This window comes from Gastrolobium bilobum, unplaced genomic scaffold (genome assembly GCF_033153095.1).
Source record: "Gastrolobium bilobum isolate Gb01-03AN ecotype WA unplaced genomic scaffold, APGP_CSIRO_Gbil_v1 utg2803, whole genome shotgun sequence".
Lineage (NCBI taxonomy): Eukaryota > Viridiplantae > Streptophyta > Magnoliopsida > Fabales > Fabaceae > Gastrolobium > Gastrolobium bilobum.
The window spans coordinates 302837-356887 of record NW_026898379.1 but is presented as its reverse complement, the minus strand read 5'-3'; the positions used below and the strand labels follow the sequence as shown (position 1 = coordinate 356887).

Sequence of the window (54051 nt, the reverse complement as noted above, 5' to 3'; positions counted from 1 at the left end):
ATGTTTTTCAATGTGACTCATATTTAGGACATGACATTTCGTATGAAAATAGTTTGCACCGAACCAAATGTCATCTTTGAGTTGTACTTGTACCTATTTACCTTAGTATTTGACTTACATCAACGCATGCTTTTGACTGATGATATATTCATACTTAAAATAAGACAAGAGCTAGCTATGTTTTGATAGAGCTCAATGGTGCTGATTGATTCATGTAGCAGATTGATTTTCTTTTCTTATTCTAAATCTCCATAGCTGACAAGTTTGTTGTTGTTGACTGCTAGGTAGTCAGTTTGTTTCCTCTGTCACTGAATTAATAGTATGCCTGTACATTTTGTAGTTTATATTAGATACATAAATCATTACTTGTCCTTCTCCAGTCCCCCCGACTTGCTTATGATGTTAGGTTGAGTTGGTTCTTGGCAATATATCAAAGCATTTTTGGGGAATTGGTCTAGTATTTCATCCTTGTCCCTTTCTTCATAATTAAGCTATGAAGAAAGGCCTTCTTTTAGTTGTTACTTTGCTTCTTAAGGTCCATCAATCATTCTATTACTTGGGGCTACTTCCTTGTTGACAAACTTCAAGGTGCGATTTATTTCATCATCTCAAATGTGTATTCCAATTTCACTACCTCACTTTAATCATCCAAACTTTCACACTATTGTGTGTCAACCCGGTATCTATCTGCAACCACAAAGGCTCAAAAAAACAAAAAACAAAAAATCTAAAGAAATTTGGAAAAGGGCCAAATATCTGTGTAGGAAGATATACCTATGTAGGAAGAATAGTAACTATTTTATAATTAAATCCCACTATATGCTTTTCATATTAGTATATAAGCTATTTTTAAATAAAATTTAAACTAACACACTTTTACTTATACTAATTGCTATTTTTTTTACCTTGCCTCTGTTGATCTCTCCTAATTTCTTAGTGGAAAACTAGGAAATGACAGCAACTGCATATGCTAATTGCCATTATCAGCCTTGAATCCATCTTAATCATACCCATTGCTCATAACTTTATGAATTTATTTTCCTTTTACAACTTGATAGATTCTTTAATATCACTGGAGAATATAGTGATGCTTATATCTAAAGAACAATTACATAGTTCAATGCATACATTTATGATGTATTTTTTTCTTGTTTTACCTATGTTGTTGCTTTGTTCTAATTGTTTGAATTGTTTTTTGATTGTCAGCTGACTGAACTAAAATTAACACGAAAGGAGGAAGGTAAGCTTTGTGTCATGTGTGTATTGTTAAACTTACAAACATATGGAGTAAACTGGAAATATAACAAAAGTTTTTTATAAATAATATTCTTTAACAATTTAAAACTATTTTACAATTCTCTTATAATTTGCTAGCTCACCCACAAGATGCTCGGTCAACGCCATTTCTTGCTGGGACTTAATCAACGCCATTTATATTATTTATATAACTCACGCTTTCTGCTTTCTTTGCAATCCCTGCTTTAGCTTCTTTTGTAACATGCAGGCATCAAATTTGTAACGTGCAGACTTCAAATCTCTGAAATGGCTGATTCGAATAGGTAAATATTTTCCTACTTTTTAAAAAGCTGTTTTGTTTCCCTGATTTTTATTTTAAATTATCTTTTCCATTTCCGCTATAGTAATTTTATATTAAACTTTGATGTAAGGAAAGCTTGGCATTGATTGAAGAGGGCAATGATGCTGATGCAGAAAGCGATGAATTGGAAGTTGAAGAAGGACCTGCTTTTAAAAAGCCTAGGAAAAGGCAAGCGCGTTGCTGGAAACATTTCACGATAATAGGATAAAAAGGGCATGAAAAGGAAAGATAGAGTACAAGATGGACAGTAAGACTTGCGGTACGTCTACTTTAAACTGTCACATTGACAAATGCACACAAATTAAACATGAAGATCTTGACCAAGTCATGTTAGACACGCAAGGTAAAATGAAGGCTATAAAAATAGATATCAAGGTAGCACGTGAGACGTATGCTGAAGCTGTTATTGAACATGACCATTCCTTTAACTTTGCTGGCGTTTTCATAATTACTTGAATCCAGATTGGACTGACATTTCTAGAAATACTCTTAAATAAGATGTTTTAAATGTGCACATGAGAGACAAGATGAAGCTGAAAAAGATGTTTGGTAGCATTCAAAGTAGGATATGCATAACTTTAGATTTGTGGACATCTTGTAATGATGAGGGTTATGTTTGCTTAACTAACTGCCCATTTCATTGATGTAAATTGGAAGCTGAATAGTAAAATTATTTCCTTCCTTCATATGCCTCCTCCTCACACTGGATTTGAATTGACTCATAAAATACTTGGTTTGTTAAAGGAATGGGGCATGCAGAAGAAGATCTTTACCATTACTTTGGATAATGCATCTGCAAATGACTCTATGGTTGGTGCTTTAAGAAGCCAATTGAATATGCAAAAATTATTGTTATGAGATGAGAACTTTTTAATGTGCGTTGTTCTGCACACATATTGAATTTGATTGTTTAAGATGGATTAAAAGTTGCAAATGGTGGCTTGTCTCGGATTAGAGAGAGTGTTAAATATATAAAAGGCTCATAATCAAGAATGATCAAATTTAAGGAGTGCATTGAACAAGTTGGTGGTGGGAACGCTACAACTACATTGATAGCAGATGTACCCACTAGATGGAATTCCACATATGAAATGCTTGATCGTACTCTCAAATTCAGGCGTGAATTAGCAATTCTCCAATTGAGTGATAGAAATTACAAGTATTGTCCTTCAGAAGAAGAGTGGAATAAGTTGGAAATTCTTTGTCGATTCTTGCAACCATTTTTTGATATCACTAATTTGATGTCTAACACTTCTTATCCTACTTCTAACTTGTATTTTCTATAAGTTTGGAAAATTCAAGGTGTTCTCATTCGTATGAGTAATGATGAAGATGTGGTTGTAAGTAGCATAGCTGATAAGATGATGGATAAGTTTCAAAAATATTGGGAAGAGTATAGTGATGTGCTTTCACTAGGAGCTGTTCTTGATCCTCGTATTAAGTTTACTACATTGTCTTTTTGTCATAGAAAGATTGATGCTTACACACATGATCAAAAGATGGAAAATGTAAAGGCAAACGTGTATAAGCTCTTTGAGAATTATGTAAACATTAATTCATCAACTACCATTGATCAAAGTCAAGATAACACTAACTCTTCAAGTCAAGGATCAATGGAAACGAGAGGATGGAATGATGAGATCTTTGATGTCAGTTTATGTTTAGCAAAAAGCTTTAATTATCTTATATCATATTCATTTTCACGCCTTTAAGCATGTACTTACTGCACTTACTTACTTCAATTATCATGTTTTTTCACTTCTCAAATATAATAGGAATCGAGATTGCACAATCAACACCTTGTAATAAATGCTGGAAAATCTGAACTAGATATTTATTTAGAGGAGCCTATATTGGTTATTGACAACTGGAATAGTTTAGATACATTGCAATGGTGGAAGGATAATAGTTTTCGTTTTTCGGATCTATCATTAATGGCTCGTGACTTGTTAAGCATTCCTATTACCACTGTGGCATCTGAATATGCTTTTAGCATTGGATCACGTGTGCTTAACAAATATAGAAATAATTTGTTGTCAAAGAATGTTGAAGCTTTGGTATGTACGCACAATTGGTTGGCTGGTTTTGTTGCCAATGGTAATTTATTTATTTTCAATGCAATTAAAATTTCATTTTCATTTGTCATTGTAACCTTATTTGATTATTTACATTTTTTGGTTTGTGTTTTGTAGATGATGATGATGACAATGATGGTATTTTCCATATATTAGGTTGCTCTTCTTCGCGGGGATCTAATGGTCAAGAAACTTTGTAGATGATCTAATGATGATTGTGTACTTTTTGATGTTTAGATTTTGATATTGTACTGTATTGGCCATGGGAACTCATAGGACAATTTGTATTTTGTAATGTGTTTGTCTACTGCTATGTTGGGATCTCTTCATTTATTGGTTGTGTTTTATTAGTTACTGTATTTACACCATTATTCATTAGGCAATAGCTTTGGCAGTGTTGATAATATTGTGCAGTGTTGAAGAACAAATAAGACTAGCTCTACAACAATCAATTTTTTTGAGCCAACCCGCGAGCCAATCCATTGGCAATATTTCGAGCCAACCAACCTGCGAGCCAACTCGCTAGCATTATTTCGAGCTAACCCGCGAGCTTTTTTTGAGCAAACCCGCGAGCCAACCATAACCCAGCTCGGGTCGGGCTGGGTTGGATTTTCTAGCTCGTTTCTCTTTTCGGGTTAACCCTAACCCGACCTGTTTTTTCGGATTGAATGCGGGTTAGGCCGGGTAGAGCCGAGTTGACCCGTTTTACCAATCCTAACCACGTGGTTTATAAAAGAAGGGGACCCGCCACTTGTGAAGGTGGGTTACAAGGAATTTGATGTGTGGCAAGTATGCATAGGGCACACTGAATCATGTGACGGGTCATTGACCCACTTTATTGGATGGCATATCAAAGACAAACCTTGCATCATGGCAAGTCCTATGGACCACATGACCACATGTCACCCTGGACCCACCTCTGCTTAGAGCGGGGTCCTAACAACTTGACATATTATAAAATAAATTTTTTGGCATGGCATTTCGGTATAAAGTCACGAAAATGTTAATATTATATTTGAATTATGTTTTCAAAAATAATTTTTTAATTTTTCAGAAAAAAATAATTTTTTTTTGATAAAGCCTGTTTTGTAAAAATAATTCTAGAAATTATAATTAATTTTAAATTTTTAGAATTACATTAAGAGAACATGTTTAAGTTATTTTTATTTTGTGTTTTGATTTTTAATTTCAAAACACACAAAATAGAAAAAATATTTACTTCATTAATTATTTTATAAAATATTTTTAAGAAAATATAGAACACGATTAAGACTAATGTGGTCAATGTTCCGGTTTTGTGGCGGAGATCCCGAGAAGAAACACTCTAGGTTGTCACATCACATAAGTCAGAATGATGTGGAAGCTAATACACTTGTCATGATTTGAGTTACACTGGAGACTATGTACTACTCTAGGACATTCTCCACGACTCCACCCGTGAATATAATTTATTTTACAAATATATATATCTTGATCAATGACCCACCACTCTACTTTTTAATTAGTATTTTAATCACTACGCTTTAAAAATTAAACTAAATCTTTCTTGCAATCGTAAAGGTGAGTAGAATAGAATTGAATGATACAAAATAGAAAAAGATTATTATATTATTGTTTAAATATTTTATGATAAACAAAAATTCATTTTATTATTTAAAAAAAGAATTATAACTTCGTTATTATTATATAAAATATTTTTATTCTATACCCCAAATTAAGAGAAAAAAGTTAAAAATATTAAATTCTTCTTTAAATAATGAAAATTCATATAATATAATTCCATTCTATTATATTCTACCTCATATTATATGATTAAAAGATGGAAAAAAAATGTGTATTATTTTGAACATGAAAAATTATATCAAGTAAAAAAAAGAAATAAATAAAAAAAAATAGATAAAATTAAAAAATTAAAGTATATATCTCACTTCTTTAAGAGTAAAATGAGAAAAATGATGTAATTTGAAATTACAACATTTTTTCCTTAAAAGATACGATAATGTTTTTCTTCTCAATCTGACAAACTTGTCACGAGCACCACTGGAACTGGGTCCGTTACCATGAACCACAGCTTCAAGAGAATGCTTTGGACTCGTTCTCTAAGGAATTTAAGGTCAACTTGCATATACTCAGCTCATAATTCACGGAAAATTTGTAACTTTTCCCGTAATCCTGATGCGGGATCATGGGAATCAATGGAGGGTCTACTTCGTTGCTCTGCAAATTTCGTTCCATTGTCTCCTGTCAGCTTCCTAGACAGAGCAGCAAAGGTTTGCAGAGATAGAACATCGCTTGTGTATGGTTCTTTGAAGTATAACTGGGGTGAAACCCATCAACGGTGTCTTAAACTTGCTTCTGCTCTGACCCAAATGGGAATTTCCCGTGGGGATGTGGTAAGTTCTGTCAATTTTTGACGCCTATCTTTGTTATGATTTTACTTTGATATCGTTTCAGAATTTTTGCATCTTCCTAACCTCAATAAAACAGTGAATTTTTCAGTATCATAAGCCCGAGCACGATAAAGTTACTCATTTGTGACCAAAAAGTTATGGATTTGAATTCGGGTTTAACGGATAATGGATTCACTCTCCTTTTGTGATTGAAATATCATGGGTTCGAATCCAAGTTTAATGAGGAGTGCTTTAGAAACCTTTTTGATCCATGCGCCATGATTAGGATTATGGATAGTCTTGATAAATCATAATTGATGCACTTTCTTCATCCTATGCCCTGTTTTGGGATGATCCTTGTTAGATTGGAAATTGGAATAGATGAATTAGTTGAATATGTAGTTGGTGGTGATGGGTTTAGCTAGTGTTGCAAAATTTTAAAAAGTGGCTACGATGGAAATTTGGAAGAGTGTTTGATAGCTCACAGTTCTGTAAACTTAAAATGAGTGTTCTAGTTGATGAATGGAAAGGAGGATACCACTAAAGTGTTGTTAGCTAGCGACTTAGGAGGATTCCAGAAAATGGCAGCTCATGGTGTTAGTTCGGAAAGAATTCAGGATTTTTTGGATTTAAATGATCTTGTAATTGTGAAACTATTGTTGTAAATACAAACTATTTGAGGGAGATAAAATATATCAAATGAGGTGTCATTGCGTAGATCTCGAAAAGTTATGTGAAATAAAAAAAAAATATTTGATTTGGATACTCAAGTCAAAAGTTATGATCTTCCAAAGTTTGACGGTAACAAGACTGCTTACGTGGCGCAGACATGTCACGAGTCCCGTCATTATCATTGATGGGAATACCAGTGACGTGTTTGACTACATTAGTTTGGAACAACTTATCCAATACTCTTTTAACTGGACAATTCTTTTGCTCAAAATTGTTAGGATAGTGCTTTAGCCTCATTGCCTGTTAGGCTGAGTTGCAGCCTCAACAATCTTGACACTTTCCTTATTTCTAGCATTTTTGTTGAATTTACTATCTCTAGCATTTTTCTTCATGTTTTCTTATTACTAACCATAGCTTTTAGATATCACCGCATTATGAATCTTGTAACACCCCAAGGTAAATGAATCACTGATGCTATTCCATGTCGTTTCTTAACAGGTTGCTACCCTATCACCTAATGTCCCTGCAATGTACGAGCTGCATTTTGCTGTCCCAATGGCTGGAGCCATTATTTGTACCCTTAATTCACGCCTAGATGCAGCTATGGTTTCAGTCCTATTAGAGCATTCACAAGCTAAGGTCCTTTTTGTAGACTACCAACTACTTGAAATTGCTCGGGAAGCATTTGACCTGCTCGGCAAAAGAGAAAGAGAATTGCCAATTTTAGTTTTAGTTACTGACTCTGATTGCTCCTCTACCATTGACATTACTTCAGTTAGTTATGAGTACGAGAGGCTACTAGCTGTTGGAGATAATGGTTTTGATATAGTGAGACCAAATAGTGAATGGGATCCTATAAGTATAAATTACACCTCTGGCACAACATCTAGGCCTAAAGGAGTTGTTTATAGCCACAGGGGAGCTTATCTGAACTCTCTAGCAACTGTTCTACTCTTTCGAATGGACCTTTTTCCCGTTTATCTTTGGACTGTTCCAATGTTCCATTGCAATGGGTGGTGTCTCCCTTGGGGAGTGGCAGCACAGTTTGGGATCAATGTTTGTCTAAGGAAAGTCTCTCCAAAGAACATATTTGACAATGTAACACACCATAAGGTGACACACATGGGAGGAGCTCCTACAGTGCTAAACATGATTGTGAACTCTGCATTGACCGATAGAAAGCCACTCAATCACAAGGTGGTAGTAATGGCAGGAGGTTCCCCTCCACCTCCACAGATCCTTTCCAAGATGGAGGAGATTGGTTTCACCATTTCTCACCTTTATGGCCTCACAGAAACATATGGTCCTGGCACTTTCTGTGCATGGAGACCTGAGTGGGACTTGTTACCTCATGAAGAAATATCAAAGATGAAAGCAAGGCAAGGGGTTCCCCATGTGGGTTTGGAGGAAATTGATGTCAAAGATTCTGGCACAATGGAAAGTGTTCCAGATGATGGAAAAACAGTGGGTGAGGTAATGGTTAGAGGGAATACAGTGATGAGTGGATATCTTAGAGATTTGAAAGCAACAAAGGAAGCTTTCACAGATGGGTGGTTTCATAGTGGGGATCTAGCTGTGAAACACTCTGATGGTTACATAGAAATCAAGGACAGATCAAAGGACATAATAATATCTGGGGGAGAGAATATTAGCTCAGTTGAAGTAGAAACAGTTTTGTATAGCCATCCAGCAGTTCTTGAAGCTGCAGTTGTTGCTCGGCCTGATGATCATTGGGGCCAAACTCCTTGTGCGTTTCTTGAGTTGAAAGAAGGGTATGATGCAGATGCTCAAGAAATAATCAACTTCTGCAGGGATCATTTGCCCCATTACATGGCTCCTAAAACAGTTATTTTTCAACATATACCAAAAACTTCAACAGGGAAGATACAGAAGTATATTCTGAGGGATAAAGCCAAGGCCTTGGGCAGCATTTCTGGACCCAAGAATGTAACAAATCGTATCTGATTGCTCAAGTTAGTGAAAAGAATAATAAATAGGAAAGGTGTTCTACATCAAATCCCATCTTTATTATGATAAATGTAGCAAAGTGATAAATGGAACTTTCACATGAATCCCAATTTACACCAACAACATGACGCTTTGCATAAACTTAAAATTTGCTAGGACATCATAATCTTATGAGATGTTCTTTGTAGTTCAAATTGTGGGGAGAGCTGGATACTGCTCAATATCAAGACGTATAACAAAAGGGTAATAAATGGAGCCGCAATATATATGTTTACCTATTTTAATCGCACTAGTCAATGATAACTCGGGATCATAGTAGTGTGCAGTTGGTTTTCCTTCCAAATCGACGGCTATAACTCCTCCCTTTTTAGACAAAAGTACATTCCCTACATACTTTGTAACAATTGCTAAAGCCTTCCGAATGAAAGGGTATCTAAATATGAAATCCAATTGAGGGGTAAAGGCCTGCCAGCAATGTACAAAAACAACATTACTGAGTAAACAAGACAGAAAGATCCTGAACTTTCCTTTATCTTTTGGAGAATGATAGTTTAGTGTCATTTTACATATCATATTCCCTAAGCCCTTGGATTTTTATTTAGTTTTTCCAAAATAGAATTTTGTTTCCCATTTGGTTACAAAATTGAATGTTGGACTACTAATTGATGTTAAGGTAAATAATGAAGTTGAGCGCTACGTTACCCTGAATATTCCAATCCAATACTGCCCTTGTCCATCATAATGAATGTTATCAGGCATGCCAGGTATGTCACAAAATAAGTCTATGCTTCCTTTTTTAGGGCCCTGTATGTAATATTTCTTGCACTTCATCCTGCACAATCAGGGTAGTCTGAAATAAGCCAAACAACTTTCAGAATTATGCAAGAGTTTTTGGCTTAAGTTCATATTCAAATATTAAGTGCCTTATTTTCACATAGATGCTTGATCACATTATGTAGAGAATTTAATTTGATTTCCTCTTTGTAAAGAACTAATTCAACCTAAAAGTTTAAGCTATTGGGTGAGACTATATTAGAGATTTTATATTTATCTAACACGTTCCCTCATACCAGAATCCATTGGGTATGAAGAGTGAAAGATGCATTAGGCGCAATCTACCTGTGCTAAGAAACTCTACAATATTTAATTATTTTTATTAACAAAACGAGGGCGGCGACGATCGAACTCGCGACTATTTAGGTACATTGGCTCTAATATTACGTAAATAATTAATTAAACCCAAAAGCTTAAGCTGTTTGATGAAGCTATATTAATAGTTTTATATTTCCCTCACTCTTATTGAACAACAAGTAACTTACAGGACAGTTTCGCAGAAGACCACAAAATGTTGATCTGGTGAGACAGCAACTCCATTGGGAAAGTAGAGGTCGCGGGCAAGTAGGGTTGTCTTCTTTGTTGCTGGATTATAGCTCAAGAATCTACCATTTGGCTTGCATTTCCAAGATGTCTAAGAGGGCATCCTTCAAGGAGTATTTGTATGAAGCGTCTGTGAAATAAATTGTTGTAAATATTAGTTATTTATTTAATTATTATTATTTGTTGTATTGGGTCAAGCTCATTAAGTCAAGTATTAGGTCAAGAATTAGGTTTTTTATTCTCTATAAATAGAGACCTCTTTGTACAGATTATTTACATCATTCAATTATATATTTGAATTCCCTTTTTCAAGTTGGTATCAGAGCTCTCGATCTGAGGTCTCTGCTTCCGCGCCTATTTGCTTTTAGAGCAAAAACCCTGATCTATTTGCCTATTGCTGCTATCAGCCGCCACAGAAAAAAAAATTCGGGGACCTTTTGGACCAAGAGGACTACTGTTCACTGTTATTTTCTTCGATTACAGCCGCAAACATCGATTACACACTGTTGTTTTCAGCCGTAAAACCTCCAAACAGATCTATCATCGCGTCTGACCTCTTTCCGGTGACTTTTTCAACCGCGACCACCCACAGACAGGTGCGCGCTCGCCGGACGACCACAGTGCAAAAATTTCAGCCGGAGAAGGCAGCCCACGCGCTATCACGTGCCACCCAAACTCCAGCGCGTAAAGCTCACGCGTAGCCACTTCCACCGGCGCGTGGAGGCGCGTGCAGACTTATTTTGGCCGCGGACCACTGCCATTCTGATAGTCTCTTCATCCTCTTTCTGGATCTGTGATTTCCCCTCTGATCGGACGTCGTTTGGTATTTTTCCGTATTTTTTGGCTTCTTTCTTTGACTAGTTTTTTGCAGTATGGCCTCCGACACTGAGTCAACTGTTGCAAACAAAACTACAAACTCTTCTACACAGTCTGTGGTGACCCCTCTTGGTCACAATGATCTTCCTGCTCTTCATCAGAATTATCGTCTGAATAAAAAAAATTATTTACAATGGTCCCAGGTTGTTCGTACCATTCTCAAAGGACGCCGTAAAGGTTCTCATATTGAAGGACCTGTTCCTGCCAAAACAAATCCAACATTTGATGATTGGGATGGTGAAGACTCACTTATTATGACATGGCTATGGAACTCTATGACTCCTGAGGTTAGTCAACATTGCATGTTTTTACCTACTGCTCTTGAGATCTGAACGTTCTTAAGCAGACCTATTCAATGAAGCAAGATGCTGCCACTTGTTATGATCTGAGGAATTGGATTTTTTATACCAAACAAGGCTCTCTCTCTATAATAGAATATTATGGTATCATGAATAAGTTATGGACTGAGCTTGATCAGTACGAGAATTTGAAGATGGAATGTAGCAAGGATGTAGCCACTCTAACCACCTCCATTGAACACAATAGGATCTATGATTTTCTTTGTGGTCTCAACTCAGAATATGACCTATTCGAGTTCAAATTCTTGGTAAGGAAAAATTATCGTCTCTTTCTGAAGTTTTTCACATTGTCAGGGGTGAAGAAAGTTGTAGGGCTGTCATGATGGATACCAAAGTGTCTGAAGGGTCCATTATGCTCTCATCTAAAGTTACTACTCCATATTACAAAAAAAAAAAAAAAAAAAAAGTTACTACTTCAACTCCTTCTGATTCTAATCCCACTTATGGGTCTGCTATGATTTCAACAAAAGGGATGGTTCTTCTCAAAGGAGTTCCTTTAAAAAATTTTCTGATGGTGCATCTTCTAGACCTAAGAAAGATGATTGCTGGTGTTCTTATTGTAAAAGAACGGGTCATATCAAAGATCTATGCTTTCGCCTCCATGGAAAGCAAACGGTCTTAGAAAAGATGGCAAGGATGTGTGGTCAAACGCATTTTACTTCCTCTGAAATAGCTCCTGCACCTAATGAGACCCAACCTGCATTCTGTCAAGATGAGTTGGAACAGCTCTGAACCATCCTTGATTCTCTGAGTAAGCCATCTGATACTAATGCTTTGGCTATGACTGGTATAAGCTCCAAAACTTATTCTTTTCTTTCTTCATGTATTGATTTTAAACATTCTTGGGTTGTTGATTCTGGTGCTACTGATCATATGACTTGTTGTGCTGACCCCTTTACTTCTTATCATCCTACCATTGGCACTCATACAATAGCCATAGCTGATGGCTCACATACATCAGTTGCGGGTTCTGGTAACATAAACTTACAGCAGTCCTTACATCTTAAAGATGCTCTTCATGTTCGTAAACTCTCCACGAATCTTCTCTCTATTCATAAAATTACAAAAGATTTAAATTGTACTGTAACCTTCTTCCGTACTCACAGCGTTTTTTAGGATCTCGCCATGAGGAAGATGATTGGTAATGCTAAAGAGCAAGGTGGGTTGTACTATCTGGTGTCACAATCTCCCGCCAATAAAGTAACAGATCACATCTTGCTGTCTCATGGTCAATCAACTGCTGATTCTTTGATTTGGCTTCATCATAAGCGCTTGGGACATCCTCCATTTAGTTTACTCAAGTCTTTATTTTCGTCATTGTTTTTGTCTAAGTCTGTTGAGTCTTTTCATTGTGATGTTTGTGAGTTTGCTAAGCATCATCGTGTGTCTTTTCCTTCTAGTATTACTAAAAGTGTTGACCATTTTGATCTTATTCATTCTGATGTTTGGGGTCAATCTAAGGTCCCTAATTCTTCTGGAAATAAATGGTTTGTTTCTTTTATTGATGATTGCACTCATGTAACTTGGGTTTACTTAATGCGTGAAAAGTCTGAGGTATCACAACTATTTTTCAATTTTATAAAATGGTTGAGACCCAATTTGGTAAAAAAATCAAGCGACTAAGGACTGATAATGGTACTGAATATGTTAATCACTATTTTTCCCAATCTATACGAAATAACGGTATGATTCATGAACTTGTGTTGACACCCCTCAACAAAATGAGGTTGCTGAAAGAAAGAATCGTCACCTTCTTGAAGTGGCTCGTGCATTAATGTTTCAGACACATGTCCCCAAATACTATTGGGGAGATGCCATTCTTACTGCAACATTCTTGATCAACCGTTTACCCACTCGGGTACTTGACCATGTAAGTCCTATTCACTCTATAACTTCTTTTTTCCCTTCTATGCCAACTATGAATCTTCATCCACGAGTGTTTGAGTGTGTTGCTTTTGTTCATGTTCATAAACATCATCGTAGTAAGTTGGATCCTAGGGCTCTTAAATGTGTCTTCCTTGGTTATGCTCATGATAAGAAGGGCTACAAGTGCTATCACCCTGGTAGTCGAATTTTTTTTTCTATGAATGTTACATTTCAGGAATCTGAGTCCTTTTTCCAAGGTCCTCATCTTCAAGGGGAGAATAATTCACCAAAAAACTCATCACCTTCCTTCTTTGAGTCTGAATCTTCAGTGTCTACTCCTTTACCTGTGTCAATGTCTCCTCCTCTTGTTCCTGTTCCTTTCTGTGTCTATGTCTGATTCTTCTATAAGTGATCCTCCTGTGACTGATCCTCCTGCGACCGATACATCAAGTACACCAGAGATTCGTAAGATTGTGACACCTGAGTTGGTATATCAAAGAAGGAAACAACCCACATTGCCTCTGGAGCAACCGCAATCGTCTGAACCACTGGTAAGTCCTGAATCTCATATTTCTGGTCATGATGTTAATACTTCTGATGACTTACCCATTACTACTGATTCTGATGATTTACCCATTGCTCTAAGAAAAGGAAAAAGATCTTGTTCCAAGAAATCTTGTTCCTCCTGTCCCTCTTGTACTCAATACCCTATCTCCCATTTTGTTTCCTCTGCTAATCTTTCTGTGCAGCACAAAAGCTTTATTTCAGCAGTAGATTCTATTTCAATCCCAAAATCAGTTCATGAAGCCTTGAAAGAGGGGAATTGGGCTCAAGCCATGCAAGAGAAGATGAATGCGTTGGAGAAAAATAAAATATGGGAGGTTATTGATAGACCTAACAGAAAGAAAGCAGTAGGGTGCAGATGGGTTTATGCCCTGAAATATAATTATGATGGCACTCTTGAGAGATACAAGGCTCGATTAGTCGCCAAAGGTTACACTCAAACTTATGGCATTGATTATGAAGAAACCTTTGCTGCAGTTGCAAAGATGAATACGGTGAGAGTCTTGTTATCCCTTGCTGCCCATTACAATTGGGATATAAATCAATTTGATGTGAAAAATGCTTTCCTCAATGGTGAGTTAGAAAAAGAAGTCTACATGGAAATCCCGCCTGGTTTTGATTCTGTAAAGGGAGGAAATAAAGTTTGTAGATTAAAAAAGGTCTTGTATGGATTGAAGCAGTCACCTCGTGCCTGGTTTGGAAGGTTTTCTAAGGTTGTGATGACCTTAGGATACAGACAGAGTCAAGAAGATCACACTCTTTTCTTCAAGCACTCCCAAAATGGGAAGCTTACTGTGCTCCTTGTATATGTTGATGATATTATTATCACAGGTGATGATTTTGTGGAGAGAAAGATTCTGCAAACACGGCTTGCCTCTGAGTTTAAAGTCAAAGACCTTGGGAAACTGAGATATTTCCTAGGGATAGAAGTAGCTCATTCAAGCAAAGGATTTTTTATCAGCCAGAGGAAATATGTTCTTGATCTTCTCAAAGAAGCAGGAAAGCTCGGGTGTAAACCCTCTAATACTCCTATTGAGCAGAATCGCAAAATAGGCTATGAAGATGAGAGTCCTCCAGTTGATAAAGGACAATATCAACGGCTAGTTGGGAAATTGATATATATGGCTCATACTAGACCAGACCTAGCTTATGATGTTAGTGTTGTCAGTCAGTTTATGCATAATCCAAAGGAGAAACACATGCAGGCAGTAGAGAGAATTCTTCAGTATCTTAAAGCTACTCCTGGTAAAGGATTGTTATTCCGACGTGATGGCAATCTCTCTTTAGAAGTCTACACTGATGCTGATTATGCTGGATCCGTGACTGACCGTAGTTCTACCACTGGTTATTGCATGTTTCTTTGCGGTAACTTGGTGACATGTAGAAGTAAGAAACAAGATGTGGTTGCCAGATCAAGTGCAGAAGCTGAATTTTGAGCTATGGCTCAAGGCATTTATGAGTTACTGTGGCTGAAAATTATACTTGATTATCTCAAAATAAAATGTGAGGGACCTATGAAGCTGCTATGTGATAATAAGTCCGCGATTTGTATAGCTCATAGTCCAGTTCAACATGATCGGACTAAACATATTGAGGTCGACCACCATTTCATCAAAGAGAAACTTGATAGCGGGTTGATTACCACTCCATACATTCCCACTGAGCGTCAATTAGATGATCTATTGACAAAGGGACTTCCTTCAGACAGATTTCAAGAACTTACTAGCAAGCTGGAAATGATAAATATCTATTCCTCAGCTTGAGGGGGAATGTTGTAAATATTAGTTATTTATTTAATTTTTATTACATGTTGTATTGGGCCAAGCCCATTAAGTCAAGTATTAAGTCAAGAATTAGGTTTTTTATTCTCTATAAATAGAGACATCTTTGTACAGATTATTTACATCATTCAATTATATTTTTGGATTCCCTTTTTCAAGTTAAATAGTGCCATCATGTGCTACATCAACACCATCTATTAATTTGAATTTTAAGTCGTCAACCTCATCCACTAGCAGCTCAACCTCTTTTTTGCTTGTCACTCTCAGCAGTCCCTACATGATTAATTGGATACCTGAGTGCTCACAAACCATAATCTGGGTAATTTTGTGGTACACAAGAATTAATAATAATAATAATTCAATTAAATCAAAGAATAATGAATTTAAACTCCTATTCCCAAAAAAAATAGTAATGTCACCACAAACTAACTACAGATTCTTCTTGTACTAAAAATTAACTTACATAAAAGTGAATCTCAAAATTTTTCTGAAGAACTCAGAATTTGCATAATTTGTTTACTTGGTCGTTCACTAATCACTTTCCCAGCACAATACATTATAAAAAAAAGATTTTGTTTGATTATTCAAATCTATAAGTACTAAAAAAACATAATTCAAGAAAAAACTCAAATTTCTAAATTTTTGCTATCCACTAGATACAAACTCTTGTCCACAACACAAAGACAAAAAAAAAAAAAAACCATCCAAACTTGATTGCGTGCAAAACAATTCAACACAAAGAGTATTATAATAAATCTTACATTATTTTATCCATGAATATAACAAAATTTTAAATCTTAGGGGGTGTTTTGGTAGAAGGATAAAATTTAAAATCCCAGAAAATTTAGGTTGGGAATATGAGATACTCATGTTTGGTACAAAGAAGTGTGAAAATCTTTCTAGGTTTCTTGCTTTCCCGGGCTTGTAAAATGTGAACAAATTTTCCAATGAAAAATACCACCTCACAGATGGTATTCTGAAAATCCCACATGGTGGGAAAATATTAACTAATTTTTCAGGCAATAATTATAAAATACCCCTAACCCGTTTAATTAGAAAAGGACATGTGATTAAATATTTAATCATGCATAAATGGGTTAAATTAAGTAAAAGATCTAATTAAATAAATTAGGGTTTCTTTTGAGATAAAAAGTACAGTCAGTGAGATTTTTGAGATAAAAATATGGTAGGAAAAATTACCCAAAATGCAAAAGTAAAGTTAGAAATATGACTGAAAAAATATTCTAGTTCATTGGGTAAAGTTTGGTATCGAATGAAGGCATGTAGATATATAAGTTGTTATCCAATTAAAGTAACTTAACTTTACAACCGTGAACTCCTTTATACATTTTGTCTTCCTGCGTGCCGTGTCTTTTTTCTTCTCTCTCTCTGCTGGTCGAAGTTCTTCCATGTGTGGGGTTTGGGTTTCAAATTCTTTTCCTTGATTTCTCACACAAACAACCACCAAAATACAAAGTGCTATACATGGAAGTTTAAGTAAAAATCGTGGTGAATCCATTCCATCCATTTGTGGGGACTGAAAATACTTGTGTGAGGAGCTCTCTCCTCCTAAAAATTCGGTCACTATTCATCCTAGTGAGAGAAGTTGATTTTTGAGTGGAGCCAAGCTTAGGTTTTGTTCCTTGGACCTTGGATAAGCGATTTGAGGTAAGAAATCTTCATTTTAATGGTTTGATTTATATGATTTAAGTTTTGAATATTATGAGCATATGTTATGAAAAATTTTGGAGTTTAAAATTTGAAATTGATGATGAATTAGTGTTATATATGAAGAGTTACAGTGTTAAATTAGCATGATTATGAGTTGGAATGTTGAAAAAATTCCCTTGAATCCCTCCCACTAGATTCAGCCATGGTGTGAAAAACTAGGGTTTAATGTTCAAAAAATAATTGGATACTTTGCGAAGGTTTATATGTATATGTAAGTTGTGAATTGAGTGGATTAATTGAATGACGCTTAGTGGTGTCTTATGTTTTGAGGAATAAATGGATGAATTAATGTGTAAAAAGGGTTTTATTACCTAATGATGATTATGGTTGTATGATAAGCTTGAATTTGATGACTAAAGCATTGGACTCGTGAAATTGGCATGATTTCTTGTATGTGCCTCTTAGCCATTTACAAAGGAAGTATGTTTCTAGAGTGCTTGTTGGTGCTAATGAGTACTTATGCGGCCTAAGGACTATATAATTAGATGTTTAAATCTTTGGTTGAGTTAGATAAAAAGAAAAATGAGTAAGTTCCTTCTTTAGGCCTTATATGTGATTATGACCATTTTCAAAGAAGGTATGTGCTAGGAGTTACTGTTTTGCAAAGCGAGCATACTTTTATGCGTGGAATAATATTCTAAGGTGTATGAACCTTCGCTTTGGTGAAATAAAAAAGAAAATAAGATAGCTCCTTTGTATGGCCTTAAGATGAGTTTTGGCCATTTTCAAAGGAGGTATATGTTTGGAGTTACTGTTTCGCCAAGTGAGAACACTTTTATACGTAAAATAATTTATGTAGGTGGCTAAGCTTGGGTTTAGGCACTAAACAAAGAGAAATCTTATAGCTCCTTTGTAATGGGCACTTTGCCTTAAATTGAAAAAATAAGTTTTTAGGTACTAAGAGGAGTAATGAGTGTTCTAAAGGCCTTTTGGGACTATCCTAAGACTAAGTGAATATGTGAAATTTTGTGGGAATTTGTTGAACAAATAACCACCCATTCATGGCCTAATATGATTAAGTAAAAAGAAAACTGGTTATGGCTTGTGAATTGGCATAAATGTAAAGAAATAAAAGTAAACAATAAAGTGTATGTCTTGTAATAACATGGCATATTTTATTGAGTTTTGTTTCAGATTCTTTCTCTAGGTGTGCCTATGGACTGAGCATCTTTGGATTTCCATGGAGCTAAATAGGTAATTTGTGGTACAAGTGAGCAAATTAGTAAAGTTTCAAAAGGTAAGCTCTATGTTTAAGGGGTCTTTTCCTACTTGAGTGCTCCACCATGGTTATTGAACGGTGGTCGGATTGTATGATTATTTGATGCATTGTATAGATGCATTCATATAAAGCTATTTGATAACATGATATGATTTGTTGAGATGTGATTTCTGATTGATTTTTGGCCATTGATTGTTTATGCACTGATGTCTGCTTGGGGTCCTCCCTCGGGACTGACTGTGTACACCTCTAATATGTTCTGGTTTCGCTTGGGGTCCTCCCTTGAGAACACGTGCGTTGATTTTCACTTGGGTTCTTCCCTTGGAAATGACTGCGTACGCCTCTGATAAGATATGTATATATGCTTTGTTCTGTTATGATATCTGTTATATGATATTTTGTATACTCTGTATCTGACTCTCATGCAGGAGTGGGCTCAGGGGTATGGAGAATTCTCTATAAACCTGAAGCTTATTGAGATTTGTTATCTCATCCCGTTTGAGGACATTATTTCTGGTGCACAGACTACCGGTGAGCCTTTATGGGGTAGAGATATGACCCGTGGATAGAGTTCTTCACGGACTGGATTTTGGGTAGCAGTATGCTACTATTATTTTGAGGATTGTTTATGTGTTTCAATATTCTTCGTTTTGAGGATCATGATGTCTGATCCTTTATTCTGTATATGGTTTGTATATGTTTTGTACATGTTTTTCGCTTTGATGCATGTACATCTGGGTATTCAGACATGTTTATATTATGATGTAGTATTCAATTATATGATTACCTGTTGGATATGCATGTTGTTAGTCATAGTGGCACGGAGCCAAGTTATGCATGTGCCCATGGATGGGTATATAGTCCTATATGGATATCTGGTACTGCTGAAATCATATATTGTATAAATTATTTATCAGGATACCTTGAGAGTGGAATTTGCAAATTCTCAGTTGTCCGATTTACAGAGAGTACTCTGTCCGATTTTCGTCTTCGTTAAATAAGAGTTAAACTAAGAGACATATGCAATGTGATATATCATGTGAAAAAAGATTAAAGAAAAAGAAAGAAAAAGTTAGCTCGTATTTTCGTAAGTTAAGTCTTCCGCTGTTTCTGTTTAGTATCATATGTATGTTAATTGAACCGGCTCGAGACGAGGATGTTACAATAATACCCGTGCTCTCTTCTCTTTTATTATCTTCGTCTCTTTGTCTCCTCCTACATTTTCCTTTTGTTCCCTTCACTTTCTTGTGCAAGAATCATTTCGGAGGAAAAGCTTTTGAGATCAAGTTCTGAAAAAATTGATTTGAGGTCTCTGGAAAATTGAACATTAAATTATCAACTTTGTGTTCTATCCAAATTATACGATGAAGTATCCTAAAATTCCCCTTTAGCTTCCAATGGAACCCGATGCACACCCCTCATAGTCCACCTAATCAATACCACATTTTAAGGCTGCCATATTCTGTATACATTCAGAGCAATGTCAATAAACAAAATTTTACCATGAAACCTCAATGCTTAGAAGATTAATTTGTACTTTTCAATACCAGAAGTATCCCGTCAGCTATCTCCTATGGATTTTCACTGTTTCTCTTTCAAGGTGAAATTCAAAAGAAAACATTGGAAGGAAACAAAATCAAGATGAATACTTTTGGTAGCATCACATCAATGTTGGATGATTGTGTAAAAATTTTAGAGTAAATACCTCTTTTCGTCCCTGGCAATTTTTACTAGGCATATTTTAGTCCCGAACAATAAAAAAGACTCATTTTAGTCCCTAATATTTGAAAAAAATGGTCACGTTTGTCCTTCTGTTAGTTGGCATCTGACGGCCCAACTAACGGAGCACACGTGGATCGTTACTTTGCTGAGTCACCGTTAAGTATGTCAGCGTGGAAGTAATACGACGTCGTTTTGAACATGTCTTATGTCTTGTTAGAGTTTTGGACAGCTGACCCTAACATCGAAGGCCCTATTTGGTCCCTGACAAATTTATCGAGACCCTATTCGGTCCTTAGCATTAAAAAAAATGCACATGAACGGTTTGTGGTTGGTGGTAGCAGATATACCAGGACCATTGGATTAAGCAACTTATAACTAATATTTGAAAGTCCAAAGCTGAGAAGAATAGTCATCACAATCCCTGAAGATTAAGTAAATAGGGCATAGCAGATATACCAGGACCTGCAACCATCAAAAGAATACAATAAGCTTTTCATTGTTACATCATACATGCTGAAATAACTCAAGTAACAACTAAGTATTACTAGGATTAAAACCCAAATCTAAACAGGGGAAAATAACGAACTATAAAAGTGGAAAGATTAGAAATCAATAAGTGATTGTTAGAATCATAGCTTTAATCCAGTATGAATTCTGAAACAGGTATAAGAGTTCAGTAACATATCATTATGCTGGAACCCAACAAGTGGAAGCATACAAAATGCGGCCCTTCCAACCTTGAAGCATCCAGTTGTTATCTTCATCAAAGACAAAATCTCTATGGTGCTGGTACCATTCTCTTAACTTATCCCTAAATTTGGACATTAGCTCCTTATCCAGTGGGAGCTGCCTAAAACCAGCCCTTCAATTCCTACCCTGCCATTGTTTGTATGTCTCGGGCCTCTCAACCCTCTCAAAACCTTCACGTGCTACAACATTCATAATCTCTCGGCCCATAAACTCTTTCTCAATCATCAACCTCCATTCATTGTCACGGGATATGAGAGTATCATACATATCATAAGCAGCAGAATAATGGAATAGTGCCTCCCTGAAGCGTGTGACAAAGAAAGGGGCATTGTAAGATCCATTTATTATGGATTGAACAAAAATATCTGACCTTGCTGCGTAATAGCTACCTTGTTTGTTTTCTTGGGCATGAGATGGGGGCAGGGGTTTTCATCTATTATCTAGGCAGGCATAATGTAAATCACTCAACTATGAATTGTCTACTGGGTTTTTGAAGTGTTAGATTCCTTGAAAGGAGTTTTGGAGGCATATATTTATCAATAGTCTACTTTATGGTTGAATTCCTCAATTAGGGTTATAAAAATGGTTATTCTGTTTCATCACAAAAAAGTTTGGAGTCTGGGTAGGTGGGAGAGAAGGAGGAGAAATGCCAAGTAAGAGTCAAAGACAAATGACAATTTGAATATAAACGGGTCATGATAGCCTTGCAGTGTTCATGTCCATTTATTTAGTGTTAAAGATTAAATAGGGTCTCGATAAATTTGTCAGAGACCAAATAGGTCTTTTGATGCTAAGGTCAGCTATCCAAAACTTCAACAAGATATAAGGCATGTTCAAAACGACGTCGTATTACTTCCACTCTGACATATTTAATCAAGACATAAGGTGTGTTCAAATCCTCGTTGCATGTGCTCGTTACGTGTGGGGTTGGGAAGGAGACCCGGCTGAGCTCGTCGACCGGGAGTTGAACCGGTTCAAACGGGTCGAGCCGGTAAAGAAGCGCAGCCACTACGACAGGAAGAACGATAGCAAAGAACGGTGTTAAAAGCCATGACCTCTTTGATGTTGCCGTGTTCTCAAAATCGTGTGGTTAAGCCGAGTCGGACATTCGATGTAATTGGGGGTAAACTGTAAGCTTTTAGTGTTGTCTAGTTTCACGCTTCAAGGATAAGGAGAGAGTTGCTATATACAATCTGATTCGAAGGACATAGTTTTGAGCGTGTTATATTCCATTACTATATAACCAATGCTTATCTACAATCTGATTTAAAGGACAGAAGTTGTTGCGTACTTTTAATTTTTAATAATATCTATTACAGATGATATATAATTATAATATGTCTCTTCAATTACTTTAGTTGATATGAAAAATGAAAAAAAAATATATAATTACGTAATACATAATATAAAAACAATTAAAAAAATACTTAACCCTAATTTTATACTACATTACAATATAATATAGGGCAATTATTTTCTCCAACAATCTTATATCACATACATAAAAACATGCCTGTATTATATATATATATATATATATATATATATATATATATATAATTTCCCTATATTATCTTTAACTTGTGAGCTCTATTTTATTGTTAGTGCTACAAAAAATTTTGCTCTTATTAAGTGAAAGAAATATTGCCCTATAATATAATGAAATAATTGAAAAGGACAAAGTTTAAAAATGAAAAAGAAAATAAAACAAAAAATATTAAGCAATTTTATATTTTATATTTTATATTTTTTTACGAATAGATGCATTAAATTGTAATTTCATTTTAATTAATTTTTAAACTCTCAATTTATAATACATTTTTTTATTAACCTGACATTAAACTCTTAATATAATTTATAATACATTTTTAAGAGAAATATAATAATCATGTTGCAGGAATGACACTATTCATTCCTACAATAAGGATCCGGTTTCATATTCTAACTTTTTTTTAAACATGGGACCCACACTTGATTTGTGTGTGCAGATAAAATAATTTTGTCATGTGACATGACAAAAAACGAACCCCATTTTTAAATGGGTTATATTTATCTCATTTTGTATGAGAGAAACAAATTTTCTACCCACAAGAAAAGAAATGGATCCCATCACTTTTTTTTTCTCTCCTCTTATTTATGGGTCTAACTTTTTTTTAGTACAACATGTGATAACAATTTTTCTATAAAATTATTTCCCGAAATCTTAACTATTTATATATATTAAATCTAAATTATTGATTCGTATTTTTTATTAAAATATATATTACCTTATTTTTTTTAAAAAAGGTATTCTGAAGTTAAAAAATCAAATATACAAAACTGTAGACTAGTATTTTTTTCGCTGGAACAAAAAAAAAATATTGGTGTAGGGAAAAAATTATCTCAAGTTTTCTATTTCGTATTTCTCATTTTTTAATTTAAGAAATTTTAAAAATAAGATAATATGTTTTTAAATAAAAAATATAACCTAATAGCTAGTGTGAATATAATAAGAATAAATAATTAACAATAATAATAAGGGATATGTTATTCTGCCTACTTTTATTTTGCCTACATTTGCCTACTCCTTTCAATATCGTTCGATTATAATCTCATCCAACGGTCAATATTTGCTATATAAAATAATCCCTTTTTTACCCTTTCTTTCTCCTCACTTCCTCCCACACCCTTTCTCTCTTCCTTTGCGATCAAGACAGAAAATAATGAGAAAATCGAAAGAAAAACCATCAATTAAAAAACCTCACTTATTTTGCCTATCCCTAGATAAAATATCTTCAAAATTAAAGGTGGCCAAAGAAAGAGTAACTAAAAATAATCCATATAATTCTATTTCATTCAGATCTAATAGTCCAACGCAAGTCTCATTTCCTCCTCTAGGAACCATTGTAAAAAATTAACAAAAATATTTGAAACATGTGATAACAAAGGAAAATCAAAACAACCTAACTAAAATCTTATCAGAAAATAATACAAAAGATTTACACTTATCAAGAATATTAGTTAACAACTCATATCAGCTAACCATCAAAAGAATAACAAATTAATCTATACAATCTTATCCCAATACTCCCCCTCTAGTTGGATCATGGAGGGAGGAGATGCCCAACTTGGACATTAAAAATTCAAACTGCTTCTTACCAAGAGCCTTAGTAAGAATGTCAGCTGGTTGTAAGGAGGTCTTGATATAAGCTGTAGAAATTGTTTTTGACATGAGATGCTCACGAACAAAATGGCAATCTAGCTCAATGTGTTTGGTGCGCTCATGGAAAACCGAATTTGAAGCTATGTGAAGAGCATATTGACTATCACAAAATAATTTCATGGATTGAGTATGATGAACACTAAGAGAATGAAGAAAAGATTTAAGCCATAGAAGCTCAGCTGTAGTACTTGCCATTGATCGGTATTCAGCTTCAGCGGAAGATCGAGAAACAGTATGTTGTTTCTTAGTTTTCCAGGAAATAAGAGAATTGCCAAGAATAACAAAATAACCTGTGACAGACCGTCTTGTAATAGGGCAGGTTGCCCAATCTGAATCACAAAAGGCTTTAAGTTGAAGGTCACAATCTGATTGAAGAAGAATCCCTTGTCCTGGATTTCTTTTAATATAACGAAGTACTCGGATGACTGCATCATAATGAGCTTGCTTCGGATGCTGCATGAACTGAGATAGAGAATGGACTGCATAGCTGAGCTCAGGACGGGTGATAGTAAGATATATTAACCTTCCTACAAGTCTTCTATATCGTGTAGGGTCTGAAAAAGCAGGACCATCATCTAGTGCTAACTTGACATTCTGCTCCATAGGAAAATCAACTGGTTTGCAACCAAGTAAACCACATTCTTTAAGAATATACAGCGCAAATTTTCGTTGGCATAAAAATAAACCAGTAGAGCTTCTTGCAAGTTCAATAACGAGGAAATATTTCAGCTTACCAAGATCCTTGATTTTAAACCAAGTGTGGAGATGTGATTTTACTTGAAGACAAATAGCAGAATTATTACTTGCTAAAATAATATCATCCACATAAACCAAAACCGCAACAAATTTATCACTAGTAGAATATGTAAAAAGTGTATAATCAGCTTTGGATTGTTGAAAACCAAAGGAAATAAATGAGAGGCAAAGCTTGGCAAACCAGTTTCTAGGTGATTGCTTCTAGGCGATTGCTTTAAACCGTAGAGGGATTTTTGAAGTTTACAAGCCTGACCTGGAGAGCTATTAGTGAATCCTAGAGGGAATTTCATGTAGACTTCTTCATTGAGATCACCATGAAGAAAAGCATTTTGAACGTCAAGTTGATGTAACTCTCAATCCTTTGCAACAGCCACAGATAAAAAAGTATGCACACTAACCATTTTTGCCACAGGTGCAAATGTTTCTGTATAGTCTTCTCCTTCAATCTGGTTATTGCCAGCAATGACTAAACGTGCTTTATAACGTTCAATGGAGCTATCAGATTTGTATTTTATGCAGAACACCCATTTGCAAGGAATAGCTTTCTTTCCAGGAGGCAAGTTAGTAATAACCCAAGTTGTATTAGCTTCCAATGCATCAATTTCGAGTTGCATAGCGACTTGTCACATTTTATTTTGCATGGCCTCCTTGAACGTAGTATGTTCAATATGTGCACCAACAACTGCAATAAATCTCTGATGCTGCGTAGAAAATTTATTGTTAGACAAAAATTGATCTATAGGATACGGTTTACCTGAGGCGACTGAAGGAGTGATGTTGGTAGAAGAGGGTGTAGTCGTGGAATTGCATTGATAGTCACTAAGATAGGCAGGAGCTTTATGTTGTCTTCGCGCACGTTGATTCGGTGCAACTACTGGCAACATGGCAGATACAGAGCTCCCCCTATCGTGAAAGGTAATAATAGGAGACAAATGAGAAGAATTAGCATCAGTATTCTCGGAAGAGGAAGGCACATTCACCGCTTTGGAAACTGCTGGGGATACCACTACCGCGTCGGAAGCTGAAGTCACCGCGTCAGAAGCTGCAGGAGATGCAACCACCGCCTCGGAAGCTGCTGAAGTTGAACTCACCACGTCAGAAACTGGTTCGGGTAAATTGGCATATGGTGGTTCATAAATTTCCGAATTTGCTTGCGGTATACTAGTTTGAGAAGAAGAAAGCCTGTTGTGTAGAGCAAAAGGAAATTTATCCTCATGAAAATTAACATCGCGAGAAATAAATACCTCATTTGATTCCAAATCAAAAAGCTCCCAACCCTTCTTATTGAACGGATAACCAAGGAGAATGCAGCGTTTCAATCTAGCAGCAAATTTGTCTGATGGTTTAGGCACTACAGTAGCATAACATAGACATCCAATAACTCGCAAGTGATCATATGATGGAGCTTTTCCATGAAGAACTTCAAAAGGAGTTTTGCCATCAAGGAGTTTTGTGGGAGTTCGATTTATGAGATGAGCAGCGTTGAGAATGCAATCACTCCAAAAATGAAAAGGCAGATTACCATCAAATCGTAGTGCACGAGCTACATTAAGAATGTGACGATGCTTTCTTTCCACTCGCCCATTTTGTTGGGGTGTGTAGGTACATGATTGCTTATGAAGAATACCAAAATCTGCCAATAAAGTTTGCATCATAGATGACATAAATTCACTTCCATTATCTGTTTGAATGCTTTTTACTGATGTTTGAAATTGAGTGGAAACCATGTTAAGAAAAAATCGAAAATGTGAATATGTTTCTCCTTTATTTTGCATTAAAAATACCCACACATTTTGACTGCAATCGTCCACAATAGTAAAAAAATATTTAGCACCAGTGAAGGAGACAGTAGCATAAAGACCCCAGAGATCATAGTGAATTAAATCAAAAACATGCAAGCTGCATTTTTTATTTATTGAAAATGGACTGCGAGCCTGTTTAGCTCTAGAACATACATCACAAAAACCAACATTATTCGAACTTGAAATAAAAGGAAGCAGTGAAAGATAATGTCGAGAAGGATGACCAAGTCTTTTATGCCACAAAGAGTAAGAATCCGAAATTTGTATTGCATTAGTGAAAATTGACGAATTCCTCAAGACATACACCCCTTCCCGCACATCACCCCATGCAATCGTTGTCCTCAAGTGTTGGTCCTGCAAGATGCAATTTTTGTCAGTAAAAATTACGTAGCATGTATTTGACTTTATTAACTGAGAGACTGAAATCAGGTTGCAGGTGAGAGATGGAACATATAGCACATTAGTTAGAACTAATGAAGAAGTTAATGAAACAGTGCCACTCTTTACTGCAGTTGTTTGATTTCCATTAGGCAAACCCACGGTACAAAGGGATATGGATCGAATATCAAGATAAAAAAGCAACGTTACCAATCATGTGTTGGGATGCACCACTATCAATAAACCATGAAATAGAAGTATGCGTGTTACCAGAAAGCTTGTCAGATGACTGTTTAGAAGAATCAACCAGAGCCAGCAATTGTTGAAGCACTTCCGGTGTAAGGCTCGGCAAAGAGGCAGTACCGGTTGTGGAATTTTCTAGTTAGGTGGTGATGGTGTGCGCAGCTTGGGCAGAAGAGGCAGCATGACTGCGTCCTCTGGTGTGACGTCCGCGACTACAAGTGTAAAAGGGAGAACGGGGATCAGTAATTTTGAAATTTTTGCTTGAAGCAGCCATGGTTCTGGCTAGCAAAGCAAGGAAGAAGAAAGGCCTAGATCTTTTGGCTCTGATACCATAACAATAATATTTGAAATATGTGACTTGATTAATTGAACAGCTAAAGGCTTGTTTAAATAAAGCCATGATACAAAGGAAAATCAAAACAACCTAACTAAAATCTTATCAGAAAATAATACAAAAGATTTACACTTATCAAAAATATTAGCTAATAACTCATATCAGCTAACAAACAAAAGAATAACAAATTAATCTAACAAATTAATCTATACAATCTTATCCGAATAAAAATGCAATATATCGTTCGATTAATAAATGCAAGATTAATTGCTCGATTAGTTTATGTATTTTCTCTTCAAATACAGAAAATAATAAGTTTGATGTTCTTATTAAAACACATACTCATTGATCAATATATCGCTATTGATTTTAATAGCACACTCGATTCTTATTAGCATGAGGGGACCATGAAATTCCTGAGAAGTTCTTTGAACCTACTGTATTGTCTCTCATCGGTTTTAACAGGAGCATTATCAAGGTCCTCAATTTCCTTCCTGCTCTTTACATTTCTTGCTATTGAAATCTAGTTTGTTCAAGTCATCTGCAATTCCCACATAACCATACAGAATATTCTCCACTTCATCTCCCTGATCGTATGTGTTTGAAGATATTTTGTTTATGGATGGGCAAAATAAGTGAGATTTTTTAATTGATGGTGGAATGTGTTTTTCGTTTGATTTTCTAGTTAGTTTCAGTCTTGGTCGCAGAGGAAGAGAGAAAGGGGAGGAGAGAGAAAAGGTGTGGGAGGAAGTGAAGAGAAAGAAAAGGAAAAAAAAAAGTTTATTTTATATCACAAATATTGACAGTTGAATGAGATTGTAATCGAACGATATTGAAAGAGGTAGGCAAAGGTAAGCAAAATAAGAATAGGCAGAATAACATATCCAAGTTTAAAAACCAACATGAAATCAAAATTAAAAGATTATAAACATAATATTTAAGGTTCTCTTCACTTTTTCCTTTTTAGAATTACATGTATGGGCGGAGACAGGCGTATTCTATAAGACTCCTAAATATAGCAAAGTGATAAATGGAACTTTTACATGAATCCCAATTTACGCCAACAACATGACGCTTGGCATAAACTTATAATTTGCTAGTACATCATAATCTTATGAGATGTTCTTTGTAGTTCAAATTGTGGGGAGAGCTGGATACTGCTCAATATCAAGACGTATAACAAAAGGGTAATAAATGGAGCCGCAATATATATGTTTACCTATTTTAATCCCACTAGTCAATGATAACTCGGGATCATAATAGTGTGCAGTTGGTTTTCCTTCCAAATCGACGGCTATAACTCCTCCATTCTTCGACAAAGGTAGACTCACTACATACTTTGTAACCATCGCTATAGCCTTCCGAATGAAAGGGTATCTAATTATGAAATCCAAATCAGGTGTAAAGGCCTGCCAGTAATGCACAAAAACAACATTCATGAGTAAACAAGACAGAAAGATCCAGCACTTTCCTTTTTCTTTTGGAGAATGACAGTTTAGTGTAATTAATTTCATAAATAATATTCCCTAAGCCCTTGGTTTTGTATTTACCTTTTCAAAAATAATAATTTGTACATGATTTTCTTTCCTCGGTTACAAAATTGAATGTTAATCCATTAATTGATATATAGATAAATAATGAAGTTGAGGGCTACGTTACCGTGGCTATTCCAATCCAATACTTCCCTTGTCCATCATAATGAATGTTATCAGGCATGCCAGGTAGGTCACAGAATTTTTCTATACTTCCTTTTTTAGAGCCCTGTATGTAATATTTCTTGCACTTCATCCTGCACAATCAGAGCAAACTGAAATAAGTCAAACAACTTTCAGAATTCTGCAAGCGGTTTGTACTTAAGTTCGTATTCAAATAACCTTTACTTAATAAGTTAAGTGCCTTAATTTGACAGAGATGGTTGATAAGAGTATGTACAAAATTTAATTTGATTTCCTCTTATCCAATAGCAAGTAACTTACAGGACAGTTTCACAGAAGACCACAAAATGTTGATCTGGTGAGACTGCAACTCCGTTGGGAAAGTAGAGGTCGCGAGCAAGCAGGGTTGTGTTTTTTGTTGCTGGATTATAGCTCAAGAATCTACCATTTGGCTTGCCTTCCAAGATGTCCAAGAGGGCCTCCTTTATTGAGTATTTGTATGAAGCATCAGTGAAATAAATAGTGCCATCGTGTGCTACATCAACACCATCTGTTAACTTGAATTTTAAGCCCTCAACCTCGTCCACAAGCATCTCAACCTCCTTTTCTCTTGTCACTCTCAGCAGTCCCTGCATCATTAAGTGGATACTAGAGTGCTCACAAACCATAATCAGGGTAATTTTGTGGTACACAAGAATAAGAAAAAATAACAATCAGGGTAATTTTGTGGTACACAAGAATAAGAAAAAATAACAATCAAATTAAATCAATGAAAAATGAATTTAAACTCCCATCTTCAAGAAAGTGGTAATGTCAAAAACTAAAAAGATTGGTCTTAGTCTCACAAATAAATTCTTCCCATCATAAAAATGAGCTTAGATAAAATTGAATCTGAAACATTTTGTTACGATTCAGATCCAAAGTATCGGAAACATAAGGTTTTGATATAAAGTTTATATAGACTTTGGGTTCTCTTACTTTACAAGCTAGCTTTTTGGGTGAGATTCTCCCAAGATTTGTATCACAATTTCTGAAAACACTCAGATTTTGCATAATCTCTTTACACGGTCGTTCACCAATCATTTCCCGGAGCATATTTGTATAGACAGTAAAGTAAAAATAATTCGAAGGTTTTCATTGTTAACAATAGGCTTAGTTCCAGTCTTGATCTATTTGGTTTACTAATATGCATATTTCTTTTATGCATTCCTATCGAATTTCTGCACTATGCTGGTGCTACCTCACAAAAGAAAATAATTACATATGAATAGAATTCTAGAAAATAATTATTTGAATGAATAAGAAGAGAATGATCTTCATTGCATGTAAAATTGTTCATACATCATATTTGTCGCACATACACAATATTTATACCATTTATCATGTGTGCGTTTGATTTGCTAAAAGTAAAGCACAACACATTACATATATATATAAAAAAGTATTTTGTTTGATTGTTCAAATCCGTTAGTTCTAAAAAATCACAATTTAAGAAACAAATCAAATTTCTAAATTTTTGCTATCCACCGGATACAAACTCTTGTCAACACCAGGTAGAGAAAAAGAAAAAGAAAACCACTAATCCCTACCCCTTCATTATCCAAACTTCATTGCATGCAAAACAATACAACACAAAGAGTATTGAATAAATCTTACATTATTTTGTGGAAGAAAATGTTTGATATCCTAAAGAACACAACTTTGTGTTGAAAAAATTGCCTTTTGTGTATATTTAATGAATTTTTATATTATTCGTAACAGGAGCTGTTTATGACAAATGTTATTTTCTTCAAAGGACCCGAGATAAGTTATTTTTTATGAGTTCAAAATTATGTCGTGAAAATTAAGATATTTTTATAATTTTAATATATTGTAGGATTATATTAGTCTTTATTATTATAACTTTTTAATCTTATACTCCTAAAACAATATTATTTTGAAATCACCAAAAAAAAAACAATATTATTTTCTTGTACTGTACATAATACTTATCTCTAAGCTTAGGAGCTAAGTATTCACGGCTAATGAAAGTGACTCACCTTATCCGCGTCAGCAACTATGAGTGCACCATGTTGGTCAAAAGATAGCCCAAGCGGTCTTCCCCCGGTGTTGACCCAATCTTCAACCACCGAATCAGCCACCGATGACTCATTCAACGCGACTCGTTTGATCCATCCATCTTCACACCCCGTGTAAATGACACGCGCCGCAGAATCGTAAGCCAAGTCTTCAGGTCCCGCCACGTGTCCCTCTGCCACAGCTTCAGATCCTCGTTGCATGTGCTCGTTACGTGCGGGGGCTGAGAAGGAGACCCGGCTGAGCTCGTCGACTGGGAGTTGAACCGGTTCGAACGGGTCGAGCCGGTAAAGAAGCGCAGCCACTGCGACAGGAAGAACGATAGCAAAGAACGGTGTTAAAAGCCATGACCTTCTTGATGTTGTCGTGTTTGTACTCTCAAAATCGTGTGGTGAACCTGAGTCGGACATTCGAGGTAGTTGGCGGTAATCTGTAAGCTTTCACTGTTGTCTGTTGGCTAGTTTCACGCTTCACGGATAAGCGGAGTGATGCTATTGCTACTTACAATCTAGTATTTGTAAATTTATATAAGGTAAATGTGATGTAATAATGTAAATATTATATACTGTAATAATTACAAAAGGACAAAGTTTTGAAAGTTACTTTTAATTTCGTTTTAATTAATTTTCGAAGTCTCGATTTATAATACATCTTTCTACTAACATGACGTCAAATTTTAACCATTTATATTTATATTGTCTAAATTATTGATTCATATTTTTTATTAAAATTTATATTACATTATTTTTTAAATTTCTTAAGTTAAAAAATACAGAAATACAAAACTTGAGACATCGCCTTTTTTTTTCTCTGGAACAAAAAAAATTAATATTTTAATTTTTGAATTTTGTACTTGTATTTTTTTAATTTCAGAATTTTAAAAAAATAAGATAATATAGTTTTAAATAAAACATTTAAACTAATAGTGTGAATATAATAAGAATAAATAATTAGGATTAGTTCAATAATGGTAAATTAACCCTCTAAGTTAACGAAAAGATATACTATAACAATAGTTAAACTTTACAAACCAATATGAAATCAAAAATTAAAGGATTATATATAAAACATAATATTTAAGGTGGTTTCTCTTCACTTTTTTCTTTTTCAAACTACATGTTTGGACGGAGACAGAGAGGCGTCTTTTATAACACCTCTAACTAGTTAAGAAAATTTAAAGTATAACCAAATAGCGGAAAGTTTTTCTACACAATTAATCTAAAACGCATACACACGATATGGTAAGTCCACAAAGAAATAAACAATTTAGAACTCTGCATTACATTAGGAGCGTTGGTACCCTTTTCGAAGCATCAAAAGCTACCTATCTATTTACCTGTATACATCGTGCCATAACAGTGACTCAATATATAAATCTCCACGTGACATCATACATTAGTAAATAATTCATCATGGGTAGCAAGGCGAGATAGAACTCACGAATCACGGTATAGTCTAATCACGACAACCACGTCCTTCTTTTCACTTGAAGACAGTAGTACATCGTCCTCACCATGGATCAGAAAAGCACGCTAAACTTTTTTTTTTTTTGAGTTACCCAACCCTAATTATCTCTTTGAGACGAGTTGGCTCCCTCCGGTATTTCCACGAGCTTCGACTCTTTGAGCCGGCTACGAGACTAATCCGAGTGCGGGGGAACAGTGATGGCTAAAGGTTCAGCTCCCTCCCCAAGAATGCATTCAGCGGGAATCGAACACATATTCAACCCCACTAACTCAGCGCCAAGTTACCAACTGAGCTGCACCCATTGGGTCCAAGCACGCTAAACCTCTTTTATTTCGTAAGTGAAATATATATGGGCAATATTATTAGAGGAAGAATATTCTTATTATCAAAATTTTCTACTACTAATTTACTATCTATCTAATCATCATTGTATCAACATTTATTCTTTTTTCAAAAAAATTTTAGCATTCTCTCTCTTTGATTCAATGGTAATTAGATAAGTAGTAAGTTAGTAGTAGAAAATTTTGGTAGTAAAAATATCATTGCTCGTATTATTATCAAGCAAATGGAGAGAATTTTTGTTTGCTGCACACTCATCGATCATCGCACTGTTCTTTCTATTTTTTTCTTTCTCCTCATGCATATAAAAAAATTTATATGGATGATCATATAAAAAACAAATAAAAAGAAAAATATAAGCCTTATATATTTTTATATATATGTAAAAAATAAAATTATCTTCTATAACATGATGAGAAACAGTAATCCATATATATGAGTTTATTATTTTTCCTGCCATAAGATATAAAATAATCTTCAACAATCACAAAATTATGTCGTTTTGAGGGTTGAAAAAATTAATGAACAGAATTTTATTAAAATTTATATAACAAAGAAACAAACAAAATTTCTAAAATATCCTTCATTAACTCTCTCAAAATCTCAAAGCCAAATAGTTTTGTGAATGCTAAGAATATGTCATCTCCCATGGTAGAAGAAACATTTTCATTTATATATATATATATATATATATATATATATATATATATATGTATGAGGTAGGATCATTTGACATCAGTGTCAAATTTGAAGTTTGACACCTCATCTGAGAGCCGTTGGATAAAAAAAGATCAATGGTACCATATGCTTACAAATCAAAGTCGTTGATCTTTTTTAATCTAACGGCTCTCAGATGAGGTGGCAAACTTCAAATTTGACACCAGTGTCAAAGGATCCTACCTATATATATATATATATATATATATATATATATATATATATATATATATATATATATGAAAATATTACTCTTATTTTACATGAGATAATTATCTCATGTTCTCTCACTTCAAAAATTGCACTCCCTCTTTTTTCTTTCTTTCTTTTTTTTGTTTTTTTATGGTGGGCCCCACTTGAATTCTCTCTATAGCATGAGAGAACTAGTCTCATGTAACATGAAATAATATTCCCTATATATAACCATTTTTCCCCTCATTAATAAATTAATAATCATTTTGTCACTTACCCAGAACTATCTACCAACATGTCCCTCTTTAATCGATTAACTTGAATATTTAATCGATTAAATGGTCAAAATAGGCAAAAATGGTTGACTCGAGATTTAATCGATTAACTTGAATATTTAATTGATTAAAACTTATATTTAATCGATTAAATATCACAAATGAACGTGAAAACATTAATTGAATGAGACAAACGAGAAAAACTCGCTACGTTCAAAGGGGATGATTAAGGTTTAGTTTACTATAATGATTAAGTTTTGGCTGCCCCAAGTGTTCGTTTGAAATATGTCTTACTTGCTGTGAAGAAATACGAAATGGAAGTATTTCACCCCGGCTTGAACTGAAGTTTGAATATGTTAATCAGGGCAGTGAATACATGCATGGTGGTCATCCTCAACCAGTATATTGTGATTTAGGGACTTTAGAGGGGTTGTGGAAGTATTAGATGGAAGTATAATGATTAAATTTAGGTACTATTGACATATATACTGATTGGAATGCTAATAGTGATGGAAGTATTAGATGTGCTCCAAAAGAAATGAGGGGTTGTGGTGACTATGTATTGGAGCTGAAGTCCATACTTCCAAATGGATGGATTTCTAAGTTGGAAGCCAAAATTCGTGACATGCTGAAGAATTTTTGCAAAATTGAGCACAAAACTCTTCAGAAAGAAGCAATATTAAGCAGCAAATCTATGATAAGAGCTTCTTTTAGAGATGACACGAATGATAATAACATATATTGTCCAGTATCAAGTGACTTGTCAGAAGAAGGGTTATTTCTCTTCCAACAGTATTGGATTAAAGGTGAACCAATCATAGTTCGGGATGTTCTTAAACAAGGGACAGGTCTGAGTTGGGAGCCAAAGGTCACTTGGCGAGCATTATGTGAAAATTTGGATTCAGGGAACAGCTCAAATGCGTTAATAAATCAAGATTGGTTCTCGTTACGCAGTGAACCAACGAGTTTTCCTTGTTTGTCTCATTCAATCAATGTTTTCACGCTCATTTGGTATATTTAATCGATTAACTATAAGTTTTAATCGATTAAATATCTCTCTTAATCGATTAAAGAGGGATATTTAATCGATTAAATCTCGAGTCAATCATTTTTATCTGTTTTGACCATTTAATCGATTAAATATTCAAGTTAATCGATTAAAGAGGGGAAAATTGGTGGATAGTTTTGAATAAGGAGCAAAATGGTTATTAATTAATTAATAAAAGGTAAAAGGGTCAAAAAGGCTCGATATTTCTGCTGCATTTTTTTCTTTTCTTTTTATTTTAAACATAGTGGACCCCACATTTATTGTCTCTATAGCATGACAAGAGAATTGTCCTACAACATGACATTTGTTTTTCCTATATATATGGCTTTAATGTTTCTAAAGTGAATGTGGATAAGTTATTTACATTCGCTGCTAAAACGACGTCGTTTTGAGTTGAAAAATTAAAAAATTATAATAAAAAAGACTATTATAACCCTGAAATAAATTATAATTACAAAGATACCTTGATTTCCGCCTGGAAACGACGTCATTTTGGGCTCAATGTAGATAACTTATCTACATTGACTGTAGCAAAAGCGAACCCTATATATATATATAAAAGTCAAAATCTTCTTATACCGGTATAAGATTAATAAATTTTATATTCAATTTTAAGAATTAATTTTTGCATATATGATGGTTATAATTTATTGAAAATTAATAATGAATTAATGAAAATAATAATATTAATTACAATCGTTTAATGGACGGAAATCAACAGATAAAATTGAATGTAAGGTTTATTATTCTTACACAAATAATAATTGATCTTATCCCTATATATATATATATATATATATATATATATATATATATATATATATATATATATATATATATATATAGAAATATATTTGTCCTTTTAAAGAGCGGTCATTTTAGTTAAAACTAATATTCTTTATTTAAAATTTAAAGTAAAAAAACCACCCACTTTCTCTCCCCGATGATTTTCATTGTATATCTCTTTCTTTTACTTAAAAGGACACAATTTTATATCCTTTAAAAGGATAAGCACCAAACCCTATATATATATATATACATATATATATATATATATATATATATATATATATATATACATATATATATATACATATATATGGGAAAATATTTTCTCCTTTTAAAGGAGAAATTTTTTCTCCTACTAATGACTCATGGCATAAGTGGGTCCCACCTTGAATTTTTTTTTGTCAACTATTTTGTATACCTCACTTATACCATACTAGTAGGAAAAAAAATTAACTTTTAAAAGGAGAAAATAATTGCCATATATATATATATATATATATATATATATATATATATATATATATAGGCAATATTTATCTCAAGCTACTGGAGATAGAAAATTGTTCCTACACACTCAACCAAAAATGGGATCCACCGGGAGAGAGAGAGAGAGAGAGAGAAAAAAAAGATTAGCTCCATTATCGATGTGAGTTTAGGAGAAAATTTCATTTTCCTATTACTTGAAAGTATATTTTATATATATATATATGATGATATTTCTCTGAGGATCTTTTGTTTACCTGGAAAAAAATTTGAGGATCTTATCCAGCTGTAATGAATTCAAGAAAAGTACAATTTTTTTATACATTGATCATTATGATATATATAATTATTCATCATTGAAATCATATTTTTATACATTCACTTCAACATACCTTGTTGGTCTTGGCCATTTTATTTTTAATCAAGTCATAAAATCTTTGCTTGAGTATATGATTTGAGCTAAAAACATCGTATGGGTTTCATTTTTTCGTAAGATTTTCGTGTGTGGCTGTGTTTGAAAAAAGAGAATGGAGAGATAAGACGTGTGTCTCTTCCCATATGCAGCATAATTCATAAGAAAATTAAGGTAGAGTGAAGATAAATTATCTGCCAAGTCTCATAAATGTGTTTATCTTAGTTATCTTCGCTCATAAAATGGTTGTCCTGGTCGACCCAATCGATTAGCCCAATATAGCAGGCCCAGTGCCAAGGTCTAAGCCATCTATGCCCCACCAACCTTGCTGCCCCAACACTGCCTTCCCTATTGGCACACAATAGGTTTCCCAACATGGGACACTAGAATGTCTTATTTGGAATGCTCTCTCATCCCCTTTGTCTTCACAGGCACCCCAAGTGTCTCCCGCTTTATCCTTTCCCCACTCAGCAGCTGCTCTCAACACTGCAGCAGCTGCAACGCGCTTTGTCTCAGTAAGGCAAGGCTGAAATGGCTCTTCCATATGGTAGTTGACCAAACTCACTCCACCACAGAGGTAAATGGCTTAAGCCTAACTATAAATACCCTATTTCTGCACCACAAGGGGGGCATATCACTAACTTATGAGATGTTACTGTGTACTTTAGAGAGCCATTGCAACCACTAAACACCATTTTCCCTTTGTCATACACATCATTTGGGACCGGGACCTTCCTGCATACCCTTTATCTATATTATTGCTACCAAAGAAACCTTATTGTGATTGCAACATCCTTCTAGGTTACATATTTGACTCTCTTGCCTTACTAACGATTCATTGGCGCCGTCTGTGGGAAAAGGTAAACTCTGATTCCCATCATTTTACCGGAAGTTCTCTAAGAAAGTTAGAAACTCCATTTTCCCCTACTTTTGCCACCATCACGATGGTCCTCACCAGGAGAACAACTCAGCCCCGGGAAACCACTCCAGATGGTCATGCCACACCATACATTCAGACTTCGCACCTTCAGCTCAATCAGCACCAGCTCTTCGAGTCCCTCCAACTGCAATCCAACCAACCATATCCCAGATGCTGTTAAATCGACCGTGGCCATTTCTGTTGTTTTAGATCCTATAACACCTCACATATTTAAAATACAATATTAAAGATTTAATTGTGGGTTAGAAGGTTTAATTAGTGGAGATCCTGAGTTTTAGGTCAAAATACACACGAGGGTAAAATAGTAATTTGACAAATATGTAACCTTAATATATGAAATGGTAAAATTATACCTTATTTGATGAAAATAATACTCGAAATGGATTTTAGAATGAAATTTGGAGTGGATAGGCAATTTTCTGAAAAATTGATGAATAGTGATTTTTACCGGATAAAATATTGTCGTACAATTCTACCGGTTAATTCATAAATGAGATTACTGCTCTATGATTGGATATATGATGAAATAGGTATTTAGAATCAAGAAAAATGATTAGTAAAAATATTCGGCGAATTCTGATGGTTTGGGAGGTGTTAGTATATGGATGTCCTAGAGACAATCTTTTGATTAGATTAGAACATAAGTGGACTTTGTATTGTCGCAAATAAATAAAAGCATTCTTTATCCTGTTTCATATTTTGTCTCGATATTACTGTTAATATTATATATGAGTAACTGGATAAACCCCTTGGAATAAAATAGGTATCTCTTGAGTATCTGTGATGAGATCACGATCATGAGGATTCAAGGATACTGGATGTTTATTCCTAATTTTATGTTCCTAGTCTAGGGACACTGAGAATGGGGATCAGTGATCTCGGGTAAGACTAGCACAACTTATCTACTTGTATACGGATGCAAGGTAAAAACCTCATGAGCTACAGATATGGAGATGTCTTAGCTAAAATCGTGGGTGGACCTATAAGGGTATAGCTCGCACTGAACAGACCCACAAAATAGACTCTTTGAGGAAATCTCACAGAGAGTATCATTAGAGTAGTCTCTTTATATTTGGGTATGTCTTTCCTTAGACCAGAAGTTATTACCTAGACTGTGTTCTAGAAGGCATGCTTTGACTGTATACCTCGTCTGCCTGAAACATGGAGACTCATAGGTATACTGTTGGGCTTGTCCTGAAAGAGCACAGGGCTAGGGTGATAAGCTGAAGGAATTCGTCAAATCTCTGTGAGAGATTAGGTTATCTGTAAACCGGAGAAATCGGGATGACATTTACAGGGACTCAGGAATCTATGCATAGTACAAGAGATCATGAGATGATCTGCCTTTAGAGTCAGTAAATTGAAGATTCCCTATTTCGAATAAAGCTTACCCTAAACCGCAAGGGTTGATACGTTTCCTTACCCTAGGTTTTATGGGAAGGTAACCGAGACGAAAGGAAATACGTACGGCAACCAAATATGTGTAATAGGATGATCAAGTCATTAATCTAACTAGTTCTGGTGCAACAAAGCATTGCTAGTGCTCTGTGTTGTCATTAGATGGGTTGTGGGCTTATTGGGCCCAAACCCATTTATGTCAGTGGCTATGTTGGACCTAATGGGTCACACACTAACACCTAATTGTCTAGATGAACTAGCATTAAAGGTATTGGGCCTAATAATGGTCGTTAGTCCAAGAAGTAGTTTGGAAGTCCACCTTGAGGGTGGAGGGCGCATGGATCACACAGTAATGGGCTTGGATAGTCCAAGACACTACTAATTAATTTAATTGGTTAAATTAATTATCAAAAATTTAAATTTTGGAATTTGAATTTTGAAATTTGAATTTTGAATTGGAAATTTGAAATTTGAAATTTGAATTTTGAATTCAAATTTTGAAATTTGAATTTTGAAATTTGAAATTTGAATTTTGAATTTGAATATTTGAATATTCGAATTTAAATATTTGAATTCAAATTTGAATTGGCTATGAAAAGTTGTTTCATAACAAAAGAATAAGATAAGATCTTGTTGGAACAAATCACTAGTATCAAGATGAGATCTTTTGGACATGATCCAAGAAGATTGGGGCGCTGATTTTGGCTATTGGTGAGTGTCATTTAGTCATCAAAATCAGCTCCAAAAGATACGGTCTGTTCAGAGAATATTTGAGCGAGTTGATTCAAGTTTGAATGCAACTACTCAAACGTATCTGGACTCCTTTTGGGATTGAATGGGGCGCACAGTATGAGTGGTCATGTGATGACCATCAGGTCAGAATCTTGATTAGATAAAGACCTTAGCTCATAAGGATTCAATGGAGAGGTTGTCGGGAGTTTTGAATTGCAACAACTCCTTTATCTCCTCATTTGTTGTGCGCCACTTTCAATGGAGAGGTTGTGGACATTGAAGATTGCCATAGCATTTTGGAGATATTTATACATGATTTATTGTATATGCTCATTTGATATTATGACTTAGTGTGTGAACATTGGTCTTGAATGAGATGTATTGTCATGCTTAGGGTTGTTCATGCTTTTGATATCCAAGTCATATGTTTATTATTTTGGTTATGTGGAAACATGTTGTAGAAGCATCAATGACTATGTAATAGTTTAATTTGTTAGTTGATGTAAATGTAATTGGATATATTGAGGAAATTGGCGTGTAATATTAATGTATGTGATGGAAGAGCTTTAGGCCTATTGTAGCTTAATATGGTAAATGTTGTTGAATGCATGAAAGTGGAAAAAGTGTATGAATTGGATAATGACTTGTGATTTAAGCAACTATGGATAATACATTGGATATTAACTAATGATAAGCAATGTGATTGATAATGAGGATTGTAAGTGCACCAAGGAATATTGATCCTTTGGATTAGGGATGTGCATGGGTCGAACCAAACCGAATTTTTTGAATAACCGAACCGAATTGGTTTAAATGGTTCGGTTTGAAAATGGTTCGGTTCGAAAGTGGTTCGGTTCGATGCGGAAGTGGTTCGGTTCGGTTGAAAACGGTTCAGTTTGGTTCGGTTCGGAACCGGTTCGGGTCGATCTTATTTTGAAAAAAAAAATTAAAATTTAAAAAATAAAGTTATAAAAATCGATTTGGTTTGGTTCGGAAACGGTTCGGAAACGGTTCGGTTCAGTTCAGAAACGGTTCGGTTCTTAAACTGGTTCAAAAAATCGGTTCGGTTGGTTCTAAAAATCGGTTCGGTTCATGAACTGGTTCTTTAAAAACTGGTTCAGTTCATGAACTGGATTTTAAAAACCGGTTATTTAAGGGCGGTTCGGTTCGATTCAATTTTTTGGTTATTTTACATACCCCTACTTTGGATACTACCCTATGGTCAATTATATACTCTTTTATTAAAATAGAGGATATGCTGTCAAAATTTCTAAGAAATAGCCAAATTTTACCTAATTTTGGGAGACCATATCTCCCTCCACAATTGTCCAATTATAGCGTGCCATATCTTATTTTAAATCTTAGGATGTTATCTATATTGTCATAAAATTTGGTGTCATTCGGAGTTGTATAATGCACTGTGTGTCAAAATGAGTGGAGAATGCCCAAAAGTGATATTTTGGGACTACTCTTGGGTTTCTCTTTCAAAAATTTGTATCTCCCTCATTTCTTACTGAAATTAGGCTTATGATATATCAAATTGAAGATCTAGGCTTCTTCTATACCATATAAAAATTTTAGAGCAATGAGATAAGTATAACTCCCTTAGTGATAGAAACTGTGAAGGATGTTTGGATCCCTACGCGTAGAGTGTTGACTGTTTTGAGGAATTAACTTACGGCGAGCGTATCGGGAGCCATAGAACTCCAATTGAGGCATGTGATACCTCGTTGGAAATTCAGAAGAGTCTAGTTTAACATATCAAAAGTTGGTTATAATATGTAGAGTGGATTATTTGCAGTTTAAATAAAATCGCGGGTACCCGATGTGGGAAAAATGTCATGTTGTGTATTTTTGTTTTGTTGATTTATGAGAACCACCTAACAACCTTAAATTCCTATTGTATGATGTTAAGCAATAATCATTATGTTTCTGCAATAATTTTGAGTTACAATCACTGTTTATAAAATGATTAATATGAATGTTTTAAAAATGCAAGATTTTTGTAGATGATATTAAAAAGTAAAAGTTTTCCCGTATTTTGAAATGACCCGCTGTGATTATAACTGTACTTAATATCATAATTGATGATAACATAATCGGATGCATACAGGGTGTTACAGACCCAGTTACCCTAATTATATGAATTTTAAATTAGAGGGTTATAATAATGACCTTATCGTCATAAATAGAATGAGGATGAAATTCTAAGAATTTTGATATCCATATTGAGGGTATTTTGCACAGATGAATTTTCATATGTTAATTTTGATTGCTGACGCAGCAACAGTCAGTAGAAAGCTCCAGTTAGCAAATTATAGTTAGAGAGCTAATCTAATGAAATAAACATCATGAATGAGGTTAGGATATGATTTGATGAAGATTGATACCCATATTGGAGTATTTTTGAAAAGTCACTTCTGCTGGGTATTTTGTACTGCTGTAGCAGCAGCCGGTAGAATCCTGAAACGGGAAAAAGATGAGAAAATTGAAATAAAGACCAATATATGCCTAACAAGTCATAATTAGACCAAAAATGTTAAAGTTAAGAAGATTATAAAATCCGGGTACAGTTAAGAACACCGATAAAGACTATAGTGCAATTAAACAACTGTTCGTGGATCTGTGATCGACTATTCAAATTTTTAAGTTATGAACATGATAATTAATTAAAATTAATGTTAAGTAATTAAAGTTAGAGTCTTGAGAGTTTTCGGGTAAAAATTTGATGACGGATCAGTTAAAAATTACACCAGGTCTCACTAAAGGACGGATGCCACTTAAGTGACATTGCACCCATAATTAGGGCACCTTCCCCCCATTTTTTTGATCAGATTTGCAGCTCTCATTTCTCCTTATCTCTCTAAATTTCAAATTTTGAAAACTCTCTCACTTCTGTCTAAGATCCCATCACCTAAATCTTTCCAAAACACAAAACTTCCTTCATCAAAGTTGTTCCTCTCACTCTCCTCTTCACCACCATACCATTTTTTTGGTGTGGAGCCAAAATTCCGTAGCCTTAGCTTCTTGGACAGCCATGGTTTGGTGAAGAAAGATGGCCATAGAGTTGTGTTTTTAAACTCTCTTGAAGAACCACACTTGTTCACTTGGTTCCTTTGATTTTGGGTAAGTTCTCTTGATTTTTTCATGAAAAACATCATCTTTTCCTCTTATGTTCTTGAGCTCTAACTCATGAGCATGTTCATGAAGGTTTGTTCTTGCTTAAAGGAGGGTTCTTGGTGGAAAAAAGTGGATCCTTGAGCTAAAGGAGGAACCTTGAAGATGTAAGCTTCCATGGAGCAAAATAACTCAAAAGTCTTCCCTTTTATGCCTTATGTGCCACGATTTTGTTTGTGTCATGAAGGAATATTGTTTAAAAAAAAAATTATGTCATGGTTTGATGATGATTCTTAAGTGTGTGTGTGTTTGGAACCATGGAATGATGGATTGGATGACTAAAGGTGCCAGCTTCGACCTTTGAGTGATGTTCATGTAAAAAGATGACTATGAACCCTAAAATAGACCATGAACATTTTACCCATATCATGTAAGGATAGGGTTTGATGATAAAAAATGTGATTAAGTTGTTAAGTGTGGAAAAATGATTAGAAAGATTAACTAGGTGGGTTAACTCTAAGTAAAACTCACTAATCATGATTAATAACGGCTATAAACCCTAATTAAAATAGCTCATCAAATCTGTCCATAAAGTATATAAGGGTTTAGTTGTGTTAAAATTAAGGAGATAAAGAATTAGGAGATTAATTAAGGGTAGAGATTAATTAACAAAAGTAATTAAGGATTTAACTCTAAAATTGGACTAAAGTAGGGTTTAGGTACACTAATTAAGTAATCAGTAAAATTTGAGTATCATGACATAATGGGACTAAGGAGATTTCATAATGTGACTTAATAATAGAAAAATCCAAGAATTAAAGTGAATTAGGATTTATAATAATAAATAATTAAGGTTTGTTAAGTAAACACATTTAGGGCTATATAATCAGTTTTTAGGCAAAATTGGAGAGAGCATATCTCCCTCCACAGAGATAATATAGGGCTGTTCCTTATATCAAATTGAAGCTTGAGATATTAGCTATGTGATGTCAAATTTGGGTACCAATTGAAGATGTATTCCATTATGTATGTTTGTTTGAGTGAGGATTGCCTAGGGAGGCCATGTGCAGGGGTTGTACATGGCTGCAACTTCCACGAATTATTTCTCCCTCAATTTTTACTCAAATTAGGCTCATAATATGTTGAATTAAAGCTAAAGGTGTCTAGTTTTCTGCATAAAACGTTGAGATTAATTAGTTTAGTAGATTGTCCAGAATCGCAGAAATGGTAAATGATGTTTAGGGCTATGTTCGGAGTTGGCAAACAGCTTTGTTTGTCCAAATTCAAATGGTGATAATCGGATCTAGAAAACTCCAAATTAGGCATGTAATACCTTGTTAGAAATCTAATTAAGTATAGATTAACATAATAAAAGATGAGAATTTTATAACAAGTGAGTTACGCATAGTAACTAGAAAACAGAAGCATGTACAGTTTTGGAAAAATCGTAAAAGTGATATTTAGGCTAAGTGGGCTTATCGGAACCCTTAGTAACTTATAATAATCATATATTTGGCTTGGATGAGTTGAAAATAATCTAATTTACCTAAGTGAGCCTTGCATGTGCTTCTAAGCTATGTAAGTAATTGAAGATTTAGGTGGCTTGTAATAATGCACTAAACTACGTAATTATGTAATAATTGGTCTAGACTTGTAATGGGCATATGAGTATGAAAAGTGGATTCATTAAATGATTAAGTCATGGATATGACTTAATATGTTATTAATGATGTGAATGGTTCCTACTCTAGTTGTGCCTAGAGAACCGTGCACTTGAGGATTTTGTTGGAGCATACGTATTATATTGGAGTGTGGGCTTGTGCTAAGCTCCCTGAGGTAAGCTTCTAGTTCTAGTTGACTCCTCTCTCTTGTGGCCCCACCATGATGGTGTGCATTATGGTTGTATTGTATGAAAATAAATGGTATGATGTATATGTGCATTCATTCACATTCATATAAATGTTATATGATCTTGATGTTATGATGATGCAATGATGATATATGTTATGAGGATCTTGGCCAGCAATTATGGTATGTAGGCTGCCTATGACTTGACTCTGGGGCCTGTATCATACAGAGGTTGTGTTGATTGTCTATGGCATGACCCTGGAAGTCACACAGGTGTAACTGTCTATGGCTTGACCCTGGAAGTTACACATGTGTAACCGTCTATGGCTTTGACCCTGGGGTTACACAAGAATGATATGATGATGCTATGTTTATGTTGTATGCTTGTATTATATGCTTTATATCTGACTTGTCATGCAGAAAGTGGGCTCAGGGGATTAGAGGATCCTCTATGAACCTTGAGCTTACTGAGATGTGGTTATCTCACCCCGTTTGGGGACATCATTTCAGGTACCCAGAGTAGTGGTGATGCTTCTAGGGGCAAGGCCCCTGTATTGGAGTAGTTGATGATGCAGCTGATAATTTTATGTTGTGATTAAACTTGATGTTGGCATGTAGACTTGTTACCATGGTTAATTATCTTATGGAGATTAATGTATGTATCTATTTAGGCTCATGATTGTATCCTTAGAGCCATGGATAATTTACTGATGCTTTTATACTTTGAATTAATATAGACTTGATGCATGTATTCAGTTAATTTGGGTATGAAGCCTTATTGTTTGTATTGACCCATTGAGGGGATTGCAGTCCGTGTGGGACTTGCAAGATATCTGTTTAAATTATTGTATCAATTAGGTTATCTGTATGTGTGGGACCATGTTTCCAGTTATCCAAAATACAGTTGTTATGCTGTCTGTGAGACTCCGTCATGAATGACACTTGATGTCATATCTTGAAGGTCAATGGCCACTAATACTGGCTAATGGGATTAATTAGTAGATGTATGTTTAGATTTACGCTTTTGCAGTATCTCAAGTGAACGTTTTTAGAAAGGTTTTCATAAAATGTTTTGAAAAAAGTTTATTCATATTTTCTTAAGATGATTTATTATTCTTTTAAAATAAAGTCTTCTGCTGTGTACGCTAAGTATCATAATAATAACAATCGGAGTACTACGGGGTGTTACATTTATGGTATCAGAGCAGTTTCACCGGGACGTTCACTGATTTATTGCTTAAGTGTTAACTAGCTATAGAGTGTTTCTTTGAGTGCTTTGATAATGCATATGTCATCACTGGGATGAGCGTAGCTAACTCATTCCGAGTGTAGTTATGTGCAGTAATCATGGCTCCTCAAAGAAGGACCCGTAGGGTAATTGAGGATCCATCACCAGATCCCGTAGCAGCTGCTCTAGCAGCTCTTCAGCAAACCTTGAATACTGCCAGGGAAGCTGATCCACAGAGGTTGGCTGTGGCCAGACAGAGAGAGAAAGAGTACATGAGGAAGACCAGTGAGGATCTCATGGCTAAGAACATATTAGCGAACGTGGAGATGATGAGACTATTTTGGCTGAGGTTCGAGTAGAACCTCCACACCTCCACTACCTCCACCACCGCCATCACCACAGCAGGACATACAGGAGTATTATAGGACCCGAGACAAGGATATTGCAGGCAAGAGTTTCCATGAAAAGACTACTCCCTGGAACGAGAAGAGAAGAGCTTGCAGGTGAAGCAGAACGGGAAAAAGTCTTAGAGAAATGGAAACTTTAAGAAGGAAAATGGAAGAGCTGAGAATGGGAAGACTCATACTTATGCTAAGTGTGGGAGGCCTCATTATGGTGTCTGCCGGATTGAGCAGAATGTATGCTACAATTGTTGTCAAGTAGGACATTTTGCTAAAGAGTGCCCGACGAAAAGGGGACAGTTTGCAACTATTCAGGCTGTTCCGATGTAGGCTATTCCGACTTCCACTACTATTTAGGAGCATCTAGTACCTCCAGTTGCACGAGTTTATGCTGTCACCCAGCAGGAAGAGGAAAAGTCTCCAAATATGATCTGAGGTACCATTTCCATGGATGGCCATGATTTTGATGCATTATTTGACTCAGGAGCCACCCACTCTTTTATTTTGGGTTTTGTTGCGAATGTTTTGAACTTACCTAGGTATGCATTTACGCCTCCTATGATAGTGAAAACTGCCACCGGAGACTTGATTTTCACTTCTTTGATGTGTAAGAAAGTCAAGTTCAATTATGAAGAGAAGGAATATGTGGTTGATCTGATTGTGCTTGAGGGTATGAATTTGCACATTATTCTGGGCATGGATTAGTTAGTCAAACATGGAGTTATGGTTGACTATTGTAGTAGGAAGATTTATTTCTCTGCTAAGAATGAGAAGAAGGACTCCCCATATTTATCAGTCTTGCAGATGATTAAGGCTCTAAATGCGGGAGATGCAGGATATATCATGTTAGGAAAATTGGTTGGTGTCTCTAAGGAGCCAACTTCTAGTATGTGACATTGAGGATGTATTTTCAGAAGAGATCCCACAGTTTCCACCAGAAAGGGAGATAGAATTCTCCATTGACCTAGTGCCTGATGTGAGGCCTATCTCATTGGCTCCATATCGGATGGCAGCAGTGGAGTTAGTAGAGTTGAAGAAGCAGTTAAAAGAATTGTCCCGCAAGAATTTTATCAGACCGAGTGTATCTCCTTGGGGTGTACCATCTCCTGGGGGTGCACCAGTTATCTTTGTGAAGAAGAAGGATGAGACTATGAGATTTTGCACTGATTATCGACAGTTAAACAAGGTGTCAGTAAAGAACAAGTACCCTCTACCACGCATTGATGATTTGTCGGATCAACTTAGAGGTGCTTCTGTGTTTTCGAAAATTGATCTTCGTTCCGGATATCACCAGATCCGGGTAAAGGCCGAGGATATTCTGAAGACGGCTTTCCGATCCAGATATGGGCACTATGAGTATCTAGTGATCCCATTTGGGCTTACTAATGCCTCGGCCGTGTTCATGAGTTATATGAACCGAATTTTCAAACCACATTTAGATTAGTTTGTTGTGGTATTCATTAATGATATTCTGATATACTCCAAGAGTAAAGAGGAGAATGCAGAGCATTTAAAGATAGTCTTACAGATTCTGAGAGAGCATCAGTTATATGCCAAACCGTCCAAGTATGACTTTTGGTTGCATGAGATCCAGTTTCTTGGACGCGTCATTTCATCTGCAGGAGTGGCTGTTGATCCGAGTAAAATAGAAGCGGTGTTGGATTGGGAGAGACCTAAGACTGTTACTGAAATCCAGAGTTTTCTGGGTTTAGCCGGATACTACAGGCGGTTTATCAATGGATTCTCCGGAATCGCCTTGCCGTTGACTAGGTTGACCCGAAAAGGGGTGCCATTTGCATGGACCATTGGGTGTGATATGAGCTTTCAAGAGTTGAAAGATAAGTTGACTACCACACCGGTTTTGATTTTTCCTGATCCAGAAAAGAGATTTGAGATTTATTGTGATGCATCCAAGTATGGATTAGGGTGCGTGTTGATGCTGAAACGAAAGGTAGTGGCCTATGCATCTAGACAGTTGAGACCACATGAGGAGAACTACCCTACTCATGATCTTGAGTTAGCGGCTGTGGTTTTTGCATTGAAAATATGGAGACACTTCTTGTATGGTTCGACCTTCACAGTTTTTAGTGACCACAAGAGCCTGAAGTACCTATTTGATCAAAATGAGCTTAATATGAATGAAAGGAGATGGATGGAATTTCTGAAGGATTATGAGTTTGAGCTTCAGTATCACCCTGGAAAGGCCAATGTGGTGGCTGATGCTTTGAGTAGGAAGACTACGAGTGTGGCTAGCATGATGATTACAGAGTATGAATTGATTGAGAAGTTCAGAGATTTGAGAATTTCTGTGACACCACTTGAGACTTCATATTTCATGACTACAGTTGAAGTCCAAAATTCATTAATGGAAAGAGTTAAAGCGGCCCAAGTGCTTGACGAAGGGATTCAAATGATGAAAGGGCAAGATTTTGTGTTTATCGATGCTTTTAATGTGAAATACTACAAAGATCGGTTAATTGTTCCAAAGGGGGCCAATGGTAGAAGAAGTGTTAACAGAGGGCCATATGGGTAAGTACACTATTCACCCATGTGCAACCTGTAACAGCCCGTTGTACACCGCTATTGTTAACATTAATTATGATATTAAGCGCAGTCACAATCACAACAATTCATTTATAAATATGCGAGTAAACTTTTTTCGTTTTATTACGCGAGTATTTAAAACAATAAAAAAGCGTAATAATTAAAAGTTGTGATCGTAATTGTAAAATCTTTGCGAAATAATTATTTAAACTATCTATATATCATAAAATACTTCTCTCAAGTCACTAAGGGTCCCCATAAACCCACTTAGCTAAAATCTCACTTTTACGTTTTCTACCTACCCGAACATGGTTCGGTAATTAAATTACTGCAGATAAACCGCATGACGCGCGCTCCTCATCTTTTAGTATGTTATTCTAAACTCAATTATCTTTCTAACGAACTATCGCACGAGTCATAAAGTTCTTGTTTGCTCCGGATATCACCGTTTGAACTTGGACAAGCAAATCTGCTAGCCAACCTCAAACTGGCTCCAAACAGCCTTCACTCTATCAATTATTCTGGAAAATAAACTTAATCAATTACTCTCAAATTTTTATACAGTATACTAGACACCTCAAGATTCAATTTAACATATCATGCACCTAATTTGAACTAGAAGCGAAGCGGGAATAAAATTCCCAAAAACTGCCAGAAACAGCCCCTGCACAGGTGCGTTCTGGACAGTCCCAACTCTCGGGCTTCCACAGGGCTGCGTGCAACCTAGAAAATTCCCCAATTTTAACACAAGTTAGAGGACACCTCAAGCTTTAAAACGGTGTATGGAAAGTCCCCATTGGACTTTTGTGGAGGGAGATATGCTCTCCCAAAGTTCACCTAAATTTTGCCAATTTTTAGAAATTTCGCCAGAGTTTCTTTTGTTTTTCAATTAAATCCCACCTTTTAAAGGTGTGTTATCTAACCTCAAATGTACCTAATAGACATGGGTGGCACACAAGGACCAGCAATGCCTTGGTGCTCTTACAACCCTTCACATTTTATATCAATTAGCTTACTTTTCAATTCAATCATCCCATTACAAAATCTTAAGTCATTTCAATCACATTAATTCCTTTGCATGCAATTATTTGACATAAAATATAAGTCAAATCCTAGAATAGGCCTATTTCCCTTTCATCATATAACATGCTTCAATATTACATCAAGTCTCCAATGAACATATTACAATTTACAACTTCAATTACAAATATTACAATGTAAGACCTCCAAAATGAAATGTAATAACATAAACTAAACTTAGACAAATATGACATGAACATCATGATACAATGCATGATCCTAACTCAATATGATGTTCAAGTCCGAAGTCTAGCCTAGGCCCCATGGCCCCAAAATGCAAAATAAACATAAGTCCTCGTGCTCAACCTATACGGGCCTCTTACCCCCCGCTCCAGTACCACAGCCACTACCTGAAATAAAGTTCCCAAAGCGGGATGAGATATACACATATATCTCAGTAACCCAGAGGTTCTGGAGAATACTCTGCTCAATGGCTCACTTCGATGCATATTAACAACATAATATAACATTTAAAAACGGGATAAAGCAAGGGATTTAGTGAAGCATAGGAAACAAAATACGATGAAGCTGGAATGGTCGATGCCAATACCACGCAAGATCCGGCCTAGTGGCCTCGGCACATAGCCTACGGTTTTCAAACCAAGGAGTGTTCCCAGAATTCAACCAAGGCACCCTCCATCCATATCCACCCGAGACTTCCTAGTGTGCTCCTCTTCAGATGACACACCACGACCCCAAGTCAACTGGAACTCCCTCATGGAGACCTATCCAGTTGAAGTCCATAACGCCCGAAGGCAACTGTCTACGGGTTAGAGACTCGGTACATCCTATGTACCACCATACATACAATATGCATGAACATGTTATACTACATTATTCACATACATTTCCTACCATTACCCTCAACAGGCATGGTGGAGCACACATGGGGATCAAACCCCAATACCAAGGGATTACCTGAATAATCTCCTTCTTACAGCTCTAATTTAATACGTTCCCGAGCTTGGTACAAATAGAAATGCCAAAATCCCTTTGGTCTGGGACCAAAGGTAACCCACCAAGCTCACGGTTCTGAATTCAATTCCGCGGGAGGCAACCTACAATGATCACACAAGCATCATCAATACAAGGTGAAATCCACAATATTCCAAAACACCAAAAATCTTCCTCTACACATGGTAGGTTCGGCCAACATAGGCTTAAATCCCAAAATATTTTCCTAAATTTTCTTTTTATTTTTCTTTAGCATCCTAAGGCTACCACAACACCATTGTAGGTGCCACTTTCCCTTGTACACCATCACAACCTCATTTTTCCAATTATTTCTTCTAGGTCCAAAAGCACTTCACATACACTTCAATTATTTTTCATTTAATTTTTCATGCATCAACTCATCACACAACACCTCTAAATACCATTTAACAACACAATACATCAATTGCATGATTTTACAACATCACACTCCAATTTCCCCAATATGGCCGAATTCTATCATGCTTCTCAACTAAGTTTATCCAATCCAATTCAACATTCCCACATATCATACAATCCTACTATTAACTCATATAAACACTCAATTACACAATCCTACAATACATCAATTTCACAAAGTCATGAAACCATAACCAAAATTTACTAAGTTAAAATCCCAAATTCACCAATAATTTTTATCACATCAATCACTATGAAACATCATTCTAAGCCACATTTGTGTAATGCACAATTTCAATTTGAGCTCTCTAACTACATCAATTACACAACTCATGCTCTAGGTTTTCCAAATTTAATTTCATGAATCAAGCCATAAAATGTGTTGAAATATACTCACAAGCTTGGCCTAGGACCCCTCCAAGTGATCCCCAAGCAATGGCTTGAACAAACGACTCCAAAATCACAAAAATCCTTCCAAATTTTGTGGCTGGTTTTGCCCCATTTCTCTCAAATGAGAGGGTTTCAAAGAAAACTAATCGGTGGGTTGTGTTCGGATGATGATTTCTAACAACTCTGCTCACAAACTTTTCTTGATTCGGGGTTGTATGGAAGGAGTTATGAGAGAAAGAAAATTTGGGAGCAAATCTCCCCTTCCATGGAAACAAGCACAGTTTTGGTGAGGGAGGAGGAGAGAGAGTGAGCTGATTTGGAGGTGAGGTCCAAGTGGCAAGGCCTACTTAAGTGAGGTGGGCCCACCACCACCTCACGCGATTTCAAACTAATTCGAATTTTCCTCTTATTCCGCTAAACGTTCATAATTTCCTAAACTAACTAGAAACTCTAATTTTTAACATTAACCATTGTCCTTTAATTGCCCTTGATCAGATGAACCCAGAGTTTTTCGGTCGTTCGGAGAAATCATAGTTTTAAACTGTTACGCGCGTTGTGGGCAAGATTCAATCAGCACGCTTTACGGTTCAACTGTACCGTAATATTTTTATCTGGTAAGAAACTTGCCTAACCACTCAATTTTTCGTTCTGAATCCATTTCTAGGGTTAGTTTTATCATTTAAGACCTCCTACTCAATTTTACTTTCCTAGGGTTACATGTTTGGCTAATTACCGTTTTACCCTTCCTATGTATTTTGGTCTTAATTTCAGGATTTTCACTAATCCTACCCTTTAATCCATATTTTCATATATAATATACGTTTTAGAATTACTAATGGCTAGCATGATGATTGCAGAGTATGAATTGATTGAGAAGTTCAGAGATTTGAGAATTTATGTGACACCACTTGAGACTTCAAATTTCATGACTACAGTTGAAGTTCGAAATTCATTAATGGAGAGAGTTCAAACGGCCCAAGTGCTTGACGAAGGGATTCAAATGATGAAAGGGCAAGATTTTGTGTTTATCGATGCTTCTAATGTGAAATACTATAAAGATCGGTTAATTGTTCCAGAGGGGCCAATGGCAGAAGAAGTGTTAACAGAGGGCCATATGGGTAAGTACACCATGCACCCAGGTGCAACCAAGATGTATCAAGATTTGAAACAGAATTTTTGGTGGTCAGGGATGAAGAAAGACATAGCCCAGTTTGTGAATAAGTGTCTTATTTGTCAGAAGGTGAAAATTAAGCATCAGAAGCCTTCTGGTTTGTTACAGCCATTAGATATTTCGGAGTAGAAGTGGACGAGTATATCCATAGACTTTGTTGTTGGATTAACTGGCTCTGCCTCCCAACTTGGCGAATCTACATGACGTCTTCCATGTGCGTTAGCTCCACAGATATATATCTGATGATTCACACATTGTACAACATGATGACACAGAGATTAAGAAGTATTTGAAGTTCGTTGTTGGACCTTTTAAGGTTCTTGCTCGAGATGAGAAACAACTTCGAAATAGAGTTATTCCCATGATCAAGATTCAATGGGAGGGATTGACACTTGAGGATGCCACATGGGAGCGGGAGGATGATATTCTCTGGCGTTATCCCGATTTTGATATCAGGTATGATCCGATTTTGAGGACAAAATCTTTTTAAAAGGTGTGGTGAATATAATAACCCAAATTATATGACTTTTAAATTAGAGGGTTATAATAAGGACCTTATGGTCATAAATAGAATGAGGATGAAATTCTAAGAATTTTGATATCCATATTGAGGGTATTTTTGCACAGATGAATTTTCATCTGTTAATTTTGATTGCTGACGCAGTAACAGTTAGTAGAAAGCTCCAAGTTAACAA

The 54051-nt window shown here is 35.5% G+C and overlaps 2 protein-coding genes and 1 pseudogene across 5 annotated transcripts; 1 reads left to right on the top strand and 2 right to left on the bottom strand.

The window, feature by feature from the left end:
- Window positions 1-5662: 5662 nt before the first annotated feature.
- Window positions 5663-8828, top strand: LOC133315470 (isovalerate--CoA ligase AAE2-like). The gene is made up of 2 exons (XM_061517096.1): window positions 5663-6065; window positions 7233-8828. The coding sequence occupies exons 1-2, from the start codon at window positions 5733-5735 to the stop codon at window positions 8697-8699; spliced, it is 1800 nt and encodes a 599-aa protein (XP_061373080.1). The 5' UTR covers window positions 5663-5732; the 3' UTR covers window positions 8700-8828.
- A 48-nt stretch (window positions 8829-8876) lies between these two features.
- On the bottom strand, window positions 8877-16516 carry LOC133315466 (protein STRICTOSIDINE SYNTHASE-LIKE 7-like; annotated as a pseudogene).
- A 10334-nt stretch (window positions 16517-26850) lies between these two features.
- On the bottom strand, window positions 26851-31863 carry LOC133315472 (protein STRICTOSIDINE SYNTHASE-LIKE 7-like). Of its 4 annotated transcripts, XR_009752088.1 has the most exons (6): window positions 31357-31863; window positions 29639-29946; window positions 29322-29451; window positions 28882-29071; window positions 27356-27540; window positions 26851-27061 (listed from the first exon to the last, which is right to left on the bottom strand). XR_009752088.1 is itself a non-coding variant. In XM_061517101.1 (5 exons), the coding sequence occupies exons 1-5, from the start codon at window positions 31801-31803 to the stop codon at window positions 27027-27029; spliced, it is 1110 nt and encodes a 369-aa protein (XP_061373085.1). In that variant the 5' UTR covers window positions 31804-31863; the 3' UTR covers window positions 26851-27026. The 4 variants fall into 4 exon arrangements, 3 of the variants coding, with proteins under 3 accessions (XP_061373085.1, XP_061373084.1, XP_061373083.1); XM_061517101.1 differs by lacking the exon at window positions 27356-27540; XM_061517100.1 differs by lacking the exon at window positions 26851-27061 and having other exon boundaries at window positions 27078-27540.
- Window positions 31864-54051: the final 22188 nt, after the last annotated feature.

Bases quoted from the DNA above. Each gene is read 5' to 3' on its own strand.
- LOC133315470 (XM_061517096.1), top strand. From the start codon at position 5,733: ATGAACCACAGCTTCAAGAGAATGCTTTGGACTCGTTCTCTAAGGAAT. The intron at 6,066-7,232 runs GTAAGTTCTGTC...GTTTCTTAACAG, and splicing joins GAATTTCCCGTGGGGATGTG to GTTGCTACCCTATCACCTAA.
- LOC133315472 (XM_061517099.1), bottom strand. From the start codon at position 31,803: ATGTCCGACTCAGGTTCACCACACGATTTTGAGAGTACAAACACGACA. The intron at 29,947-31,356 runs GTGAGTCACTTT...TTAATGATGCAG, and splicing joins TAGTTGCTGACGCGGATAAG to GGACTGCTGAGAGTGACAAG. The intron at 29,072-29,321 runs GTAACGTAGCCC...CATTACTGGCAG, and splicing joins ATTGGATTGGAATAGCCACG to GCCTTTACACCTGATTTGGA.